Source organism: Xenopus tropicalis, chromosome 1, assembly GCF_000004195.4.
Source record: "Xenopus tropicalis strain Nigerian chromosome 1, UCB_Xtro_10.0, whole genome shotgun sequence".
Lineage (NCBI taxonomy): Eukaryota > Metazoa > Chordata > Amphibia > Anura > Pipidae > Xenopus > Xenopus tropicalis.
Window position 1 is genome coordinate 146204537 of NC_030677.2, and position 72089 is coordinate 146276625.

The 72089-nt window shown below is 38.9% G+C and overlaps 4 protein-coding genes across 8 annotated transcripts; 3 read left to right on the top strand and 1 right to left on the bottom strand.

Moving 5' to 3' along the window:
• The first annotated feature begins 846 nt into the window (after window positions 1-846).
• sds (serine dehydratase) lies at window positions 847-14663 on the top strand. The gene is made up of 8 exons (XM_031891775.1): window positions 847-1221; window positions 2560-2720; window positions 4205-4244; window positions 5463-5602; window positions 6767-6858; window positions 8317-8544; window positions 9217-9341; window positions 10762-14663. The coding sequence occupies exons 2-8, from the start codon at window positions 2568-2570 to the stop codon at window positions 10968-10970; spliced, it is 987 nt and encodes a 328-aa protein (XP_031747635.1). The 5' UTR covers window positions 847-1221; window positions 2560-2567; the 3' UTR covers window positions 10971-14663.
• plbd2 (phospholipase B domain containing 2) lies at window positions 13415-30385 on the bottom strand. The gene is made up of 12 exons (XM_002939193.5): window positions 30044-30385; window positions 28565-28658; window positions 25470-25628; window positions 23173-23273; window positions 22692-22906; window positions 18402-18496; window positions 17911-18071; window positions 17018-17113; window positions 16101-16172; window positions 15747-15899; window positions 15115-15277; window positions 13415-14871 (listed from the first exon to the last, which is right to left on the bottom strand). The coding sequence occupies exons 1-12, from the start codon at window positions 30214-30216 to the stop codon at window positions 14704-14706; spliced, it is 1650 nt and encodes a 549-aa protein (XP_002939239.1). The 5' UTR covers window positions 30217-30385; the 3' UTR covers window positions 13415-14703.
• Window positions 30386-35721: 5336 nt separating this feature from the next.
• slc8b1 (solute carrier family 8 (sodium/lithium/calcium exchanger), member B1) lies at window positions 35722-50475 on the top strand. The gene is given in 9 exon segments (NM_001017082.2): window positions 35722-35909; window positions 36699-36851; window positions 37985-38037; window positions 38832-38889; window positions 39704-39809; window positions 41717-41884; window positions 44624-44668; window positions 48558-48624; window positions 48804-50475. Coding segments are annotated over 8 exon segments (717 nt in total). The 5' UTR covers window positions 35722-35786; the 3' UTR covers window positions 48569-48624; window positions 48804-50475.
• Window positions 50476-65857: 15382 nt separating this feature from the next.
• ficd (FIC domain containing) lies at window positions 65858-70609 on the top strand. Of its 5 annotated transcripts, NM_001142020.1 has the most exon segments (4): window positions 66150-66186; window positions 66556-66886; window positions 68144-69395; window positions 69422-70609. In NM_001142020.1, coding segments are annotated over 2 exon segments (1341 nt in total). In that variant the 5' UTR covers window positions 66150-66186; window positions 66556-66621; the 3' UTR covers window positions 69220-69395; window positions 69422-70609.
• The last annotated feature ends 1480 nt before the right edge of the window (window positions 70610-72089 follow it).

Consider the following 72089-nt stretch of genomic DNA (forward strand, 5'->3'; position numbering starts at 1 on the left):
GACCTCAGGTTGAGTACTTTACAGCACACAAGTTCTATTAGCTAAACGTGTTAAAGAAAGACATTTTGTCTGAGGAGACAAGTCCTCCATTCCCCACCTCCTATAATTCTGATCTGTCCCTTCTCTATAAAGAGGAGGTAACACATCTCTATTACAGTATTAACTATAAATCTATCCATAGCAATCAAAAATTAATTTTTGTTCTTTATGTTATAGGTTTTTTTAGTCATATAATTTATTTATAAGGTATTGGCTGCATGACCAAAAAATTGCTTAATGTTTTACGTTTTCATGACTACTTTTTAACTGTAAGATAAAATTCCCTGTATTGCAGTATAATTATGGTGACCCACCCAAATCCGCATTTATTTCTGTGATTTATAATGTTTATTAAACTTGCAGTACTTAACTGTGGAAGAAAATAAATGTATACGGGCAGGTAAGTGGATCTGGTAATCTATGTTATACTTTCCCAGTTCTGACTTGTGTTATGTCACAGTGCTTCCTGGAAAAATGCATGCCAACATAGAGAAATGATATATTGTGCTTAAAGTGGTGCCAGGAAGAGCCTCCCATATGGGGCTTGTTTTTCAGGACACCTGACGCAATTCTTGGGTAATTCCTGTGTGTTTGTCTCCTAGCCAAGGAAACACCTGGCTGTTTTTATAAGCCGGCTAGTACACTGTATCACCTTCACCTTTTAATGCAGTTTCTCATCTCCCCTCCCCACTAGGAGATTCCTTATTCAGCTTTTACTGTCTTGCTTCTAATTAGAAGTTTGACTCCCCTCCACCCACTACACATGTTTACCAGACAGCTATTTCTCCCAGTAACCAGTCTGACCAGCTTCAGCCGGTCTTTGAAGAATCCTCACATACAACATGGGGAGGGTCTCCTCCAGGAGGGGGGTCCTTTGTCCTATATATAGCCCCTATTTCCTTTAGCTGCCTATACCCTCCCACCGCTTCCCCAGACTGGACCCTTTTGGTATTGTCTCCAGCTTCATCGTTGTCAGATGTAAGTTAGGCTGGGGGTGTGTGAGGGGTGTGCGGGGGGTGTGTGTGACACCCCTGTGTCTGATTGGCTCCTGAACCTGCTCTTGCTACTATAAAACATGTGGATTTAGCAGCAGAGAAGCATCCCTTTAACTGACAGGAAGAGAAGAGGCAAATTAAAATTATCCTATTCCAGCTTTACAACAGGCTCTGAATTCATAAAAAAGGTGAGTGTGCCCTGTACAGAACTGATTTCTTGTCTTAAGAACATAAGATGCTTGCTTTTTAAGCTGGCCATGTAATAAAACGTGCACAGTTTTAGTGCCCACAATGGCCAATGTGCACACAGCAAATTACATAACTTTGGTGTTGGGTTTGAAATGTTATCTAAAGCATAATCCACAGATATTGCCAATTGTAATGTACTGAATGATGTTTAAGTAAATCAGTTATATTTAAGAACAGCGCTTACACTTTAACATGGAAAGCAGTGTATTCTCAACCTGGCATCTTAATGTTACATTCATTGCACTACAGCTCCCAGCATTCTTGGCTAGTGTAATTTTACACTGATCTTTTATTTAACATAGTTTATTTTTTCTAAATAAAATAATATAAAAACTTCTGTAAATAACCCTTTCAGAAAATAACATTAGCATATACATATCTCACAAACCATAATCTGTTAAAACAGAAAGCCTTCCTTCTCAGTCTAAGCTCCTCTGACTTTCCCTTTTCCATGGACCAGAATGCCTTCAAACAATGTTTTGGCATCTATAGCCCCTTCTCCCTGTCAATGCTGAAAGTCTAACACTTGGGGGGCTCTGAATTTAAGTGACATGTATTTGCACGAACAAGAGCTCACTGAAGTGAAGGAAATAATAGTGGTAGAGAAGGGAATGGTTCTCAATGCGAGAAAAACCATTTCAATATGTTTAGTAAACTAGTAATGCTCATTACAAAGAAATCATTATACATTTACATAACTCTTCTGTGATTCTCTTTAATAATGCATGTTGTAAATTAAAAAGTATGGGCCTTACATTATCTTCTAAGTTGCTGCCAAACATGTCTTTATAATGGGTCATTCAGGGCAGGATAACGTTTTTTTTTCTGGAACTGTCTTTTCAAAACTGCACCTCAGCTTAACAACTAGTGCAAATTAGTTAAACAAATGTATTCCCCACCAGTGCTTTTAGCTGGCACAGAATCACACAAATCATCAGTGCGACCTGTTATGCCAAGGACTAATAGCATGGGTGAATACAGGCACTTCTCCAGGAAGAATATGCCCTCTGTGCTGTGTGTCCCCTGAAAGTTATATTTGGATACATTTTAGATAATATGCTGGGATCTCCCTGTGTTGTTAGCACTGCTTTGTGTACAATACCCCTTATTGTCCATGAGAAGTCTGCCCTTGAGTTTGACTGTAATTAAATTAATAAAGTACAAAATGAGACAAAAAAGACAATGGAGCAAATTTGTATATCATTTTTAAGCAATGTAAAAAGTAATTCATTTTTAGACGCTTCTTTATATTCTCACATTTTCCTATGTGTTTCATAGCTTAAAATGCCAGAGAACAAGTGCCTGCATCTGAACACACCACTCAGAGATAGTGTGCCTTTGTCCAAACTAGCTGGAATCACAGTTTACCTGAAGCTTGATAATGCACAGCCAACAGGGTCCTTCAAAATTCGGGGTATTGGTAATCTGTGCAAGACGGTGAGTAACCATAAAACTAAAATAATGACATTATATAATAAAAATACTAGGACATTTTTTCATGGCAGCAATCAGATCATGGCTATTGAACCACATCCGATATCTGTAGGGCAGGTGATCGTTATTGGATCCACACATGGTCAAATAGGCTACTGCAGTGCTATCCAACTTCTGTGATACAGAGGGCCAATACTGGAAGTTAGTTTTGGCCACTCCCCTTTTTAAACAATACTCACTTTAAACCACACCCATATTAACATAAACATTTTTAAGGCTATATCCACATTAATGGTGGTAGCATAGCAGAAAGATAAATGGTTGGTGCTCACTGCAGGGATATCACCCATCACTCATATGTGAAGTTCATTAAGTCAAACCCTTAAATCCATATATCTCCTCCCCTGTGGATAGCACAGCAACCCCCAGCACATAATTACACACCTTAGGGACTTCCTAACAACTATTTCTAAATGCTAACAAACTCCCAGAACAAACCCCCACCAGGTTCACCTATCACAGGCAGTGTAGGGCAAGCAGACTATGGCACACACAGGCAGCATAGATCTGAGGTGTGAACAATGGAGGGGGCTTACAAGTGTGAACAATGCATGGTTTTACAGCCTTAATCTGAGGTGTGAATAATGCAGGTTCTAGTTAATCTTAGTACGGATACCATTTAAAGTTTATACAAAGGTAACCAGTCACAGCAGCTAGACAGATGGGAGGCCAGACTGAGGGGGGCCACCAGTTGGACAGCACTGGGCTACTGAGTTAGAGATAGCTGGAGCTTCCTGAATTGTAACAATCATAGGACATGTTAAAGATAGGATTTGGCCTTGGATGTGCATTTTCTGGACACAACCACCGGGTGTACTTAGTGACAGGCAGATAAAGTTACTGCCATTAACTGCACACATTGGGGAGCATCAGGCTGACCCCACCATGTATGATATAAGCTTCAGGGACCATGAGACCAGTCAGAAGAAGACTGTATCTGTATGTGATTTTGCATTCTTCCTAACTAATATCCAAATAAACACTGATCAGATAATGAGCTACATTCAATTCATCTCCTAATTCAGTTCTAAATTAAAGGCTAGTGCCACACAGGGGTGATTCTTGGCCTGCAGATAAATGAAAATCAGCCCCTACCCTAGCACTAAGCCTTCTCCTGTGTGTGCACCATAGCCACGGCGTGTGTTCTGACACATGGAGCAGATTTTGGTGTAAACATGCATAATTGTGTGTTTCAGTGCCAAAATGAATTTGGGGTGAACACACAGAAGGCTGATGCTAGCACAGGGGCTGATTCTGGGCCTCCCATGTGGCTGTAGCTTTTATAAGGGGATACATTTTTCCTACCTATTTCACTCATTGGTAAGGGAAGCCAAGTTTAATGTTGCCTCTCAACATTTTATAGCTCTCATCTGAATTCAATCGGTAAATATAGGCATATTCTAATCATGTTTATGTTTCTCCTGCAGTGGGCAGAACGAGGCTGTAAGCATTTTGTCTGCTCATCAGGTAAGTTCAGCCTTAATGACTGAATGTCTAATTTACTTATCCCTTCTTAGCTCTGTTACAGTTTATTTTCAGTGAATGCATTCAACCCCTTTTTGTCAGCTGTGAGAGAAAGTCTTGCATCTGGCTCTTAACACAACAATGATGCTCAAAACAATGATGCAGACTAAATTGACTATAAACAGTAGATTATCAATGGAATATTAGATTTCTCATTTAAAAGGTGTCAGCTATTACAATTTCATCTTGTTGTTAGGTAGAGTTAGGTTTCCAGATTAAAGAGAACCAAAGTAAAAAAAAAAAAAATGACAGGGCAATGCAAGAGGGCTCTGCCATTAGGGCTATGGCGCACATCACATTTTGTTTGCTGCTACTTAGTTGCGCTAAAGGTGGCCATACATGGGCAGATTTCAGCTGCCGATTTGGTTCATTAAAACTGTTCGGCAGCTTATCATCTGTATGGGCACCCCACGATTTACCTACCCAAACGACATCTGGCCTAAAATTGGCCAGATGTCGATCGGGCAGGTTCGATTTTCCCAATGGATCACAACGTGTATGGCCACCTGTGTTTAATGCTGCTTAAGCTGTACCATTAACAGCCTGCCACAAGAAATTTCATTTTTCACCCTTTCATTAACTTCTTTTGATTCATGTATACTCAGTGGATAAGATTCTAACCAACAGGCCGATAGTAAGTGTCTAATCACCCTTGAAGCTCATCCTTATTGGTCTTTGAGGTGGGCCATCTTTTGAGTATTATGGGCTCCCCTTGGGAAGCCCCACAGCTTGGTAACCACTGCATTAAATTTGTTATACTGACCAGGTATAGATTTGTAAATTAAGAGAAACTGCCCTTGGCTACTATTGCTGAGCGTGTCTGATAGAATCTTATTTTGCATAAACAAAGGCAGCTATTTACAGTAACAGCCCTCACCCTAAGGTCATATGCTGCTCTGCTAAATACATTTACTTAGTTTACAAAATAACTGGCTAATTTGATTTGTTTTTTTTTTCAAGTTCTAGTTTTAACAGCATAGATATAGGTAAATATTTATAACCCTGATGTTTTCCTGGTACAAAGCACTGTAATACTGACTAGTACCTAGAATACCAGTAGGTGACAACAAACAGCATTTGAGAACATCCCCTATCCTTATGTTCTTCTGCCTTATTTGTATTATCTGTTCAAAATAGCTGATGCCACTTTTACCTTTCCAGGAGGAAATGCTGGTCTGGCAGCTGCTTACAGTGCCCGTATGCTCTCCATCCCCGCTACCATTATTGTGCCCATCACTACACCCACATTTACAATCCAAAGAATGAAAGATGAAGGAGCCTCAGTCTTTGTTGTGGGAGAGGTTAGTCCACTGGCTGCCCAGTAAACATGCACAAATAGCAATAGTCAATTACCTACTGGTCTTGTAGCTTAACAACAGCTAACAGGGTAAATATACAGATTCATTCAGATTACAGATTAATTCCACAAGGACTTTTTTCTAAAACAGGGTGGTGGGTACCATCCCCTTATAAATGCTTGCAAACAAACCTGTGTTATCAAATCGGATGCTAGCAGCTTAAAAAATTAGTGGCAAGGCCTTTTTTCTACTTTGGACAAAATTATAAAAGTTTATTTTATACCTTCTTTTTCAATACCTTTTGAGTGTGCGGTGTAATATGTATTTAGGGCTGTCAAAGATAAATCCCTCTTGCTGTAGTTGAACTGCAACTCTTAGAATCCATCATAAGGGTATTTAATGCTAATTTGTAGGGCCAGTTATAGGAAATACTGGTTTGCTACATTTTTAGGGTCAGGTTCCCATTTTATTCTTTATCACTTGCTTTTGACATCTCTTTGGGCCTTCAGGAGCAGTTGGTGTTAGGTTGCCCCTTACAGTTGCAACTTATTGTAGCAAATAACAATGCATATAGAAGTTAATAATGGCTTACTCTAGGCATCTTCCATGACCCCAAGCTTACCTGTACCATGCTCAAATGGCTTTCCAACCCACAGACGACACACCCCTGCTGTAGAGGATTAAAAAGCCTAAAATGCTACACTGGGAGATTAAAAAGACTGCCGTCTCTCTTTTGTAAACAGACACAGCCCACTGGATAGAATCTGGGCAAAGTGCCCTTTGCAGTGACCCATATGATCCCATTGTCTCAGGAGAAGAATGCCTGAAACACAATCAAATAAATGAGAAAGTCATTAAATCAAAATCTTAGGTTTAAATGATTGCATGCTATTTTAGAGACTCTCCACTGAACAATGTGCTGCAATTTGTTATGAATGAGCACACTTACATTTGTATGCCATGATGAAAAGTGCTTAGAATTTTGAAATATCCACCATTTCCTCAATAAAAGCTATGTTTTGTTTTACCAGATTATTCCAGCAATTTCTATATTTCGGGACAATATTATATGCATTATCTATATTTATTATGCATATTATGTTGCCTCATTCAACAGACAGTAAGGCTCCTTTCTTTATCTTTACACCATGTGTAATGTCTCCATAGATATTGGATGAGGCCATTGAGCATGCCAAAGAGCTGGTGAGGAATAACCCAGGATGGGTGTACATTCCCCCCTTTGATGATCCATTGATATGGTAAGAAGGCAGAAATGCTAAGAGAAAAACATACATACAGTGTTGCATAAAAAATATGAAGCACTGTGTATAACATTTAGTATTTAATGCTTAGTACACAGGAATGTATCTCAGGTCCATTGCTGCCCCCCCTCATGCCACATGTGCCAATCATGGAAGTGGAAGATACTACCCTCATCTCTGCTGAGATTGTATAGGCACTCAAGGCCTACCTCCCTGAAGCTGCCACCCTAGGGTGTATATATATATATATATACTCTATATACACTATATACATATACACATATTCGTACGTACGTACGTACAATATATATATATATATATATATATATATATATATATATATATATATATATATATATATATATATATATGAAGAATAATTCATAGCACCTTTATATACAGATAACTAATAATTTGAGAAATTTAATGTTTTTATGATAGAAGTGCTATGTGTAGCAGCCCTGTAACAATACAAACAGCAAAGCCCATGCTTGCAGTGTTACATATGGGTATAGAGCAGCCAATAACTAAAAAGCAGTTTCAGTACATGAATTAAAAACATGGTCACCCCAAGGTTGAAGCTGTTTTTTCAGGTTCATTACACACATCTCCCATATGTAATAAAAAAGGCACTAAGTTTGCTCACTAGCAGTAACCAATAGCAACCAATAACACATTTGATTTTAAACAGGTGATTGATTGCTATGTGTTACTTACCAGGGCAAACTTAGTGCCTTTTATTATACAACCCCCTAAGGCTTTTATACCTCATGCCAACATTTCACTCTAACTTTTTTATAGACTGTGCTGACATTTTTTTTCACTTCTTAGATAAAGCATGTATATATGTATATATGTAGTATAGCGAGTGGGTAACAACAAGTGCTAAAATATCTTACAATAAACAGGACACATTTTATTAGCTTTTCCATTAGATGGAGGGCTGGTTGCCTTTACATCACAGTGACATCTAGTGCCTTTATAGAGTAACTGGCAAATGCTGTTCTGCAATATGAGACACACACACTGTTACCAGGTGTAATTAGTTTTAAAAGTCACACTAACTTTGCACCTTTAGTGAATGCTCACTGCACAAAGATACCAGCTTAAAATCAGCAATTGCTTGGTACTTTGAATTCACACGGCTTTCCCTCAGATGATAAAGCACCCTTTAGAGTCCCTATGTCACAATGCTGACATCATGTTACATCAGGTACATATAAAAAGTGCAAACTGCCCTGATACCTGGATTTTCTAGATGTTTGCCTGACTTCTCAGTTGATCTGGTAACATGTAAAAAAAAAAACTGAAGGAAGTTCCCACTTCCTTCCTTCTTACCCACTAGGTAGCAGTACCAATGTATTTGCAGGTGCTCCTGTAATGATACCTACAAAAATAGTAGATTAATATAGTCAGTTACTTTTGTTAAGGTATTGTAACTCTCGCTATCTACAGGGAGGGTCACACCTCACTCGTGAAAGAAATTAAAGCCAGTCTTCCTTCCAAACCTGGTGCCATTGCCTTGTCCGTGGGAGGTGGCGGCATGCTTTGTGGAGTGGTCCAGGGACTCAGAGAAGAAGGATGGGATGATGTTCCTATTATTGCTATGGAAACCAGGGGAGCTCACAGTCTTAATGCCGCCCTTCAAGCTGGAAAATTAGTCACCTTACCAGAAATTACCAGGTAAGGATGTTTTCCTTCCATCTGTTTTTGTTTCAGATATATTTTATTTGCTTACACAGCCTTGAAATGTCCAATAGGCTGTAAAATATGCTAGAAAGTGATATGGTCATGTAGCTTCCTTTTCTCTGTTACATTTGTTAAGCTTTACTAGAGCATCTTAGAAAGGCTAAATTGCAGAAGGGATTAGCTATCATTTGTTGCTTCAATTTAGATAACCTTGAACAATTTACATAAACAATAACTGAACCCCTGGTTTTAAAAAATACTTTTTAAAAGAAATACTTTAAAAAAATGTAATCTATAGGTTATTACAGTAACAAAACTAGTTATGTACTAATTCCAGGGGTTAGCCAAATACCAGCACTTTTGCAAGAATCAGATTTGGTCAAATCCTTATGGCTCAGCTGAACCAACCCTAGACCCAAAAATTGATAAGCATTGCATAACTGAATAAGTCATTTTTTGTCTTCTGAATATGCAGACTTTTGGGGATTTAGTTAATTATACGGTGTACAGTTTGCAAAATATTTGGGCAAATAATGAATGGAACCTAAGCTGTAGGCTATAGTAAATTTGAAATTTTCCTTGTAGTTAGGTTCCCCATTTCCCAGTTTGAGTTAAAGATGCCCCAGCATGATCAGTAAACTTGTGCAACACTCTTTGTTTCCACAGTGTAGCTAAAACGCTGGGAGCCAAAACTGTAGGAGCTCAGACCCTAAAAGTGGCCCAGGAGCATCCAGTGTTTTCAGAAGTCATTTCTGACCAAGAAGCTGTGATGGCTATTGAGAAATTTGCAGGTAAGAGTTAAAGTGAGATATCAGTATGTCAGTCCATAAAATCTTGAACTCTTTACCCTTTCGTATATATGTCCCTTCATATACATTAAGGTGCCACCTCCACCAAAAAATCAAGTTTCATATTCAAGGGGGTTAGCTACAATGCTATGCTTCACATCTTTTCACATTGGTTAAAGTTTTGCCATACTCAAACATTTATGCAAATCAAAATTAAGTTTTGTGGATATCTAAAGAAGTAATTTAATATGTAGGCCCCTTTAGCATCAGTTCTAAGCTCACCTTAAAAACAATCACTCTGAAACTAAATAGGTGTGGATTAGTGGATTTCTACATGCAGAATAGAAGATAAGCAAACACACTATAATAAAAAAAAACAGAAATACTTAGGGGCTGATTTACTAAGACACGATTTCGAATCCGAATTGGAAAAATTCCGATTGGAAACGAACATTTTGCGACTTTTTCGTATTTTTTGCGATTTTTTCGGCGTCTTTATGATTTTTGCTTAAAAACGCGAGTTTTTCGGCGTCTTTACGATTTTTGCGTAAAAACGCGAGTTTTTCGTAGCCATTACGAAAGTTGCGCAAAGTCGCGATTTTTTCGTAGCGTTAAAACTTAAAAGGCGCGACGTTTCGCGCAAGTTTTAACGCTACGAAAAAATCGCGACTTTGCGCAACTTTCGTAATGGCTACGAAAAACTCGCGTTTTTACGCAAAAATCGTAAAGACGCCGAAAAACTCGCGTTTTTACGCAAAAATCGTAAAGACGCCGAAAAAAATCGCAAAAAAACACAAAAAAGTCGTAAAGACGCCGAAAAAAATCGCAAAATTACCGATCATTACGAAAAAAACCCAATCGGACACATTCGGCCCGTTCGTGGGTTAGTAAATGTGCCCCTTAGGGTTATGGCATGTAGGGGGTTTGAGCACTGCAGCTCTATATATATTAAAATCAGAGGAGTCGGAGGTATCATTACTGACTCCACAGCCTAAAACAAACAAAATTTCTATTTAGTTTGGTGTTGCTGGTTCTTTAAGAACTGATTATTGAAACTGAGGTCTAGGTTTAGGTTTTAAAGGGCAAATGTATACATTTGCATAAAATAATTTACACAAGAAAAGAAGTGTAAAGAAGTGACTTTCTACTAAAGCTTTGTTATTTCCTTATACATGATTTAAATTTCTCTATCTCCAGAGAAGAAACCATCCATTACAAAGAGTTATTTGCAGCAATGCATGCAAAGGTGTTTATTTATATTTACCTCTCCAAAACACCATTATTTAAAACCATATGAGACCTGGCATTACTCATTTAAGACAGTGGACAAACTTATCATGACACAAAATACATTTCTGTGTGTATAACAGAACATGATTTTGGTTGTCCAGTAACTCCAGTATTATTTTGTCCCCATAACTAGATGATGAGAAAATGTTAGTGGAACCTGCTTGTGGTGCTGCTCTAGCTGCAGTGTACAGCAATGTGGCGGAAAGACTGAAAAAAGAAGGAAAACTGAGCCCAGATCTTTCCTCTCTGGTTATTATTGTTTGTGGAGGTAACAACATCACCCTAGCACAGCTCTTCCAGCTAAAGAAACAACTGGGCATGCTCTCCAAAAGCTCGGCCTAGATCCACAGCATCATACTTCATGGACTTCTAAGATCTACTACATTCTTCATAGCAATATCTCGTATGCACAAGGATTCCTAGGTCATTTGTCTCCTCATGCAGTAGGCAGGGGAAGATCAATGACAGACCACTCTTACTTCCTTTCAGCTATATGAAAACATTTCCATTTGTTGCATGCCTTGAAGCAATTATTGGACACGACTAACAGCATATTCTTCGTCACACAGGTGGACCAGTGGTCCAACTTACTTCTAGAAGGCAAATGGCTCTGAAATGTCAGGAACTGTAAATATACACATTTGTATAAGCAGATGTAATCTACACACTAGAAACTGTGGTTGGAATGTTTGGACCTTTTTGTAGTAAAACAATATATAAAGCACTATAATACATAGCATAACGTACTAGAGACTAATCTGTATCCATAAACCTATCAATGGGGGGTTCCATCATATCTCAACCCCCAAATCCTGATGCACACAGAGTTGCGTATTTATTAACATTAAAGACAAACATCACTGGTAATGTTGTCCATAGCAACTATCTTTGCTTTTGTTTTCTAACTTGTAGGTGACTGTTCAAAACCAACTGCTGATTGGTTGCTATGGGTTGCCATCACCGGTGTGATGTTTGTCCCCAGTGTTAATAAATACAGCCCAGCTTGTACATTAGCAGCAAATATTTCCTTAGCATTGGACAGAGAACCATTTTTATAATGGTTCCTTATTTCTATGAGATAAAGCTCATAAATTACTATTGCATTAATATTGACTTTTTGCAATAGTTCCCTTTTAACAGGCCTTCATTTACTGACATGAGCAGGTAACTCGTTTAAAAACAAAGACCAAGAAAATGGCTGCAGATTTAAGACAATATCTCCAGTTTTTATAATGTCTTTTTGTGTTCAGTTTCTTTTGTAAAAAAAAAAATGTTTGTTATTATTTAGTATACAACTATGGTTTTAATACAACTATTTAAGTAGAAAACGCAGAATACTGGTGATTTCATTTTTGTTTTTTAAACTAAGGTATGTAATGCTACTCTTCAAATGTCACTGAAAAGTCATGTATTATGGAAAAGTACAAAGGTATATGCGCAGTTGGGAGGGAGTATTAAAATAAGGTGATATGGCCCTTACCAAGCACAGGTTAAATTGTTTGCTGGACACAGACTACAGCTGGCCACAGACAAACCAATTTCTGGATATATGTTAAAGGCCAACTTGCAGGATACAATGCAATATGGCTACACACATGCATGCCTAATTTGCACTGACTTGTTGCAGCATGCCATTGATCTCTAGAGCAATGCAGATCACACACTGTTCCAAGATGAGACAGTAGAACCATTCGATCAACAGCAGCTCTAGTGTGTAGGTGTCAGCAAGGCTGCCTTTAGAAGCCCCATGGTGGGGGGGGGGGGGGGCAAGATGGAAAAGCAGAGCTTGCAGGCAGGTGGGGCATAAGTGGAGTTTTTGGCCACAGTGGATCAGGGCACGACCATGCATAATGGGGCTTTTTTCCCTTTTTAATTGGGGCCTGTTATTACTTATTGGCGGAACCCACCTCTCAAGGGGTCCAGGTAACAAGAGGGCTAATAATTGGGGCCCTGCCAACAAAGCAGGACCAAACGCCAACAGAACCTGTCTGTGACGTCGCAGAGTCATATCTACCACCCATTGTAAATCAAAAAGTAGTGATACAATTGCTCCAACATTGAGTTCTGGTGCCCTCGTAGGGCAGGCAATTCAATCTCAGAAATGCTCATTTTTAGAGTGATAATTGCCTGATATGCGAGTGCACCAGCAAGATTCCCAAGATTACTTAATAAAGGGTCAGTTGTAACCCAATTCCTGACTGCCAGCAGGCTGAAAACTGTGCAGGCAGCAAACCTGAGAGTAGTTGTGTAGAAATTACTCCACTAATGAAGTTTCAATCTGAGCTCACCCCAAGATCTTAACTGTGTAAAGAGTGCAGCACCACATATTATCCCACCATATGTTTCAGTGCATCTGTTCACTTTGCCTATGCCTCAACAGGATATACAAAGCAGTACAGTAGTTAATGTGCCTTTCAAATAAAGGGTTTTTGATCCTCATTATCAGGCTAGGTTCCTGAAAGGTAATCTAGTATCCATGCCATAAAAGCAAGGTAGGGTTTCTCTAATATGTTGGAAAAGTGTAGCATTATAAATACAATTATCAGGAAAAGGATGGCAATAACTTTCACGCAGTACAGTGAACTACTACTACTTTACACAATATTACACTTAAGGTAAGCATTTTGTATTCTGCTTCTCCCTCCTTTCTAATATCTAAAGTCTATCAAGTTGGCAATATGTCTTTAAAGGGACAGATGAACAAGGGATCACTAGGGCATAAATTGCAGCCAGGTAATTTTTTCTGTTTAAAAGGCAGGTGAAGGCAAGAAGTACAGTTGTTACTGTGCTGTATCAAACTGTTACAATCTGATTTTATTAATACAATCACATATATAGCAACATTTCATAAAAACTGATGCATAATAAAATAATTAACTTTTCATTGAAAAAAATTATTGCTCTGTAATCAGCTTTACAAAGAACACAATTGCATATGAAGAGCGCTTGCTGCAGATGCGAATTCTTACATCTCTTTGGTTAAGTGCTGTTTGTTCATTTTGTACAAATAGTCTCACTGCATTCATCACAAGAGGCTTCAGTAGTACAAAATGTGATAAAGATCAGAGCGCTTAACAAGCAAACCTGCAAGGCTCCACTATCTAGTACCTACTTCAGGGTTTTTCAGCCTCTGCTCTTCAACTGTTTAAAGAACAACTCCCATCATCCCAAGCAAAAAGGTTGAGAATTCTGAGTGAGTTTGAACTTAAGAGCTGGAAGAGCCAGAAATATGCATTTAAATTCCAAGCGCAGTAAAAATGAAGTGTGTGCAGTTTCATTCCAAGCAAGAAAAGTCATACTATTACAAACACAGACAAAAGACAGATAGAAAAATACAGAGGCACCCTAAAAGCACAGAGCAGATCCCTTTATTCTAGAAATATGATATCCTGCAGACATGGCTCTAAATGAGTCCTTTAGTGCACTTTATCCTTCTGTAGTGAGTAGGCATGGCAACCCCTGAATTCAAAAGCCACTCTAGCAAGTACCCATGGGACACAAATGAGTAACTTATGGGCTGCTAAATGACCACGCAAAAGCCTGCGAAATTCAGTATTAAGAAGGAGCCCAATTGTCTTATATTTTATGGCCTCAAACCACCGTGCACTGTAATGGATGAACTGACAGAATTATGTTAAATGTATAACAAGCTTGTCTCGCTATCAAATAACAATTAGTTTTCTAAAGGAAAGGTGTCTAAAGAATCTCAATGGTTAACAATGAGTCAATTTGCTTTGCTCCACAAAGCTCTGATTCTGCAGACTCGTGCAAGCACTAAAAAAAAAAAAAAAAAAAAAAAAAAAAAAAACCATATCTGACTTCCTGCACACAGCTCAGTAAAAAAACAGATCTGTATTTCTAAATGTTGCAGAGGGAGCAGATTCTTTATGAAACATTTCTCTGTCATAAACATTTGAAATGCTGAATCTCTGGCAACAAAGCGAAATACTATGATCGTGTTTTGGATCACTATCCTGTGAAAAGCTAACAGTTTCTGCTTATAAGCAGCGCTAAGGAGAAGAAGAAAAAAAAAAACAAAACAAAAAAAAAAACCCCTGTGGATAGGGACTTTGCTTCAGTGCCAGCGGATAGTTATAGGAGAGAACTTCCAGAGGTCTGGGTGACCCATGTGCATAAGACTGCTGAAAGGAGAAGTGCTCCACTGAAAGGGTGGAACTTGATCCCACGTGGGTCCATTCACTACCACCATTTCATACTTCTTGGCCATTTCATATGATGTGAGCTGTACAAAATACAAAAATATTGAATTCAGTGCAACCTAACAGAAATGTCTTACAAATGTTAAATTATGTTGTTAACTTGTTTACTAAAAGTATATTATGTGTAATGTCTCGTTTTAGCACATGTGCCAATGAGGTACATTTTCTTATGTACTCCCCTCCCATACTTAGTATTTACTGGAAGAGATCTAGGCATGTGTAAAATTTACAATCCATGTATTTAATCCTAGTCTCGCTTCACAAACCTTCATATCCGTGCCCCCATGCTGCCGTTGTCGCATAGCTCCAAATGGGTAAGTGCCATTGACTGTATTAAGATCAGAACGGGCAGATATTGCATTCTCTCCATTTTCTGGGGGGTTACAACTACTACAGCGCGATAGGGGATCATGAAGAAAGTCATTATACCTGAAAAAAATACAAAAGCTGTAGTATTGTGGCATATGATAAATACACATTATTAATCACAGATGATTCTCCTTGCATTACTTCATGTAAATGAGAGCTGCAATATTGTTTGGTAGGGAGAAGCTTTGCAGCTCTTCACAGACATATGCTAAACACCACTAGTAATAAAAAAAAAAAAAAAAGTAATAAAAAGTATAGGTTCAAGTTCGTATAATTATATTTAGAGACTTTTTCAGTTCCCAGAGACACTGAAGCACTTTTAAATCATACAAGAATAAATGCAAATAGGCACAGAACTAAAGGTGATCTAAATTCAGAAACTTCTTTTGCTATCATAAAACATAAGGCACTTTGCAATATGCTTTCATGCTCTGTGCCAGTCCCTTCATACTGAAGTAGAACAGTAGTTTAGGATAAAGTGACGACATTGATGTCACCCTACACACAGCATTTGAAGAAACATCTCTACCTCATTAGCTTCACCATTGATTCCATGTCCTTCACCTTAGAATGGTCTCTCTGGAATATCAGGGCCCGTGGAGTTTTGTCATAGGTAAACCAGTCCCCAAACTTCTCTACTAGGGCTGGCAAACCACTAGCATTAAACACCTCCTGAAAATATCTGAAATGTTAAAAAATATATAGACATGTAAATTCACAACAACAACAGCCAGTTACTCTACAGTTCTATCAGAACTCCTAGCAAACCAATGAATTAGCTGACTTAATGCAAACAACACAATTGAGATTATTGAAACAGGCAAAATGATCAATATGCTGCTTACAAACTATTAACTACAAATGCAAAGCGTTCAACACATACGGGACATTGTAGCTGGCCCAGTAACCAGTTTTGTAGAGCACATCAGATTTATCTGCCACAGCTACCATACCACTGAAAAGGAGACAGAAAGACAATATTAGAGGCCACAACACAATTGCCTGATACCTCCCTAGCTCCATCAAACCAAATTCAAAAACTGACATACAAACACCTCTGGGTCACACAAACTGGCTTGCAAATAAAAGAAAAATAAAAACCACAGTATATCACTAAATATGTATGTGCAGTATTTCCCTTTAATAATATGTATAAAGGTACATCTTACCTACACGTCACCAATAAGGGCTGTGGTTTGTTATATGGTAGTTCAACGTGGACTGACAGACTAAAGTCTCAGGTCTTTATGTCTCTAATACTTGTCTCCAAGCCAGAAATTTTTTTTACCTGCTTTAGGACCCCTCAGAGCAACATCAAAGGGGTTGGTGAGCAGTATGTTCCCTGTAACCACTGGTTTGGGATTACTGGCCTAAAACATTCCCTAATACTGGAATTTACATATATGAAAGGGATGATGCTTATCTTGTTTGAGTAAAACAATGATACTATAGAAAGAAAATCTACCTCACTCTGTAGGACTGAAAGCAATATGAAAAAGTATAAATGTGGTAAGTTTATCTTTGCCAATTGACTTATTATATAACTTCATGATAAAGTAAGACTGGACTCCGAAAATTCAACAGAATTATTACCTTGCTAAGTGCACTTACCATATCTAACAAAGGAGTGGCCAGCTATTGAACCACATTTAACGGAGGCTGCTTATGTAACAAATTAAAAAAAAAGTTCACTGAAATTAGAACCAAGGGAGGAGGGCAGAGATTGAAGGGTTTTTCTGGGGAATATGTATCCTGCCATAAGTACTACAACAATCACTATATTAAGCGTAACAGACTTACGGAATTTGTTCAAGGATTGTCAGGAGGCCATTAGGAACATCTGTCTGTCCAATATTAAATTTATTGTAATCCACAATCATCCACTGGTTATTATAACTGAAAAGTATAATACACTTAGCCAGTTAAAAATATAGAGATTTTAGTTAAATATGCTGCAAGAATGGAGTTTTGTAAGATACAAGTAGATGGAAAACAAGATGAAGGGGAGCAAGAAAGATAGAGAAAAAATAAAAATCCTTACAATATTTAACAAAATTATTAGGCCCTCTATTAGTTAAAAGAAAGGCCCATTAATTATGAGCTGAACCACTGCTGTCCAACATTCCTCATGTCCAAATTTTCCCATTCATTCTTTGGGGCAGATTGTAATATATTGATATCATACAAAGAAGTTTAAGGAGCACTGAGCAGGCTGGGGGCCATAATTATCTCTTGGACTGCTTCATCAAGTCTATGTCCTTCATCAAAGCTGTCCAGCTAGAGGCTATGGACAAGTGACTGGTGATCTGTAAATTAAGACTAGAAAAAGGAAGTAACACTAATAAGTGCTGTAATGCAGTACAGTGACTTACAATTTGACAGAACATTCAAAAAAGGTACATTTTGTTGATGTATTAAAAGCAAGTGGTCTGTCTCTTTGTGGAGACTCCAAAATTCACTTGGAAGCAAGCACTGTTTAATCACTGCTTTGTTGGACCTCATTACATCTTGGTGATGTTTCGAATAAAGCATCTCTCAAAATGGAAGACCTTTTGTATTAAACAGGGATTTTAAAGGTTCTCTTTCTAAAAAAAAAAACAGGTAATACAACCAAATTGATTGGTTGTACTGAGGATTGTAGTTAATTTATTATAGAGTAGAAAACACTGACTGATAACTTTAGTTTTACTCACGTTCCACTATTGAACTTTTTAAAAATGGAAGCCCATTCCTGACCTCCTGTCGCCAGTCTGTTAGCAGCAATATTACGAAGCCACTCCATTACCGAATCCTGTGGCTTTATATACTTCCAGAGAGCATCATTACTGTTTCCAATAGTAGTTTCCAGGGTCACCTGCAGAAGCAGAATAACATAAAAATCCCCTTAAAACTTTTAATTCCTGGGTAACTTGTTGATTTTACATTTATTGGAAAAATAAGGTGGCATTAACTACCGTAGTATTATTTAATTTGGTGTTGGAACTGGGAAAAGGGCTTAGGTTAGGGTAGAAAAGAACTATTGTACACTTTGAACATAAAAGTTAGATGGTATGCATAATATAGGAGAACCCATGTACTGTATATATTGGCACCTATATAGTACAGTTCATAAAGTGCATCTGGGATTATGTGATTTACACATAACTGTCTTCCAAGTTAGAAAATGTGAGAGCAAAAAGCTTACTAGACCACTGCTCAGCAGGTAGAAATCATCTCCAGAGAATATGGTACCAGGATAGGAAGAAAAAGTCTGAACCCAGCCAGGCACAACTGGACCCCCTGTGAAGAAATGCAGCAATGGTTATGGGTCTTATACAGAAAACATTACATTTCCAGTCTTTGGGAAACTCCCTTACTGAACAGAATTATTTTTAGGCAACACACTAATAAAACAAGATGCATGTGCTGATTTAGTAACACAATGCACAGTTAAAAGTACATACCATTGCAAATCAGGAAACACCTGCAAGTGTGACATTTTAAGGATCTTAAACTATACACCAATTTGGGACACTGCATTCAGTTTTCACACAAATCTGAATCCTTGTGACCTACTTACTGTTCTTAATGTTTGTATCTGTTAATGCTGATCCCAAGAGTTTTGTGATGTGAATCCTCAAGCTATCCCAGTAGCAGGGCAAGTTAACCTGTTGCATTTTTAGAAGACTGCATCCCAGTCTTTTCATTACTGTACCTTCTCCTTATTGAATCAACCCTGATGCAACAGCCTGCTTTGAAGACCCAGAGATAGAAATATATACTCACAAGAGGGTTGAAGGGTTAGTTTAAGTTGTAGTCATCTGTTATGAACCAGTTTAGGACAGGGCCCTTCAGAAATTGTAGTGTAGGGGTGTTTGTGATACAGAAGACATATAGAACATCAACCATAATCAAAGCCATCTCAGGAATTTTAGTTCAATTTTAGCTACAGATGGTTGTATACGGCCGAGGCCAAGACTAACCCCAAAAAGTTTTTTAAGTATATTAATAGTAAAAAGATGCAGGTTGAGGGTGTGGCCCCATTGAGTTATAATAACAATATGGTTACAGCGGATACAGAAAAGGCAGATGTGCTTAACCAGTTCTTTTCTTCTGTGTATACAGTAGAGGAGCCAGTGGGCCAAGTCCCACCCAATAGCTGCACTGTTGCCTCAGCTCCAACTACACAGTGGTTGGCACAGGATATGGTGCTTAAAGTGGACCTGTCACCCAGACATGAAAATCTGTATAATAAAAGTCCTGTTCAAATTAAACATGAAACCCAAATTCATTTTTATATTAACACATCCAAACCCATTATAAAGGCATTTAAAAATCACAGCTGTCAATCATATATTGCTTGCCCCGCCTCTATGCCTTAGGCATAGAGGCGGGGCAGACAGTAACTTTAGCTTTCCATTCAGCACTTCCTAGATGTCACTGCACATCACACTTCTCCCCTTCATCCTCCTTATCTAATTGTGTAGCCAGTGCATGGGCATCTGGTCCCCCATTCTGGCACATAAACAAGATTTTGGCATGATACAAAGCTTGCCTTAATAACAGTGTCCACAAAATGGTGCCTGCCTGCTTGCTTTGATTGAGTAATTCCAAGACGGAAGGAAACAAGATTTATATTATTTATATAGAGTAAGTAAAGTTTATTTTGCTCAACTAACAATATAGAAAATAATTTGGACTTATTTCTTAGGGTGACAGGTCCGCTTTAAAGGGTTACACACGATAAATGTAAACAAGGCACCTGGGCCAGATGGAATACACCCTCGGGTACTGAGAGAGCTAGGGGCAGAATTGCAGTGGCCCTTGTTTCTGATATTCTCAGACTCTCTTTCATCAGGTATGGTACCTAGGGATTAGAAGAAGGCGAATGTCATTCCCATATTTAAAAAGGGAGTAAGATCTCAGCCTGGCAATTATAGGCCTGTAAGTTTGACATCCGTGGTGGGCAAGTTATTTGAAGGCTTGTTAAGGGATCACATTCAAAATTATGTAGTGGAGAATGCCATTATGAGCAGTAATCAGCATGGCTTTATGAAGGACAGGTCATGTCAGACCAATTTAATTGCTTTTTATGATGAGGTAAGTAAGAAGCTGGACAGTGGGGATGCAGTAGATATCATCTATTTGGATTTTGCCAAAGCATTTGATACCGTTCCCCACAAACGACTGCTTTCTAAGCTAAGGTCTATTGGTCTTAGTGAAGTCGTTTGCACATGGATAGAAAACTGGCTACAGGATCGGGTACAGAGGGTGGTTGTTAATGGTACATTCTCTACTTGGAGTAAGGTTCTCAGTGGGGTCCCTCAGGGTTCTGTACTGGGTCCACTTTTGTTTAATTTGTTCATAAATGACTTAGGGGAGGGTATTATGAGTAATGTATCAGTTACATAGTACATAGTTACATAGGGTTGAAAAAAGACCATTGTCCATCAAGTTCAACCCATCCGAGTAAACCCAGCACACAACCTATACTAACCAATCTATACACTCACATACATAAACTATATATATACAACCAGTAATACTAACTGTAGATATTAGTATCACAATAGCCTTGGATATTCAGTGTTTGCAGATGACACAAAACTCTGCAGACCAGTCAATTCTATCCAGAATGTGACATCCCTGCAGCAGGATCTTGACCAACTGGCAATCTGGGCAGCTAAGTGGCAGATGAGATTTAATGTGGATAAATGTAAGGTCATGCACCTGGGATGTAAAAATATGCAAGCCCCGTATACCCTTAATGGGACTGCACTAGGCAAATCCCTAATGGAGAAGGACCTTGGAGTCCTTGTAGATAATAAACTTGGCTGTAGCAAGCAATGCCAGGCAGCAGCTGCAAGGGCAAACAAGGTTTTGAGCTGTATTAAAAGGGGTATAGATTCACGGGAGGAGGGGGTTATTCTTCCCCTTTACAGAGCGCTGGTAAGGCCCCATCTAGAATATGCTGTTCAGTTTTGGTCTCCAGTGCTCAAACGGGACATTATTGAGTTAGAGAGGGTCCAGAGAAGGGCAACTAAGCTGGTAAAGGGTATGGAAAGTCTCAGTTATGCTATAGGAATGACATTCGCCTTCTTCCAATCCGTAGGTACCATACCTGATGAAAGCGAGTTTGAAAATATCAGAAACAAGGGCCTCTGTAATTCTGACCCTAGCTCTCTCAGTACCCGAGGGTGTATTCCATCTGGCCCCGGTGCCTTGTTTACATATATCTTGTGTAACCCTTTAAGCACCATATCCTGTGTCAACCACTGTGTAGTTGGAGCTGAGGCAACAGTGCAGCTATTGGGTGGGACTTGGCCCTCTGGCTCCTCTACTGTATACACAGAAGAAAAGAACTGGTTAAGCACATCTGCCTTTTCTGTATCCATCTTTGCCTTCCGAATTGCTGTTTTATAACACTTGTTATAGTATTTATATTCATTAAACGCAGCTACTGTCCCCTCTGACTTATATTTCTTAAAAGCTTTCCTTTTTTTCCCTATTAACTTCTTTACCTCAGTGTTAAGCCACATAGGGCGATTCTTAACACTTCTACTTTTTCTTATTAATGGAATAAATTGAGAACAGTAATGATTTAATATCATTATAAATGACAACCATTTCTGCTCTGTGTTTTTATCAGAAAACCTACTGCCCCAATCTATGCCCTGAAGCGCTGCCCTTAAGGAGCTAAAATTTGCCTTCCTAAAATTCATTGTCTGTTGCCCCTGTGTAAATTTGGTTCCTGCACCAAACATCAAATGAAATAACATTATGATCACTATTACCCAGGGCATAATCCCAAAAGTATTTTTATGAATTAACTTACTTTGTAAAAAAAAAAAAAAAAAAAAAAAAGTTACTGGGTCCCAAGACGACATAAGATATTGCCTACCAACATTTTCTTCAGAAAAGCTCTAATCTTCTGGGACACATACGCCAACAAGTTGAAACTAAACACGCATCTTATAAAACATAATACACTGGTATTATTAAAAAAAAATGTGCAAAGAGTAAAAAAAAAAAAAACCCCAAACAGACAATTCTTTTAATTCCTACATATTGAGCACTTGGTGGATTCTGAGCTGAACAGAATAAGTGCAAACAAGAAACATACTTTGAAAAGTTATGTATTAAGTTTTTCATGTCATGTCCTTTCCCCAGATACAACACAGTTCTGGGAAACTTGCATGAGCTAATGGAATTAAGTCTTGTCTAGATTCAAGATATGCTATTAATATACATAAAGAACAATTTGGGAGAACTCGGGGGAATTTTTTAATCTTATCATATGTAAGCCTAAATAAGTTTAAAAAAGTTTAATATAATAAAATATAGTTAGTACTGAATTACACTGCACTCCCAAGGACTGTTAGGTGTTAAACAAAGCAGTGTTGGTCTGGGGACTTTATAACAGAGAATGGAAAGCAAATTAGAGGTTCTCAATCTAAAATTTATAATCAATGCCTGTCCAAACACAATTACTTACCATTCTGTGTCATTTGAAATGGAAAGGTATACTTCTTTATAATTCTCAGCATAGACTGGTATGTGTTCCAAGTATCATGAGACACAAACAGGTCTTTGTTTCCAGGCAGAAGTTTAACAAGAGCTGAACAAGATCCTGAACCTAGCACTCTCTTAGGCTCACTCTTGTTCAACGCAGGTTCCAAATCTTCCAAATCTCCACCAATCTGAAAGAGGCTATGAACAAAAGGGAAGTATGAGAAAATACAAGCTACACAGGAAGGTGAAGTAAGGAAAGATACAAATGGGCGAGGAAGAATAAAAGAGGCAGACCTGATTCAGAATTAAAAAAAGCCTGAATATGATACAAAAAAAAAAAAAAAAACATAAAATAAGGGTGAAAAAACTAATTTACAAGGTGTGACACAAAGCTTGCCAGGTTAGACTTTATTGTCTTACGCCAGAAGCTGCATGCCCAAAACCTACATAAACTTAGAACTTACAGAAAGCCAAATGGGTTCAGATGGAACTTGCCCTGAGGGAAGGAAATGCGGCCACTGTAGCTGTCCTCCAAACCTTTCAGCTGAAGCAGTGCAAGGTGGATCTGCATGGAGATAAACATTCCTATCAATGCCTATCATCTTACAAAGCCAAGAGCTAAAGATCTTTTTGAATACAGAAATGCAATAAAAGAAGTTAATTTATCAGACAGATCTTATCACATTGAAATGAGCCTGGTTTAGATATCGGACCTGTTATCCAGAATGCTTGGGACCTGGGGCTTTCCGGATAAGGGATCTTTCTGTAGTTTCGATCTCCATATCTTAAGTCTACTAAAAATCATTTAAACATTAAAATAAACTCAATAGGATTGCTTTCCTCCAATGCAGATTAATTATATCTTATTTGTGATCAAGTACAATGCTGTTTTATTAAAAGAAGGAAATCATTTTTAACACTTTTAATTATTTGCTTACAATGGAGTCTATAGGAGATGGCCTTCTTGTAATTTGGAGCTTTCTGGCTAATGGGGTTTCTGGATAATGGTTCTCATGCCTGTACTAAGCATTACAGCTAAAAGTGAGCACTGTGCCCAATTTTCCATCATAACAGCCATTGCTTCGGTTGTGGAGCCATTTCATTAAAATCAAAGTTAGCATGCTAACACCCAGCCACTTAAGGTTTTCTCTGCTGTGCTCCTCTAAAGAGCATCAGACTGCATGCACCTACAAATGTAGGTGCATCACCCTGAACCCTGCTATGCTGCAGTGATCATAATCCTCTCTTATGTTGGCATGGGTAGGAGAGGTAATTCATGCTTTGTAGCTTCCAGTTCAATGGTTTTACTGTTCATTGGAGAGAGAGAGCAATTTAAGTCATCCAATGAAATTCAAAATGAAATGCAAAAGGAAAAAGTGTTTTTAAGATTTACTACAACTGTGCTATAAAATCAAAATCCCTATATCGTCTCACTTAAGAAATCAATTTTCTACTGACAGTGTAGAGGTGGTCCACCAAGAGAGAACAGGACTGCTTCATGGTACCTTGGCCAGGATCTGCCACATATTAGATTTAAAGGGAATACACTTTAATTCACCATTCCAAAAACTCTCTATATAATTTCTATATATATATAGAATGTAAAGAGTAGAAGAGCAAAAATAGTATGATAGTTCCTAGTATTTGAGATCAAGCCATTTTAGTAAAATAAGAGAACTGGTCACAGGGATATTCCCTGTATTCATAAATTAGAAAATAAACTACTTAAAAATATTGTTGTGTTACATAGTTATTGCATGCAGCTTTGGTTGGAGAAAAAAAAAAAGTTTGTACTTAAAAGCTAAAGATGTTTTAATCATAGAACTGGAATAAAAGAAATGCAGACAGCTCACATTACACTGAAAAGAGCCTTGTAAATAAAGTTCAACCCAGGACTATTAATGCAACAAAGTCAAGGACACCCCATTAGCTAAGAATGTTTCTAGAGCAAGAAAAACATTTTGTGGCCCTTGAAACTAAACCTCTTCAAGAAGCAATCCAACTCCTCTTAAAGGAAACAAGCAAGTAAAGCATATTTCACAGTGGAGAACTCTTTATTTACACGGAAATGCTTTTTCTTCAAACTATAGGGTGTGACCTCTTGTCCTTTGTGGTTAAATGGCAAATCAGTATCAAGGTTAATAACTATATAAATATACCAATTCCCCCAATTTATTCAACTCGCTCTTTAGAGTACAAATATCATGTATGGATCTTTTAGTGAACTTGATACAATTCTTGTGATATTTGTATTAGGGATGCACAAATCCACTTTTTTCAGATTCGGCTAATTAGGTTACAGAAGGGTTAAAAAATTTTCAACTTCTGGGTTTAAGTGACAAGAAGTCACGTGATTTGTAGGATTCAGATTCGGCCGAATCAGAACCCTGCCAAAAAAGGGCTAATCTTGGCCAGATCCTGAACTGAATCCTGGATTTGGTGCATCACTAATTTGTATAACCTATATATAAATATTAAAGGAACAGTAAAGGAACAGGTTATTTAGAAGATTACAGATAAAGCCCCATTATATTCTACAGAGCTTATCTGCTTCTCCTCTTTTTCCAGCTTGTATGTCTGCCCCTATGGCAACACAGCAGCTTATTTATATAAACTATAGTAGCGTTTCTGAAGTAAACATATCAGTTTTACCAGTGCAGGGCGACATTATATAAGTAATTAAAATATAATGCACTTTCATTTTGTGGTGTTGCTGTTCCTTTAATGGGACTCAAGCTTTCAAAGTTAGCAGCAACCTTACCTGATGCCAGTATTCCTGGTCCTGCCCCTTCTCCATCTCGTCCTGCATCCAGGCAAGGTTGGCTTCCAAATAACCCCTCAGTTTCTCACAGAATGTAGCTTGATACTTATATGGACCACAATATCCCATCATTGTGTTCATCCAATGCATAAAAATCAACTGCAGGGGGAATAAATACATACAGCATCAATAATATTATTCATCCTAACTTTATCTCCGATTACACTCAATTAGTGTGCGAGAATCGCATAAAGGTTGTTATAGACCTTAGTCATAGGCGGAGGGTGACTTTTTTGTTTGGGGAGTCTAAAGATGGGCCATACATAGACTGACCTAAAGCTAATGTGAGACTTAGTGGATTCGCTGCTTGTGTAAAAAATTTACCTCCCAACTACCTCTTGCCATTCCCACTGACTTCCAAGGATTCTGTACAAATATGCGGGGGGCGTGCTTTTTTTTTACCCTAAAATGCTTAAGATGTAAAAGTATTCATACGTGCACTTCTGTGAGGGGATCTGCAAACATTTGTGTTTGTGATCAGTTAGCTTAAAGGGGTAGTTCGCCTTTGAATTCACTTTTATTTTGAATGGTTTTTCAGTTATTTAGCTTTTTCTTCAGCAGCTCTCCATTTGGTAATTTAGCAACTATGTGGTTGCTAGGGTCTTATTTATATTAATTAATATATATTAATAATTTTTGGCCCCCATTTGAAACCTGGAAAGAGGCAGAAGAGAAAGGCAAATTATTCAAGAACTATAAAAAAATTAATTAGGAAGACCAATTGCAAAGTTGCTAGGAATAGGCCATTTTATAACATACTAAAAGTTAACTTAAAAGTGAACAACCCATTTAGATGTGTTCACATTAGTTTTATAGCAAGAAAGGCAGTGGGTACTGACACCCCAGGCACATTATATACAGTGAGACGCAGTATGTATTTACAAAACCAGCACATTATATGCAGTGAGAAGCAGTGGGTACTGATGGTAGATATTCAGGCCCTGGCACTATAACACTGGCACGGATAAACAACATTGGCCCCACTGTAACTAACTAGAAATGAACAAAACAATGACAAAAATAAAAAAAATAGTAAGTGCAAAAAACAAATATATAAAAGCACAATGAGCCTTTTCAGGGGGAAAGAGTTAACTTACCCTCCATCTTTTAGGGTAGGGGATAGATTATATATTATTATAGATGTCAGGTCAGGCAAAAAACAATTAAATGTCAGCTAGGGATTAAGCCTTTCGAACTGTATAGCACCTGTGGAGTGGGATGAAAACCGCAGCAAAAGTTGAGAGTTGGTTCTCAGGTAAAGTTTACAGCCTGCAGATTCTTCTTTTCAGTCTTAATTTCTGCACTGCCTTCAGTTTGTAATATCTCCCAAGCCCTGACTGCATCTGTGCTTTGATTGGTCAGTTTTACTGTCTGTCAAAAAAGCTGTGCTCTGATTGGAGAATCCACAAGAAGAAAGATCCAATCAGAGCACAGGAGAACCGGAGCTTGTGGGAACAGAAGATTTCCAGGACAGTGCAGAAACGGAGTAAGGTTTTGTTTTTGTTTTTTTCTAATGTGCCAAGCAGGTTTGGGGAGGCTTAGCCTCCCCTAGCCTTATTGAAAATCCGCCTATAACCTCAGTGGTATCTGGTCCATGCAGATACATGTGCAGCAGAGGGGAAAGTTGAACTAAGATGCAAAAAGCGCTTCTGCCAACAGGAGCACAAGCCTGGGGTATCGGGTATGGAACTGTAATCACAGAAGATGCCAAACATTTTATCACCCCCAGAGGAAGGGGATACCTGCCTCATGGAGCTTACAATTTCCAAAGTGGAAAACAAATCTAAACATCCAGAGTGATATCAACTTTAACCCTTGTTTGACAGTGTACTGTAAATGTTTTTTTCTTTACTGGGATTACAATAGTGACTGACTAATTCACAGTGCAGCAACCAAGTCCTTTGAATTACAGCTAACACTAAAGCTGGCCATACACGCACCGATTCTATCGTACGAAACCTTGTTTCGTACGATATTCGGTGCATGTATGGCATGTCGGCGAGTCGACCGATATCGCAGGAAGCTGCTGATATCGGACGACTCGCCGATCGGCCAGGTTAGAACATTTTGATCGGGCGCCATAGAAGGCGCCTGACCAAAATCTGCCGTCAGGGCTGAATCGGCAAAAGGAGGTAGAAATCCTATTGTTTCTACCTCCTTATCTGCTGTTTCAGCCCTGACTGTGTGTGGCGGATCTGACGATGTTTCGTGCGACTTAGATCGCCACGTGTATGGCCAGCTTTAGTGAGACTCGGCTTGATGGAGTGGAGGTGACATGATCAAAAAAAGTATAGTATACTATATACTTCATTATGCAGAACTAAACGAGGCACATTTACTACAACTTAATATATGACTGCATAATTAAGAGAGTCTTTCAATAAATGAGCAACACGCTGACTGAACTGTGATGCATGAATTATTCCATTCCCACTACCCTGAGAAGTGCACTTAGTAGAGAATGAAACCACTTGAGAACTGCATTCTGCATTTAGAATTAAAAACTGAAGAGGATGTTTACTTTCTTTATTTTTTTATTTTTAAACAAGAAAAAAAAAAAAAAGAAAGGGGAGGTTCATAAGTGAATACCTGACCGTTTTTCCCTGAATACCTTACTAGAAGGGTATACAGGTCTATAAACATGATAACGAAAATGCGATACCTTTAAAAAATATTGTTGGGTTCCAGGTTTTAACAGCAATGGAACAATACTGCATTTTTAAAGCAACCTATACAGCATAATCCTATACACCAGTTGATATAACCTTACAACCAATTTGGCAGTTCTCTGGCCCATGTTTGGAGGCCTACTTACAGACTGCTTGATCAATATTTATTGCTCCAGGCTGAAAGGCACTCTTGGTCAACCTTGGAAATAAAGGCGTCATAGTTATATTAACGGCTATTATGTACTGTATATATAGAATATACAGCATACATATAATTATAAAATTAATGGTACCAGTAGAAAAGCAAAGGCACAATTATTTAATGCAGGATTCTATATCAGAAGATGCAAGTCTATGGGTACTTACCCTCTGAGTAACAGCAGCTTCAGCCACCCCTGCAGCATAAGCCTGGATGCTGTCATTAAAGGTTCCATTAGTCTGCACTTCCAGAACAGCCCACCTAAATGAGACACATAGCAAAACGGTTAACTTAAAGGAGCGTGTCCAAAAAAAATTTCTCCTACGTTTTGTTTTTTGTGAACATATACCGCTACTGAGCTCACATTTCTTGTACCAGTCCATGTATTTTAACATTTCTCACAACTTCAAAGTGTCCTTTTGTTTGTAATTTTAGAAAATCAACTTATCAACATTAGGGATTCTGTCAGAATTCGCTATGCACTAGGGATCACTTATTTTTTCTTTAACTTTGCCTAGTTATAAACTCCCATGTTTCTGGTTGCATCATGCAACTCCAGTTTGGATGTCCAGAAATGAGTGGTCGAGGCATGGTGATAAGGTACTGAGTGTACTCTGATTAGATTCTACTGCAGAGAGAAGACATTGAGGAGACCACTGGGGATGCCTCATGTGGCTGGGATCACAAGAGTCTATAACCAGGAAAAAGCAGAGAAAGAAATAAATGGATCACTTTTGCAAACATGACACACTATTACTGGATGTACAAGGTAAAATAATCCCTAGACAAATGGATTGACTTCACACTGCCTTTAAGACAGCTTTCCTCTCTATAACTGTTGTTCATCTCTCATTTAGCAGTAGTCTTCAGCTTTAAAGTCCCATTCAGTTAGATTTACCCCTCTTGATGTAAAACTAACAAGTAACATTTGGCCTTGCCAAGCAAAATTTCAGTAGATCCATTACAGAGAGTTTGGCTTCATTCACTCTTAAGACTTTCAGGCAACTTCTCCTGGATTGCATAATGCAAAATCATCCATCACAATCTTATCGAAATCAATGAGATTTTTCCATGTGACTAACAGGACCCAGTGGGTCAGATCTCACAAAAGCCGAGTTAAAGTCAGCAGAGGGAAGGGTGAAGCTCAGACACACACCTATGGGAAGTGAGTACTGCATAGAAACTAAACAGAGAAGCAAATATTTCCATTTATTTTAGTTAATTATTTGTTGCATTCAATTAGCTGTATGTGCACAGATATGTATTAAACTAATTTCTGTTCATGGCACTGCAGATGGGAGAATATATAGCTAGGCAGATTGCAGGTGAGCCACTTGCCTTCACCGAATAGATTCCCTTTCTCTCATGCAACATGCAGCCATTGCTGCCCCACTGCACACTGCTGCTTTCATTTCCCCTTTGTACAAAGAGGATGGCCCAGAACAACAACTGCAAAAAAACCTGTTTTTTAAATTTTTTTGGAGAGGAGACCAACTATTATCTCTGGCAAGAAGGAATATATATTACATATAAATGGATCCGGTGTCTGCAGCCAATACACGGTACGTACAACTCGGGCTAAGTTATGTAGCTCGCCCAGACACAATGCGCAATGTCCAAGTGTCCCCAATACCCCCTTCCCTTACCCATTTTCAAGGATACTGTCTTTGAGCTCAGCCCAAGCCACAGCGCCGACCACCCTCTTTTCCTCTACCGTGGTAATGTTCCCGGTGGCCGGGTCGAAGAGGACTGACACAACAGCCTGTTGCGCTGCTCCCAAAGAGAACAGCATGAATATAAGCAGCAGCTGAGCACCCATCCTTCTTTTCAAGCGACTGTCAGCCCGCACACACAGGGCAAAAGAACAAACACAGGCCACATGACCGCCGCAGTCAGCTGACTAGTAAGGGGTGGAGTCTAAATGTTAACGCCTTAGCTGCTGAGCACAATTATGCTATGTAATTAATGCTTCGTTTATTTTCCACAAAAAATAGAAACAACAGGGTGTTAATGGAAGGCTCTGTTAAAACCGTTCTAGGAGAGTCCGAGCACAGGACTTTGTGTCTAAAACGAGAGGGCCTCCATAATTATATATATTTCACTGATGTTCTGTGAGGTGTGCTGTGCAGCATGTTTCTCCTCTCTATGGGACTACAACAACAACAATATATACGCTATGTGAGGAAATATCCAAGCAGGGACAGCCATATGTTTCATGCGACAAAGAGCGCCTCACGGTCACATACTGCTGTGGTTGGCACTTTTATGGGCGGGGCTTACAAGTTTCATGCAGTAAGCGTCAGCTGATCTAGCGCACAGTTGAGTGAGATGATAAACAGAGTGTAGCGCGTTTGGTTTCCGGCTTCTCTCCTGTAACTCCGGTAAGTGAGAGGCTTCTGCCCGAAATATTCCTCCGTGCAGTGCAATTATCTCATAGCATCTCTCGCTGTAGGGGGGGGGGGGTCACAGATACAGGATATAAAGATTCACTGACTTTCTAAAATAGGGTTAACTCAATGCAGATGTGTAAGTGCATGGGTGGGTCACACACGAATAGGTACAGCACCAATGAGTGCATAGTATAAACTTTTTGTGCCTCAGAAGTATAACGCCCAGTCTGTAATTCCCTTGGTGTCTTGATTGCGTAATGCACTGCAGAGTTCCTATTAGAGGCATGGGGGAACCATATGGTGATATTTTGGGAGCTGGGTGGGTTCATTTCTCAGAGAATACCCCACTTCTTTCTGTTCCAGTGTATCCAGTGATAACTATGCTCTGCCAGACCCAGGGGAGAACTGGCTTCTGTTACTCTGATTCAAGAGTCAGAACCACTGAACAGAAAGAGAATTAACAAATACTACTTCAGCTGCAACAAATAACTTTAATGCCATTTTGAATCTAAATAGATAAGGAAAGATTTGTGCAGGTATGCTAGGGTGTGAAAGGTTACTGTAATGTACTTTATATACTGTAAAGGTGGAGCAGTCAGCCCAGTTCTGACCCAGTTTTCTCCCCTTCAGTCTGGCTGAGGAGCATCCACAGTTGCTCCATACCCACGTTTTGCTCATGTTCTTCCCCTAACTTCAGTTTTAGTGATGGGATTTAAGGAAGTGATGCAAAGATGGTAGTGGCAATGTTTGAAAAATCAGGGATATATGTCTTGGTACTGCTTTTTTCTTTTTTTAAATAATATAGTGTTTCAGTGCAACTGTGAGGACTTTATTTTGTATTAAATGTATTTTTGTGACTTTTTTATTCTTTTTCAAGGGAGGCATATGCCAACTGGAACAAATAAAGGTGCCCATACACAGACAGATTTAAGCTTATCTTCCAATGTATGGGGCCTCCACGATCCATACCTGGCCGAAAATCAGGCAGGTTAGATTTTCACGTTGTATAGGGGGCTGCATTGGCTCATTGGTGCGGTCCAACAGCACCAATGTCCGCTGTTGTAATTCAGTTGATTTAGCCCTATATTGCCAACTGGCCTTGCCAAATGAGCAGATTGCAATATATATGTCCTCTTTTACTGTTCATTTGCTCTGTGCTCTTTTGAGCATTTTTGCATGCATTATTATTTTTTCCATTTGTTTCCATCATATTAGCAGTCAAACACTGGTAATGCCATGGATTTGGAACAGAGGTACCCCTTGCTGTTCTGTCTGCTTGGCCAACCACAATGCCAGTGTAACAAATAATGAAAGTGTATCAAAGTAATTAAAATATTATGTACTGTTGCGCAGCACTAGTAAATGTTGTGTATTTGCTTCAGAGACCCTACTATAGTTTAGTAATGCTGCTGTGTAGCCATTCAAATTGAAATAGGGTTAAATGGCACCGGCTACATGTCAGATAACAGATAAGCTCTGTAAAACACCATTGTATTCTACAGAGCTTATTGGTTATCTGCTAAGTAACTTATGCATTTGCTCCTTTTTGATTGAATGGCTGCCCCTGTGGCTACACAGCAGCTTTGTTTATTTAAACTATAGTAGTCTTTCTGAAGCAAACACAAAATTTAAAAAAAAAAAAATCTACCCTTTTTGACACATTTGGTTTGATGGGCTCTCTTATCCAGAAAACAATATTTATTATTTAATGTTTGTATTATTTTTTTAGGAGACTTAAGGTATGGTGATCCAAAGCGTTCTTCACACATACAGTACTGCAGCATGTGCATGTGTTGCACATGTGCAACAATCGCCATTAAATGAGGACGAAAGCTTCACATAACAGTATTTCTGAACAGTTTCCAAACTACCAAATCTGCCACGTTTCAGTGCCTGCTGGTTAAAAGCAAGCAGAGTAGTGGAGCGCAGTTGAAGGGGGGTAATTTTGTGCCACTAATATTTCTCTTTCCCAAGTGATTGGAGATACAGAGCATGCTCAGTTGAAGGCAAGTCGAGCTTGTTTTCAACTGCGCTTGGTCAGTGTTGGCGATTGCTTAGAGGCTAACATTCAGCAGCACAACATAGAGCCCTTAAGTGTTCCTTTGCTATTCTGCTTATTTTCAACAGGCAAGGAAAACTTGGCAGTTTTCAGGGAGAAAACTGGTGCAGTTTGGGTGGGGTGAGGGAGGATTGTTCAGAAATACTAATTTTTATGTGAGGCTTTCATTCTCCTTTTAAGTGCATTAAGGAGAGGGAAATCACAAATATCCATCTTCTAAATCAGACCATACAGTTTCCATGAAAGAAGTCATTATGTGTAAGTCCAAAAAATGTTGATATATACTATTATACTATGGGAATCCATAGTAAAATAAATAAGTCCATAGTGTGTGGAAAAAACTGTGTCCATATACATAAATATCAGAAAAAAATGTAGAATAAATGGTTGCTGGAGAAAAAAATAAGAGGATTCATGGATATGTACATCCGTTTTATACTTTGGGGTCGAAAAATTTGTGATTTTTGAAAAAAAAACTCAAAATTTTCATACAACCGATAACAGCATTGTCGTGACATTTTATAAATACAACAATGATTGAGTTTAATTCGAAATTCATACCATGGCGAGTTTATATGACTTTGAAATCCAGAAAAAACAAATTTTAGTAAATCAGCCCCTTAATTTTGTTTACATTTCCTACACTTTCACCCAGTCATTGCTGTTTGCACAAATTAATTTTTAACATGTTTTGGATGACCTGGCAATTTAACTAGATTATCCTGTATGTCTCAGTTCATCTAAGTCTAAGGGGCCCAATACGCCATATAGTACATTCATTTCTTGCAGAATTGTATGGTCATTAGTCCCCATGTGTGGCCCTTAAATAGTATTTTGAATGACTGAAAATCCACTCACATTTATCTAGTAAATTTAGAGCAAATGGACTTGCTGAGTAATCATTGAAAGCAAGCTTGATACTATACTAGATATACCATGACCTAGATGAATGAAAATATTCATATTCATACTGCTCACATTTAATTGCCAAAAACAGAAATCCTAGTTTGCCGATGACCCTATAGGTAGGTGAGGCTGTGCATGGATGAGGATGTGGCTGTGCATGACCTCTTTACACATTACTAAAACTATAGTGAAATCTAGTGAATCTGTGATGTCTGTCCTGCAGTTTACCATTAGATGGACATCTGCCAGCCAATTATAGTGCGAAACTGCTCGAGTATGCAGCTAAGCGCAAAAAACTGGGCCAACGCAATGGCTCTGGGTGCAGGCACATCAATATGTTTTTTGGAGCATTGGGCAGATTCTAAGCCTGCATTCATCTGCCTGTCAAGAATCTGCCCTGTGCGGCAGTGCCCTAAATGTTCGAGTACTTGATAAGACTTTTTTTAAGTCTAAAATGCAAACCACAAAAATCTGTTTCAGCTAAAACTATGGTTAAGTCAGTGGACTGAGTCAGGAAGGGCTGGGTTTCATTACCATTTCAGCCACTCTGTCCCTTGTGACTTTAGTCTAGTCACTTAATAATAACCCCAGTAATGGTTTGTATGCAGTTCCATTCATCAATGAGCTTTTGTCAAGTTTTCAAGTTCAGTAAATTTTTTTTCCTAAATAGTGCTAATAACTGTTTTATCTTCATATAAAAATTTAGATTTTTTTTTGTCAACAGGAACACTGGAAGATGATTGGTGTATAGCAATACTGCATCAGCACAGTAGCCCAGTTCCATAAATTATTGAAATGCATGTAAGTTATTACTGGGGCAATTTCCTACACTGCTATAATGTGATTAAAAAAATAGCAATTGCAAATGCTATTTAGGAATACTATTTAACATTTTAGTTGCACCTTTGTTAAAGCAGACCTGTCACCTTAAGAAATAATTTCAAATTGTTTTCTATTGTGTTTGGCAAGCAAAATAAACTTTACTTACACTATATAAATTATTTTAATTTTATTTTCTTCAGCCTTGGAATTCACAATTGCAGCAAGCAGGCAGCTGCCATTTTGTGGACACTGTTATCAAAGCAGGCATTGTATCCTGCCAAAATCTTGTTTCTGTGCCAGTATGGGGGACCTGATGCCCATATCCATGCACTGGTTACACAATTACATGGTGCGGAGGGAGGGGGAATGTGAGGAGGGCAGCAACATCTAAAAAGTTCTGAATTGAAAGTGAAAGTAACTGTCTGCCCCACCTCTATGCCTAAGGCATAGAGGTGGGGCAGGTGTTATATGATTGACAGCTGGGATTTTAAAATGCCTTTATAATGGGTATGGATGTGGTAATAAAAAATTATTTTGGGTTTCATGCTTAATTTGAAAAGGGCTTTTATTATGCAGCTTTTTAGGTCTGGGTGACAGGTCCACTTTAAGAAATGAAGCCTCTAATATGTTAAATAACGTTGTAGAAATTTGCACCTATTCTTTTCTTTAATCAGGTTAACAAGGGGACAAAGGGGGACAAAGTATTGAAAACAGTGCCCTGTGTGGAAAAAGTACAGTGGGTGTTCCTTAAACGCTGAAAAGGCATTGCACAAAGTTTATACAATATAACATGTCACCTTTATTACCTTATAAATATTACATTTACTGCTGCTCCCAACCGCCTATATATAGAGCCCTGTGTGGCAGTGCACCAACCATAATGGCTGGCCCTACAGAAGAACCAGGTATTTTAAACACTTTATATGTATCTGTCAAAGGTTTATTTAGAACTTAATTTTGCACAACCTTTTTTTTTTCCCTCAGTATTTCATGTGATAAATGAGTGTGACACTGATTGTCATATAAAGACTTGAATGCTTCCTGGTGACGCTACTTCCTCTTGTTTTAAAAGACAGCAACTGCACCAGCACGGGAGATCATTTACAGAGGCACACAGAGCATGAAAGAATGATTCCAGGAAGCAGAGAACACTGCAAGATGTGTTAGGGTATGAAGCTTTAATACCAACCAGCACATCCACAGACAATCAGTATGCCTCTGAATACTGAACAGTGGATAGTGACTTCCACATCAAAAAGTCAAGGGTCAGCTGAATTTCTTATAGGTATGGAGCCTCTGAACTACAGCTTTAATTCTGTGCAGAATAAAGCTGATGTGAGTATGAACTTTTTTTATCTTATTTTGTTAGTTACACAAATAGACCTTGGTCAGTAATTCTATTCTCTTGTGATACAAACAGAAGGAGAATGAATAATTGTAAACATAATGCCCTGATCATATGGCAAGTTTGGCTTTATGTTGTGGGTTCCTGATAAAGCAAATTACAAAAAATTAAAAGGAAGTGAACAACACAACAGAAACTGTTTGCAGTTGCCTGCTGTAAAGCAGCCGTTCTGTGATATGTTGGGGAAGAAGCAGAATTTGCAAAATTTAAAGTTACTTTTAAACATGTGTCTTTTTAAAACAGTAGGAGCATTTTATTTCTATGGCACATATTAAAAATGTTTATAGTAGGAGACCAGTGGTCGTTTTATTATTTACTCTTGCGTAGTCTAACTACATGTATGTTTTCATGGTAACATAGCTGCTTTGTTAAGTAACATCATATTTAGTGAAATGAAAAGCAATAATAAATAATACATATCTTTCTAAAATATAAATCACATAAGACTAAATAATTCTGCACTTGATGCACAGTCTGTAGCTTTATTCGCTTATAGCTAGGGCCACAGAAGAGTGGTAACCTAACACCTGGGCATGCTGGTAGTTTCAATATTGCAGCATATTAAGCACCCATACCATCAATGGTCCTATAACTTATCTTTTCCCTGCAAGCAAAGGTATATTTCAAGTAATTATTGTGGTTGGTGCTCATCTGACATCTGGCCACATTTTAGTAAATTTTCTCCACTGTATCTTAATCTCAAACATATTTCTCAGCAGTGCCAGGAGGTAGGAAAGTTGGATGCTTCCCTTCGGTGCAACTTTACCAGGACAACACCAGACTGCAGTGTCGGTGATGGATATATTAATTATCTTGATGGAGCTTTCTGCAGCTTCCTTCCAAGCTTGTTCCCTCTTGCTATCTTTTTGTATGTAAGTATTCTCTAGCACTGCAAACTAGGTAAAGCTGGTACAGTAAAGCTCACCATACATGGGCTAATTCTTAGCAATCTAATGGCTACTAAGTAAGGGCAGTACCCCACAAGGTGTGCAAAGTGCAGACAAACTTTACCCACTGCAAGGGGCATTTTGCAAATAGCCACAGACTTCTGCACTCCATTTTGGAGCACAGAGACCCGCACTCTTTTCCCTAATACAGTGTTAGTCAGCAATGTATTATGGAGGGAGGACATGTAGGTGTGCCCTGTACCTTGTGCATGAAGCAGTATGAGGCACAGTCCACCCAAAGGCATGTGGTAAGGACAGGGCTAGCTGTGCCTCCTTATGCTGCTTTCTTCACTTCAGAGGGCAGCACACCTGGAAGGGGCAAGTGCTTCCAAAAATGAGCACTAAGGGAAACACTTTTGCACATCAAGGGTAACGGTCAAACTGAGATGATGACAGTCTCATAATAACTGAAATATTATTCATGTGTATCTAATTAATTGTCACAATCTGGCAAGCGCTTAGTGTGAAAATACATGTTGCTACTAGTAGCAGCTACTTTTTCACAGCTGCTAAACTCCAGAAGATACCCTGCCATAGACAATACTGGGAACTGCCTCTGCGTAAACACACGTAGAGGCAATTTGGGCAGTGGCACATGGGGAGATTAGTCTCCCCCGCGACAAATCTTCGTTGACGCAGGCGACTAATCTCCACATAATGCCATCCCACCGGCTATAATGTCCCAAAGTCACCCGAAGTTTCCTCTCAAGACAACTTCGTGACATCACAGTGACGTGTATGCCATCCCACCGGCGATTTACATTATAGCCGGTGGGATGGCATTGCGGGGAGATTAGTTGCCCGCGACAACCAAGATTTGTTGCGGGGCCACTAATCTCCCCCTGTGCCACTGCCCTTATCAGTAAATGAACAGCATTGGCTGTTTTAGTAGCCATGACAAGTAGCTGCTACTAGTAGTTATGTGTGTCTCCACCCTTATATTTCGTAAGGTTCTAAGCAGAATTCCCCACAAGCCCTGTGAAGTCTAACTGCGTGATTTAATGAAGGCATGGATATTTTTCTTTACTGTGTTTTTTTTTTTTTTTTTGTTCTCACAGACCCTTTGGTTGCTGTACCTTTTTATTATTCTCGCAGTAACTGCAGAAAAGTTGTAAGTACAGTATTCAGAACCAGAGCTGTATATCTTTTCATTACCTTCATGAGCACCCAGCAAAATGCATGTGCATGTCTGACTGCTTTGATTTACAGAATGCATTATATTTCTTCTCTTTACAAATATATAATATAGCACAAGTCCCTTTTCACAATACAGATATGGCTCTTTAACACTAATTAGTTGTATTGGTCGCTAAGCAGTTTTTCTAATATAGTTAAGGGAGCTCTGTGTGGCTTACAGTATTTTTAGCCTACTGCCAAACAGAGAAGTTTCTCGGCCTGCATATAAGCGCAGGCCAAGAAACTGCCCCTCCATGTCTCCATGCTCTTCGCTGTGTTTGAATGCAGAGTCAGTGTGCTGTCCTGGGTGCAGACACATGGAGTGGCTTTTGCTACAAAAATGTTTACTCCCACTCTTCCACACCGAAAACTGCTCGGTGTCTGCACCCAGGCCAATGCAGTTAAAAGCAAAGCAGTTGGGAGCGGGCAAGCAGTTTCTTAGCCTGGGCTTATACGTGTGGCAGTAGCCTACTGTTTTAACTGAAAGCCAGCAGTCCAAAGAGGACTGCAGAAAGCAAAGATGATGCAGCATGCACTTGCTGAAAGGGGCATTAGCAGATCATATTTTCAGTTTGAGCAAAAAAAAATTGTGCTGGAATACTTTCTTAAATTTTACTTTTTTAATATTGTCATATTTCCAAAGATGTATTGTCGGTTGATTTTATATATGTCCTATATAGCAATCGCGCTGTTTAGTGTACTCCTTTTTTATTTTTTTTTTTCTTACAGCTTCTGTCCCAATCTGTCAGCAATATCCCGCATTCTCAGACTTTCTCATAATGTCGCTGTATCCTTTTACAGAATTCTGCTGGTTTCGGTTCACTTGAGGGAGTTGCAGAAAAGACACAGCTTGATTTGGGGTTATGTAATAAAAACCACTAAGTTTACTGTGGAGCAGTAACCCATAGCAATCAATCAGCAGGTGGCATTTACTGGTTGCTATGGGTTACTGTACCTGTGCAAATTTAGTGCAATTTATTACATATGAGGATAGTCTCAAAGCCAAGCATTTGATATTGCATGATACACCTTTAAGTATAAAAGGAATGTGCCTTTAAATATTACATTTTATATGCTTCAATAGAAATTTTTACTTAAAACCCTAGTGCGCTTTGCATTTTTACTAAAAACCCTAGTGCGCTTTGCATTGTAGGATGTCAGCCAATCCCTATTTGGTGAAAGGGAATTCAGCAACTTGGCGAACCTGACTGGTAACTACGGCTGCTATTTTTGTGTAAGGACAGAGCTATGATTGGCTACCTACATGTCCACCACTAGTTTCTAAAACAAGCACCAACTGAAGATCTATAGGGAGCTCCCAGTAATGGTGTAAAAGATAATGTTTGGTCCAAATTTAAGTCAAACATCATATGTGTTTATCACTGGTTATGTAATAAGGGTGGTTTAAAAAAAGAAAAAGCTAATTCCACATAAAGGCTGTAATTGTCATTCTTAGGCCTAGCATAAGTTATCACAAACTGGAAAGTTGACAACTGTAACAAACTGTTTATACCTTATTGTGGTTATATCTGTGCTCTGTGTCTGTCTATTTGAGGAACCAGACTATAAGCATGCAATGTTCCTTGACATTCTTTCTACATGGCGTTACTTTCTTGGCATTTGGGAATGGCGCCCCAGATGTTTTTAGTGCTGTGGCTGCTTTTTCTGACTCAAGGACAGCAGGACTTGCAATTGGAGCACTTTTTGGTATGTCTGGAACATGTAAAGTATGTTTGTTAAACGGTTGGTACACATTTAGCCTCGTTTATAAACACTATTGAAATCTGCACCTGGGCAGTAAGCCATGGCAACCAATCAAATGTTGTTTGTTTGTGCAGTTGGCTGAAAAAAGTCAATTGGTGGTTGGGTGCTATGGTTACTGCCCATGTACTAATTTGTCCAGTGTTTACAAAAATGAGCCCATATTAGTGGGCGTGGCCTAGAATATTGAGAAAATTTTAAATTTGCAGTGGTTTATGGCACACAGTGTTTTGGCCATCACAGTGCTTTCAGAGGAAACTGAAGTGGTCAGTATGCCCGTATTTGCCTGTCTTTACTTACCTTCAAAACAATGGGAAATGAGCTGCCTTATGGCTGACTCTAGAGGGAAGGCACTGCTTGGTTTACCCATGTGTTTCCCCTTTTCTGTAAGGAACAATGACACAATAACGCTTGTACTGAGCTGCCTATTGTTTTAATCACAAAAAATGTTATGCTCCAGCCACACTGGATGGGTTCTCGACCTGCGGATAAATGGACAGAGAATCTGCCCGTGTGGCAGGAGCCTTAAGGTGGCCATACACGGGCTGATTCTAGCTGCCGATATCGGTCCCTTAGACTGATTCGGCAGCTTATCACCTGTGTAGGGGCACTAACGACGGGCCTGCCCGACCGATATCTGGCAGAAATTGGGCAGATATTAATCGGGCAGGTTTAAAAATGTAGTCGGATCGGGGACCGCATCAGCTTGTTGATGCAGCCCCCGAACCGACTGAGCCTATACCCGTTGTTCTAATTCGATTATTTGGCCCTGACCGAATTAGCCCAATATCGCCCACCCATAGGTGGGGATATCGGGAGAAGATCCGCTCACTTGGCGACCTCGCCAAGCAAGTCGATCTTAGCGTGTATGGTCACCTTTTGGCCAAGGGAACACAGAACGTTGGCATAGATGCTCTTAACCTGCATCTTTTTCTGCAGGCGAAAAAGAGAAGCGGATACACTTATTTCCGCAGCTCCGTTTATCTGCACTGCTGCTTGAGTGCAGGTACATGTGGCAACCGGGAAAAATGCAGGCATTTTCAGACCAACCTCCACTCAACATAGCTGAGCCTCTCTCAGCCTGCAGAATAAATGCAGGTTGAGAGCAGCGGAGCTATAACTCATGTGCCCTTGGCCTAAAGCTCTTTCATGTTTGTTTCTTGCAAGATAGATAATTCAATTACCGGTTAACAATTCCCTTCCATCACCCCTTTGTTGTACATGTGGCAAAAGCTGCCTCTGGTTACTTTAAGAGATGAATTTCCCTAGAGGTGCGGCCCCTCAGGATGCTAAAGTTGTAACTATGATCGATGCTGTTAGCCCTTGGGACAGAGCACTACACTGAATGTTTTACCTTCTTTAGTATCTGATTTTCCCAAATGATATCATAAATTACAGTCACCTTTATATTTATTACTAGTCTTTCACATATTCTCATTTTAAACTGATACACTTTTGTAACTAAACGTTATGTAAAAAATTAGTTGGGAGATGTGTACCATGCTTAGTGTGGAAAATTCATGCAATGTTTTACAAAAGATAAAACTCATTGTTCATATGCAATATACTGGGGGGCAAGTTTTTGGCCCAGGAGGTTCTAACTAATGTGCTGTTAAGTGCAAAACAGATAATTCTTCTAAAGTTTTGTGATGGGGTTCTGTTTGATATTCTCCCCTTTCCTGGAGGCCCTATAAGTTTTCCTGAAGGCCCTATACGATCTGGTGCCCCTGCATCCTTTGGCTCTAAGTGCTTATGAATAATGTTCTCAAATGTATTTGGGTGATCTATTTATCTAGTATAAAGAAATATAATTATGTCGCACTGTTATTAATTGCCTTTCTTTAAAATGTTAGGTGCAGGTGTATTTGTCACCACTGTGGTGGCAGGTGGGATCACTATAGTGAAGCCATTCACGGCTGCATCTCGTCCCTTCCTGAGAGACATTGTGTTTTACATATCTGCCATCTTTTTGACCTTCTTCATTTTGTACCAGGGATTTGTGACCCTGGCTGAAGCTCTAGGTAAGTATAAAGCCTATTTCCTTGCATATCTCCTTTACTGTTTTTTGGGGGTTTTTTTTGTTTTTGTCATGAGAAATTACAGGGACATATAAATGGCGCTGGTGTTAAAGCAAGTATTTTGTTTGTCATTGTGACAAAAAGAGTGCTGCAGTGGGTCAGGTACCTACAGTGTAATGCAGATAGCTAAATGCAGGGCTGGGCTTCTGTCCAGCGCACCCAGAGGCCGGCACCCATCACCACCTTTCACATATGTTTACTACAGGTATCCTCAGAGCTGCAAAACTAAATGACTTATTGGTACACCACAGGCTAGATAAGGTTTTGTTATTTCCTTTGGGGCAACCTTATCTGAAGAATTACTAAAGTGCAAACTGTGAACACCCATATATCTAGGGGGAAAAGTCCTAAAATATATTATGTCTTATTAGTTTTGATAAAAACACATAGATGCAAAATATTATTATTGGTAGTATGTATAAAGACCCAACATGTTCTTTGCAAAATTATAAAGTAGGTATTATCAATTTAAATGACACTAAATAATCAGTTGTTTACAAGAATATTAATATTAGTAGCAATTCATCATTTAATATTATTAAACTATTTTTTTAAAAATTTATTTCACATTAACACTTCCCTTCTGGTGGCTGATAAAATCAGTAGTGGTAATTGTGTAGCAAGTCTGATGCAAAGATTTTGTGGCATTATTTCATTTACAGTTTAGTAAAGTAGCTCTATAGCATCAAACTTTTTGTTATATTGATAGCTTCCCCATTAATATTTTTAGAAGGAGCAGGGACTGATTATACAATATACTCTATCTATAGTTTTAGGCATTTTTCCTGCATTTGTCAGTAAAAATTTAAAGACAAGGGATCCCCCAAATAAATTATACTGGCCAGCAAAAAATAAGTCACAACAAAAAGCACACTGCAATTTAATCCTCTTTAGGCTTATGTCCGACGGGGAGACTAGTTGCCCATTTTTAATCTCGGCTGCCGCAGAAAACTGTGCTGAAATGCCGTTTCACTGGCAAAAAAATGGATCACCGATGGAAAGACTTACGCATTGCTTCGTTTTCCAAAGTTTCCTGCAGAAGGAAACTTCATGCAACTTTGGAAAACAAAGCGATGCATATGCCTTTCTACTGGCAATTCACTTTATTGCCGGTGGAAAGGCATTTCAGGGAGATTATTTACCCGTGGTAGCAGAGATCTATTCACAGGCAACTGATCCCCCCTGGAGGCCATCAGCCCTATCTTCAGTGGGAAAGCCAAATTGAGGGGAAATGTTTCACCCCCCGGTAGCCCTTTTAACTGCGGGCAACAAATCTGCCCATGTGCCACCCCCTTAAAAAAGGCTTCTCTTGCTTTAAATGGGTCCATACTATCAGAAAGTAAAAAATATTTATATGATGATGAATTTTCCATAGGGGGCTAAGGTATAAAGCACCATGTTTGTTTTTTTCAATTGTCTACCTGAAAATTCACTTGTACCAGCCATTATAGTCAAAGAGTGGCAGCATAGCCAGGTTTAACTTTTTTTCAGGTTGAAACACATCATGTATGCCATGAACCTTAAAGAGAAAAGTGGTATATTTATAATCACTTTCCTGAGACCCTGGGCTGGTGCTTCGGTTTGCTGAAAATTGCACCAGCCCTACTACTGTGGGAATGCTATACTGGCCATGCACACACAGTTCAGGGTCATAATGATCCACAAGGAAGAAGACAGCAGCAATTTAGTTTTCCTACAGTAGTACCCTGGTCTGGTGTAATTTTCAGCAAACAGGAGCACTGGCTCATAGTCTCAGGTAAGTGACAATAATCACTAGGGGTGCCAAGCAAATTGTAACTTCCCTGTGTATACTTTTCCTTTTCAGATTTGTATTCCATAGCACCGTAAAAAACCGTGAATGATATTTCACCCCTGGTTTTATTTTTATTTAATTACTACAACTGTTCTACCACTTATTATCTGTTGTGCAAAGTGGTCCCCAAAACCCTATTAAAATCTAAATGGTAGTGCTCATGACTATGTAAAACCTTTTTGCATAAACTGTAACAAATACACCAGTGTATTTCAAATGAAATATATTTAAATATAAAGTCCTTTTGGTGTTAGCTCTTTTTACTAGAGTCTACCTGTTTCTGCATTTTATCTAACGGTTCCTGTTTTTACCTGTTTTTCTGTCCATTATTGTCAGTTAAGCTGGCCATACATGCACCGATAATATCATACGAAACCTCGTTTCGTACGATATTCGGTGCGTGTATGGCAAGTCAGCGAGTCGACCGATATCACAGGAGGCTGCTGATATCGGTCGACTCGCCGCTCAGCCAGGTTAAAAGATTTTGATCGGGCGCCATAGAAGGCGCCTGAGAAAAATCTGCCGTTAGGGCTGAATCGGCAGAAGGAGGTAGAAATCCTATTGTTTCTACCTCCTTATCTGCTGTTTCAGCCCTGAAGGTTAGTGGTGGATTTAACGATCTTTCGTGCATCCGATGGTCGCACGAAAGATCGCAAATTGTGTCGCCACCTTTAGCTTCCTTCACTTTCCCAATTATATTGCTGCAATTAGCTGCTTTGTCTTATCTGTCATTGTGCTAGCTCAGCCATTTGCTGGGTCCCTTTTCATATTCCCTGTTTACACAATAGTTTATCTTGTTGCTGTTGTAGATTACCCCCTGCTTTGCAGTTTGGACACTGCTTTAATGTATTTATTTTTTTTACTTACAGTGTATTTGCTGTTGTATCTGGTTTATGTCTTTGTGGTTGTTATCTCTACTTGGATCTATCGGAGGATGCGCCAACAGCAGTTAGCTGTTCCAATAACAGAAGAACCAGGTGAGGACTTCAAGGAACATAGTCTGTCAGTCCAGCAGTCAATATATCTCTCCTTCACTGCAATGTGGGCAGAACAATGAAAGCAACATTTTCATTGTTTGCTGTAGGTTACTGCCAAAGTGCATATTAGCCCATTTTAATATGTGAGCCCAGACTCCCCAGTCACTTTACATAACTATTCTAGAATGACTACTTGTTAATTGTTTTCATTGTATTCATTTTGTGTTACCAGACCTTTTGGGGGAGTCTGAAGATGACTGTGTTTCAACCCCACATGGCTCAGAATATGGTAGGATTCTGCATGCTTAGATTTGTATATTGCCCAAACCAAAACTAGCGTAAAAAACCATCCAGACTCTGTTAGTACGGGAAGCCCATCTAGGCACTATGCTTTCTGTATTATCTGATTCCAAAACCTCCCCCAACACCATCCTTTTGTTCTGCAACTGGAAAATTCCTATTTTCATTTTAAATGGCCTAATTTATACCACTAGATGGCTATACCTATTATTCTTCTAGTGCTATTTGATGTCTTTTAGTCCTGTTTCAGGCTATTTATATTGAGTAATACCTGAATTACTGTTTGGGTGTACTCATTGTGGGGGTTACTCATAGTTTTTTTTTTCCTCAGGTGATGAGTATCAACCCCTTTTACCTTTGCAACGAAGCACCTGGCAGATTCTATCCAGTGAATTGAATCCAGTTGATTCCAGGAAATGGAAACAGAAATCTTGGAAGTGGAGAACTTTTAAACTTATAAAGGTTAGAAGGCTGGTCTTCGTTAAGCCCTTTCTTAAAGCTGGCCATACACGTGGCGATCTCACGATGTTTCGTACGACCGTCGGTCGCACGAAACATCGTCAGATCCGCCACACACCATTCAGGGCTGAATCGGCAGGTAAGGAGGTAGAAACAATAGGATTTCTACCTCCTTCTGCCGATTCAGCTCTGAAGGGAGAATTTTGGTCAGGCGCCTTCTATGGCGCCCGATCAAAATTTTCTAACCTGGCCGATCGGCGAGTCGACCGATATCAGCAGCTTCCTGCGATATCGGTCGGCTCGCTGACATGCCATACACGCACCGATTATCGTACGAAACGAGGTTTCGTACGATAATATCGGTGCGTGTATGGCCACCTTAAGTCTATATGATATCTATTATATTTACTACTGCTTACATGTAATTGTTTTGAGAATGGGCTCTAGGTTCTCTTGTGGGCTCTAGCCCAGTCTAGAGCGCCCAGAGATGCCCAGTCTGGCGCGGATATGCTTCTGTGTTTTGAAAAGTAGTTTAAAGACATGTTTTTCTTCTTTGCATTTTTTTTCCAGTCCACATATGAATCATAAAATATGATTTGAATTCAGAACAAAAATATGTGCCTATAAAAAAAATTAAAGAAGCTTTCAAGTAGTTGTCTTTCAACAATCTACGACTAGATCAATGCGTAGAACAGCATACATGGCATCAATGTGGGTCTTCTACATTTTAATGGTGTTGTGCTTAAACAATAAATAAGAATTAATTCCATTTTGTGTGTGTGTGTGATATTCTTCTCTTAAGATATCCTTTTGCCTAAACGTCAAGTAAAGTGTACACAATACTAGGTGCCATATTTGCTTTTGCAGGTACCTGTTGAGATCCTACTTCTTCTTACTGTTCCAGTTGTGGATCCAGATAAGGAGGAGCAAAACTGGCAAAGGCCCCTGAACTGCTTACATTTAATCACCACTCCTCTGCTTTGTGTGTTCACCATAAATGCAGGATCATGTGAGTTTTCTGCACATCTTTCTAACCTACTTCCCACAAATGTTCAAGGAACGACTGGAACAGGCGTTTTTATATATGGATATTGGTTAATTGCTGATAAGGCCTTTTACAGTTGGTTTACTCAAACAATATTTTTCCTGTAGTCAGTGCAAGTACCTAGTCAACAATTTTGCATCCAAATTTTGCTCTTTATCTTAAAAGGTATTGTCTTTACCAAACGGTCTTATGGCCAATTGTCTTTTAATATCAGTTTAACTCCGGATTTTGTTTGCATTGCAAACACCTTTTAAAGATCTCACAATTAGATGGCTATTACAAGACAATAATGATTTTCTTTAAATAATGGGGCTTGGGAAGAGTAAACTTGGTAGGGTTGCAAGATCAACTTTGATTGCCTTGTGTCTTTTCAGATGGACTCTACATAATTAATGGTGTGATACCAGTTTGGGCTGTTTTGCTGATTATTGGAACCTTCTTAGCTGCTGTTGTTTTCCTCACAACCACAAATGGAGAGCCTCCAAAATATCATTGTGTAAGACTTTAAAACATTGTTTTGAGTTGTAACATGGGAGGTACAAAGTTATTGCAATGTGTTTTTTTTACAATGTGTCCCCAATATCTTTTCTTTACAGCTCTTCTCCTTTTTGGGATTTGTTGCCAGTGCACTCTGGATCAGTGCTGCAGCCACAGAAATAGTTAATTTGTTACGCACATTTGGGGTCATTTTTCGCCTAAGTAACACAGTTCTTGGGCTGACACTGCTTGCCTGGGGGAACAGTATTGGAGGTGAGAAAAAATGATAGAGGTAAACAGTACCTGATTCTGCTAAAGACCTACAGCACTTCAGAGCATTGTATATACAAGCAATAGGTTAAATTAATGATTCTGGTACATGCAATATTTTTTAACCTAATTTTCTCCTAACACAGATTTTGTCTCTGACATCACGCTGGCTCGACAAGGATACCCTCGCATGGCTTTCTCTGCCTGCTTTGGAGGCATTATCTTCAGTATCTTTTCATATTGTTTTTTGCAATGACCAGAAACTACAGAATGGTTTAAAAGACCCCTTATAATAGTGAATTTATTCACCAGTTTTTCTCAGAAAAACAGCAAGCCTCTATGATAGCAAATCAAATTCAAATGTATTTTTGGTAGTCCGCAATAAAGTAGTTTGCAGCAGTAATTTTACATATGTAGTGCTCTCATGTTAAAGTTATTTAAGCAATTCAGATTCACCAGGCTGGCTTGCAAGCATGTACACCAGGGGTCCCCAACCTTTCTTACTTGTGAGCCACAGTCAAATGTAAAAATACTTGGGGAGCAACACAAGCATCATAAAAGTTCATGGAGGTGCCAAATAAGGGCTAAGATTGACTATTAGACAGCCTCTATGCACACTATCAGCTTACAGGGGGCTTTATTTGGTAGTAAATCTTGTTTCTATTCAAACAAATCTTGCCACCAAATCAGGAATTCAAAAATAACTACCTGCTTTGGGGGCATTGAGAGCAACTGGTTGGGGATCACTGATGTACACCGATAGGCTTGAATATGAAAAGTATAATAATTAAGTATGAAATCCTAACTAATCCTAAAGCTAACTGCTCTGTTTTGGAATGTCTATCACAAGTAGCATGATAAGAATGTAAAACTCCTAATTCTAAAAGTAGGCTAAAGAGAGCATTGGCCACGGTTATAAAATTATTTTTCCAGATTTTTTGTTTGTACCTTGACTTGTTTTCAGATGTGCTAATTGGAGTGGGGCTTGGGTGCCTGCTGCAGATGGGGCCAAGCAGAACATCTCTACAGGTTTGTGACTTTGGGTATGCCCCAGTAGGAAATACTGTTTATTAAATGTATGGCAGACTTACAGCATCTCTACAGATTTATAGCAAATTTGTTAAATTTTTCTGCAAAGATTAATATGCTGTTCAGTGTTGGCATGACAATTGTTTCCATCTTGGCTGATTGCAATTAGATTACAGATTTATACCCCTAGTTAATTTACCTGTAATACCTGCTATCTATAATATGCTTATTTTTTATCATATCCTCCTACAGCTTGAGCACCAGGGTCTTCTGGTGTGGATCCTGGCAGGGGGCCTCGGCATCAGCTTGGTATTTTCTCTTATATCTGTGCCCGCTCAGAGTTTTCACCTGCGCCGTGGTTATGGTGTGGCCTTGTTCTTCATCTATGCCGTCTTCCTCACTGTGGCCCTATTAACTGAATTTGGAATCATCAGACTGGAAATGTTTTGACACGCTTGAGTTCTGCTAAGCCCCATCTCATTAATTCATGCATTTCTCTCTGCTGGTAAACAAATGTTTCAAGATGCTCTGACAAACCTTTTAACTGAAAAACTGGGAACTGTATCTTGAGCAGCTCTTGTTGCTACAGCTTGGCTTTGAGATTTTATCCCGTCATGGCTGTGTTTCTGACTCAGGGTTACAGATGTTTTTAAGTATATTTTATACCTCACATTTTTAAAAAGTTTAAATGGACAATCAATCTAAATTATATATTGTATTATGTTGCTGATCAAAACAAATTATATGTTTAAGTTTTTAAACAATTGTCTTCAAAAGCCATATTGTAGAAAACTACTTTTGTAAACTGTTATATATTTTTAAGTTAAAGCCTTTCAATGTTTAGTATATTGTTGGTATAACTGTCTGTTGTACTGAGGGAAAAGGAAGGAAAGGGAAACCTGTTCTGTGATCAAGCTGCACTTTTAAACAACAATAGCTAGTTATTTAGATCATGTTAATAAAAAGTTTTATATCATTAAGAATTTTTTTTTTTTTGGTCTCAAATGTGAATCTACGTGGATACTAGTTTTAAATGCTACTTAAGCGTTCTATAAAGGGAAAGTAAACATAAATTCACTGGAGGTGCCAAATTGTTTGGCACCCTCCTGTGATTCTATTTACTAAACTACTACCTATTCTGCTTGGTTGCACCTACAAGCATTCAGACCTGGGTTTTTAGCACAGTTGTTAAATACAGCATGGTGCAGTTTTATGCATTTGACATGTTTTGAATTTCCAAACAGGCTAATATAAAATACTCTCATAAGGGCCATTAGGCTATACCAAACAGAAGATTTTGATCTTGTCAGGGACATCTATGGCAAAATACACAAGTAAATATGTAGGGCGTGTTCCAGTATGGCACAACATGTGCTGGTAAATCTTCTTCTTCTCTGTGGGGCAGAACCAAGGGTACTAATATGAACACGGGTAAAATAAGTCCTAATATATTTCTTCACCATTTAATGTTGGACACTGTGCCACATGTTCCAGTGCAGGAGACATAGGTGCATACCGCAACAAATTCTTGTGGTTAATACCTTTAATTGACATCTGTGGCCAGAACCCAACTTGGCAGCTTTACCTTTGGCACAGAGATGTTAGCTGTCTGTTGAAGTATCTAATGTGTTTGCCAGATGAATGAGTGTTACAACCACTTGCTTGTAACTGGTACTGGATGGCTCCTTTAGTCTACATACATACCCTGTAGCTTGCTATCCAGCTTGCATCAGTTTGTTCCCCTTGGTGCACCTCTGCAATCCCACATTTAGTAGCTAAGACTCCTGTGTAGCACTACCCTAAAACAATTAGCAGCAAAATCTTAGCACAGCTGTAATTTATCTCCTGAGGTTTATTTGTATGCCCTTGCATTTTCAAACTAAATTAAATAATCAATCTGTGTTTTTCTGTTGGTTTATTTTCTCTTGCACTACAAATACATTTAACAAAATTACAAAAAAAGCTGGGTCGATCATGCTGTATGTTGTGTACACAATCTCTTAAACGTTAGTTGCTTCTGTACAACAGAGCATAATCACCCACTATGTGGAAAATGTTAACTAGAGTACTGCTTGTAGGCAGAAATTCTCTTGTAAGTGGCAGTTTTGTATTTTGGTGTATACTGATCCATATTTAATGTATTAAACTTTTTAAAATATTTTAATACGTTGTTTTTGTATTGTTTGCTTCAATCTATGTTGATAAAGTAAACTGGAAAAAAATTGGGGTTAGTGCACACACACCTCAATATTTAGCTTTTATTCAGGGGAGCAAGTAAAGTGCTTGGCTGAGCACAATGCTGTCCAACTGGTGGCCCACAGCCCCCACTTGTGTGGCCCCCCATCTATCTGGCTGCTGTGACTGCTTTCCTTTGTGTAAGCTATAAAAGGTATTAGTACGGAGATTAACTACCCCCTGCATTATTCAGATTCAGGCTATAGGACCCTGCATTGTTCACAACTGTAAGACCTCCGACTCACCTGTTCACACCTCAGACAGACTGTAGGAGCAGCATCGGCATTGTGTCACTGTACATCGTACATTACAAACTGTTCATCTTGAAGTGGTCACGATCAGTAACTCATGTAGTCATGATAGGTTTATCCTTCCCTACTCAGCCTGCCCTGCTCTACGCTGCCTGTGTGCCATACTCCGCCTGTCCTATGCTGCCTGTGTATGCCATAATCTGCCTGCCCAATGCTTCCTGTGTGTGCCATACTCTGCCTGCCCTATGCTGCCTGTGTATGCCATAATCTGCCTGCCCTATGCTGCCTGTGTGTGCCGTACTCTGCCTGCCCTATGCTGCTTGTGTGTGCCATACTCTGCCTGCTACTGCCATTAATGTGAGTATGCTCTTAAAACCTATTGTTATAACATGGGTGTGGTTTATCGACCCTCCATCATTTGGGCCAGAAAAATTTCATCCCTCGATACCACCGTTGGACAGCACTGGATTAGCACATATATAATTTATTGCTTCAACACAAATTTGCCTATTGGAGAGAAAGGTAATGTTTTCTTGAATCCAAGATGGCAATCAAACCAGTCCCTGGATCAACATTGTTCTTATAGCTAATTTCCGTACCCCTGTAGTTTTTTACTCTCTAAAAAGGAATCCAACCCTTTCTTGATTCTATCTAATGTATCTGCCAGTATAACCACTTGGGGGGAGAAGTCCACAAGTCGGAACCTCCTTTTTTCTAATCTGAGTGGGTGTCTTTATGCCTGCTGAATGGACCTAATGCTAAATAAGTCTCAGAAGGCGTATTATATGGTATATTTATACACAAATATCATAACCACCTCTTCTTTAGTGTAAACAATCCCAGTTTTAATTCTTAACTGAGATATTCTTTATCCTTTATCAGCTATATTGCTCTTCTTGGACTTCTCTGTTTTAATAATATCCTTTTTGAACACTGGAGAACAAAACCACACAGCATAATCAAGATGGGGCTTTTAAGTGCTATGTAAAGGGGGTGAATTTCAACTTAAGGCTGATGTCCCATGGAGTGTGTTAGTCACCCATGATGGATCTCTGCTATCGCAGGTGACTAACCTCTCCGAAATGCCCTTCCACCGGCAACAATAGGAGTCGCTGGTGGAAAGGCCTTCACATCACTTTGCTTTCCAAAGTCAGGTAAAATTGCCTGCAAGAGGAAACTTTGCGCAACTTCTGAAAACTGAAGCAATGTGAAGGCCTTTCCACTAGCGACTCGTATTGTTGCTGGTGGAAAGGCATTTCAGAGCAGGCAACTAACTCGCTCCATAGGGCATCAGCCTTAGGCTAATCGCCCACGGAGAGATTAGCCACCTGCAATAAATCTGTGCTACCACGGGTGACTTATCTCTACAAAATGCCACCTGCAGGCAACTTCATGCAACTTTGGAAAACAAAGTGTCCCGTAAACTTTTCCACCACCGATTCACTTTGTTGCCAATGGAGATTAGTAGGCTGCAGTAACAGAGATTTATCATAATCTCTCCATGGGACATTAGCCTAAAATCTTGCTGGTCCTTATTGTGTTGGCATTTCTTTCTACAGCTAAGTTTCAAATAACTTGCCCACCACGGATATCAAATTGACAGTCTTATAATTGCCAGGCTTAGATTGTAATCCCTTTTTAAATACTGGATTTACATCAGCTTCCTCCAATCTGTTGGTACCATTTCAGATGTAAGCATGTCTGAGAAAATGTGGCCTGCCTATAACTGAACTAAGCTCTCTAGGTACTAATGGATGTATTCTATCAGGCCCTGATGTATTTTTTACAATAACATTTAAGTATTATATTCTGGTCAGTCACTAATTTGTTTGAGCTAAGCTATCTATGCCACTACAGAATTGGTCCAGACACACTATTCCAGTATAGCATGATCTCTGGTGAGGGCCTCAACAATTTATATTAAGACTTGACCCAAGCTAGCAGCCTTTTCTATTTGCAATATACGCTGAGCCTGTTTACCGACATGATGGGGTCTGCAGAACACTTCCACAATTAACTGACTTTTGTCTTAAAATATGTGAAGCTTTACTTTTTGCTTTATGTGGGGTTTTAATTTCAGCTTAACATATCCCAGCTCCTTTTCTATTTCCCTTGACCCAGTGAAACAAGTTATAGCCTTCTATAATGCCAATCGCATCATATTGTTCATCCTGTGCCATTACCTCCAGCTTTCCCATTCTACCAGCCAAGTTTCTTGCATTTGTAAACATATATTTAATACTTATACCAATTAGTAAACTGTTTATACAGGTATATCAAAATCACCACCTTCATTTTCCCCTATTATGCCCCGATCCTCATCTAACCTACATTTCTTGAAAAAATTCCCTGCCAGTAATCTGTCCACTCGCTTCACCACATGACAGACTAGCACCAAGCACACAACAGCTCAGCCTGCAATAGATAACCCTATTCACCTTACTAATAATTTATAGACAAATTCTCTCTAATTTCAGACAATCTCTGAAAATTAAAGGAGACATTTTGTGTAAAAACAAGAATCTGCAAGTGCATTATACTAGAAATGTGCTTAAAAAATGCTACTCTGGCTGATTTCATGAAAATTTCTCTAAAAACCTTACTAGTTCTGCTCATCATTTCCACTTCCTGTTGCCTCCTTTCCCAGGCTCTACAGGGGGAGCCAGCGGCACTCAGCACCCTGTACTGTAGGATAGGAACCAGCAACTAGGCTGACCTGATAGGGAACAGAAGCCTGTCTTTGCTTGCGTGAATGCAGGGCTGTAATTGGCTATCCCCATCTTACTGTGCTTCTGGCAGGGACCGTTAGGACACGCCAGCGGTGTTTCATTTGCAACAAAGACAGGAACCATAGAAGATCTATGTGGAACTCCAATAAGCGGGTAGTTATTACAGATAATGATCATTTTTAGCCCAAGGTAAAAGCTGACAGATATTATTCATTATTACCTTTATGACTGGGGAGATTTTTACTATACTGTATGTCTCCTTTAAGGATACTACTTGATACTATGCCTACAGACATTTTTGCCATTGACAAATTTACAGGTTTTAAAAATTACCCAGCTGCACAGAAGTTGTTCTCTACAGTATAGCCAGACAGCAATTTTTCATTTCATTTTTCTTTTTATTGTTTTTATGTACAGTACAAGCAATTTATATTGCAAAAATAAACATTCAAGGCATATATAGGGAAGTATGAGGATAGGGGAAGTCAAAAGGTGGGGGCAAGTATTGTAGGTAGGTGGCTGGGAAGTTTTGTTTATATCCAAACAACACTTTGAATTTGTTCATTTCACCTACCCTTACACAAAATTCCTAATGTAGTACCAGGAGAGGGGAGAGCTTAACAGTGCTCTGCCATAAAAAAACTGTCATACTAATTACCAGATACCTTAAGGAAAAGTATTGCAGTAACTAGACAGAATTGCTTTGTCACTTATAGTTACTTGCTCTGACAATCTTCACCAGTTTTATCTGGAGGCAAGTCTTCTATAGGCTGCAATGTGGCAGTGCAAAGGCTTATGTTTTGTGCTGCAGAACAGGGCTGGAACTAGGGTTAGGCAGAAGAGGCAGCTGCCTAGGGCGTAACGATTGGGGGGCGCCAGGGAGTAGCCTCTCATGCCTACTCGGCGGGGGCAATGAACTATAGCTTTGCAGTGCGTTAGCACAGGTGCAGGGGCGAGGTGGCCGTCTGGGTTGCCTAGGGCGCCTGGTCGGCTCGGCCTTACCCTGCTGCAGAAAAACAATAGTACTTGAAATGGAAGAAAGGTCTAAAAATGAGAGACCTCTCAGTTTCAACATGATAGATCATGAGGGCTACAGGGGGTACTACAGTCAGGGGCACCTTGGCTGAGGGCGGCCTGGATGGGAAAAGTTTTTTGGGTTGCAAAAGGGGCAGGGCTTGAGAGGGAGTGAGCTGGATTGGGTGAGTCAGGGGCAGTGTTTTGGCATAACTGAGTGGCTGGGGCAGATCAGTGGATTAATCATGCATTTTAAGGTATTTATTTTATTTAGAAACAATTTTACTTTGCTTTCTTACTTAGCAGGGCCCACTAACCAGGGCTAATAGTTGCCCCCTAGGGAGAGGGTAACTTAGTAGCATGGGGTTCTATTTATGACACATATACTGGTTTCTCCACTGTTTTTTCCCACAGGCATGCCTTCTAGAAAAACTAGGTGGGGTAAGAAAACAACAAATAACAGCCTGACAAACAAGACATCCAAAGTTCCTCAAAGAACTTGTACTATTTTTGTACCTTTACTATTTTAGTATCTTTTTTGTTTTCTACAAGAAAGCTTACATAACACCCTGACACCACATGACTGTCATGTTGCACAGTAACTGGCAATACAGATAATCAAACATACTCATAAGACTGAAGCTCACATGAGAGTGAGGGATAATGGGAATTATAAAAACAAAACAGTTTTATAAGTTGATATGTTGAGAAAAAATGTTTTAGGTTGAACTAAATTTGTGGAAAAGGTCTTAAAGGAACAGTAACACCAAAAAATGGTAAAATGGTAAAAGTTGTGTGTTTGATACAGAAACACTACTAGAGTGTATATAAATAAACTGCTGTGTAGCCATGGGCAACAATATATTATATTGTAATTACTATTGTACACTTTCCTTTTTTGGTGTAACTGTTTCTTTAAGGTCAATTTATTATAGTCAATGTAAAGATTTTTACATGGTCCACTATATGCATTTCTAAACACAATCATGCAGCAGTAGTTAATTACTGAGCTGCCTTTTTGGTCTCTGTTTTGAGCATCAGTTACAGTTGCACAATTATCTCTGCAAACCTGTTTTATCATTTTCCTTTTAATAGTAACATTTTTTATGGTAATGCCACATAAAATGTAACTGTCCCTTCAGGCAAGACAATTTATATAAATGTAAAGCTATATCCCTACGTATTATATATCCATAAATATGGAGAGTTATCAAAGAGTGAAAAGCTTGCCACCGTGACATTCCTCCACTTTCTATTCATTTCTATGGAGTTTTCAGAGGCGTATTTTTCTAAGGATGAATTCTCACTTTCACCCATTGATATGTATGTCTTTAATGGAGTACTTTCACGGGAAAACAAGTTTTTTTTCAAAACGCATAAGTTAATAGAGCTTCTCCAGCACAATCCTGCATTGAAATTTATTTTTTTAACTCTTTTACTGCCAAGCACGTATGGCATACGTGCTGGCAGTAAAAGGGCTTAAACGCCAACGACGTGTCTCATACGTCGTTGGCGTTTAAGCGCTGCCCTCTGCAGCGGCGGCATGTGCCGCCGCTGCAGAGGGCTTCTAACAATGACAGCCCCCCTGGGCAATGTGCCAGGGGGGCTGTCATCAGGGTCCTGCGAGCCGATCGCTCACAGGACCCTCCAGGAAGCAGCAGATGCGATCGCATCGCATCTGCTGCTTCCTGCTTCCTCCCTCTCCCCCAGCGCCGGCCCAAATGAGGAAGGAGGCGATCGGTCTTCAGGAACAGGTAAGGACTTTTTTTTTTACTGCATTTACACACTTTTACACACTTATACACACATTTACATACATTTATACACACTTACATACATTTACACACACTTACAGCACACATTTTAGCATTTTTTTATTTTATTTTTTTTTTTATTTTTTTTTCATTTTTCACACTTTTATACACTTATTTACACTCATATACACACTTACACACTATCACACAACTTTTACACATGTACACACATGTATACACAAACACTTTGGGTTTTTTTTGTTTTGCTTTTTTTTTTTTTTTTTTTTTCATTTTACCACTTTGTTTTTATTTTCTTTTACCTAAAAACTGTTTATTTTGACAGCGTAACTATTGGATCAGATATTCTGGCCACTAATTACACTGTCATGTAACTTATTTTGTTGTTTCACTGATTTGCACAATTTTTGTGGTTTTATCACATTTTATCCCTATATAAGTGTTCCTGATCTGTTTTTAGCGTAGCTTTGCCAGGTGTAACTTTGGTGTACAAAAATAACTTTACCTATTTTGAATTCATCAGAATGTGTACTTTCCAAAAATATATGGTTTTCTGGGGGTCACTGTATAGTTAGGGGGGGGTTACTGCACATAATACACTGACAGGGGGCTCTGTGTGCAAAAGCTGAGCTGGCAGGCGAGAAATCCTTATGCGCTATTTTCATTTAGGGTTCAGTACATACCGCAGACTTTGGTATATCTATGCATATTGGGCATCAAACTGTTCAGTAGGCCTCTGGTGTTCCTATTGGGGGTGATTTGCCTTTGTACGCAAGAAATTGTGTGAGATAAATGTGACAAATTGCAACATTTTTAGGCAATTTTCTGAAATGTCATAAAAACCAATAACTTTAGGAAAGCTCTGCAGATTGGTACTTTGGTGTAGAAAGGACTCTTTACCCTTGTTGGATTTGTCAGAATGTGTACTTTCCAAAAATATATGGTTTTGTGGGGGATCTGTATAGTTAGGGGAAGTTTTGGCACATAATACACTGACAGGGGGCTCTGTGTGCAAAAGCTGAGCTGGCAGGCGAGAAATCCTTATGCGCTATTTTCATTTAGGGTTCAGTACATACCGCAGACTTTGGTATATCTATGCATATTGGGCATCAAACTGTTCAGTAGGCCTCTGGTGTTCCTATTTGGGGTGACTTGCCTTTGTACGCAAGAAATTGTGTGAGATAAATGCGGCAAATTGCAACATTTTTAGGCGATTTTCTGAAATGTCATAAAAACCGATAACTTTAGGAAAGCTTTGCGGCTTGGTACTTTGGTGTAGAAAGGACTCTTTACCTTTGTTGGATTTGTCAGAATGTGTACTTTCCAAAAATATATGGTTTTGTGGGGGTCTCTGTATAGTTAGGGGAAGTTTTGGCACATAATACACTGACAGGGGGCTCTGTGTGCAAAAGCTGAGCTGGCAGGCGAGAAATCCTTATGCGCTATTTTCATTTAGGGTTCAGTACATACTGCAGACTTTGGTATATCTATGCATATTGGGCATCAAACTGTTCAGTAGGCCTCTGGTGTTCCTATTTGGGGTGACTTGCCTTTGTACGCAAGAAATTGTGTGAGATAAATGCGACAAATTGCAACATTTTTAGACGATTTTCTGAAATGTCATAAAAACCAATAACTTTAGGAAAGCTCTGCAGATTGGTACTTTGGTGTAGAAAGGACTCTTTACCCTTGTTGGATTTGTCAGAATGTGTACTTTCCAAAAATATATGGTTTTGTGGGGGTCACTGTATGGTTAGGGGAAGTTTTGGCACATAATACACTGACAGGGGGCTCTGTGTGCAAAAGCTGAGCTGGCAGGCAAGAAATCCTTATGCGCTATTTTCATTTTGGGTTCAGTACATACCGCAGACTTTGGTATATCTATGCATATTGGGCATCAAACTGTTCAGTAGACCTCTGGTGTTCCTTTTTGGGGTGATTTGTCTTTATCTGATCTTTATCAAGAAATTGTGAGAGATAAATGCGGCAAATTGCAACATTTTTATGCGATTTTCGAAAATGTCATATAAATCTGCAAACTTAGGAAAGCTTTACAGCTTGGTACTTTGTAGCAATAAGAAATATTTACCCATTATAGATTCGGGGGGATGTGTATTTTCCAAAAATATATGGCTTTCTGGGGTGAATGTACTTTTTTTGTAGCATTATCCCACATAAAGGATGTAAATGTGTTGATTTTGCAGGAGCTGAAATGATAGATCATATGGGGGTATGTTCCCATTGGGGCCCCTACATGCCACATACTTAGGTAAACCTATACATATTGGGCATCAAACTGTTCAGTGGACCCCTGGCGTTCAAATTTAGGGTGTTTTATCTTGGTACCTAACACTATGTGGGAGATAAGATGCTGCAAAGTGGAAGCTTTGAGGGGATTTTTGGAAATGTCATCAAAATTGCTAACTTTAGAAAAGCTGTGCGGCTTGGTACTTTGGAGTAGAAAGACATGGGTACCCATTTTAGATTCGGGGGAATGTGTACTTTCCCAAAATATATGACTTTCTGGGGTGAGCATACTTTTTTGTAGCTTTATCCCACATATAATGATGTAAATGTGTTGATTTTGCAGGAGCTGAAATGACAGAAATGACAGTATATATGGGGGTATGTTCACATTCGGGCCCCTACATGCCACATACTTAGGTAAACCTATACATATTGGGCATCAAACTGTTCAGTGGACCCCTGGCGTTCAAATTCAGGGTGTTTTATCTTGGTACCTAATGCTATGTGGGAGATAAGATGCTTCAAAATGGAAGCTTTGAGGGGATTTTTGGAAATGTCATCAAAATTGCTAACTTTAGAAAAGCTGTGCGGCTTGGTACTTTGGAGTAGAAAGACATGGGTACCCATTTTAGATTCGGGGGAATGTGTACTTTCCAAAAATATATGGCTTTCTGGGGTGAGCGTACTTTTTTGTAGCTTTATCTCACATATAATGATGTAAATGTGTTGATTTTGCAGGAGCTGAAATGACAGAAATGACAGTATATATGGGGGTATGTTCACATTCGGGCCCCTACATGCCACATACTTGGGTAAACCTATACATATTGGGCATCAAACTGTTCAGTGGACCCCTGGTGTTCAAATTCAGGGTGTTTTATCTTGGTACCTAATGCTATGTGGGAGATAAGATGCTTCAAAGTGGAAGCTTTGAGGGGATTTTTGGAAATGTCATCAAAATTGCTAACTTTAGAAAAGCTGTGCGGCTTGGTACTTTGGAGTAGAAAGACATGGGTACCCATTTTAGATTCGGGGGAATGTGTACTTTCCAAAAATATATGACTTTCTGGGGTGAGCGTACTTTTTTGTAGCTTTATCCCACATATAATAATGTAAATGTGTTGATTTTGCAGGAGCTGAAATGACAGTTCATATGGGGGTATGTTCACATTGGGGCCCCTACATGCCACATACTTAGGTAAACCTATACATATTGGGCATCAAACTGTTCAGTGGACCCCTGGCGTTCAAATTCAGGGTGTTTTATCTTGGTACCTAATGCTATGTGGGAGATAAGATGCTTCAAAGTGGAAGCTTTGAGGGGATTTTTGGAAATGTCATCAAAATTGCTAACTTTAGAAAAGCTGTGCGGCTTGGTACTTTGGAGTAGAAAGACATAGGTACCCATTTTAGATTCGGGGGAATGTGTACTTTCCAAAAATATATGACTTTCTGGGGTGAGCATACTTTTTACTAGCTTTATCCCACATATAATGATGTAAATGTGTTGATTTTGCAGAAGCTGAAATGACAGAAATGACAGTATATATGGGGGTATGTTCACATTGGGGCCCCTACATGCCACATACTTGGGTAAACCTATACATATTGGGCATCAAACTGTTCAGTGGACCCCTGGTGTTCAAATTCAGGGTGTTTTATCTTGGTACCTAATGCTATGTGGGAGATAAGATGCTTCAAATTGGAAGCTTTGAGGGGATTTTTGGAAATGTCATCAAAATTGCTAACTTTAGAAAAGCTGTGCGGCTTGGTACTTTGGAGTAGAAAGACATGGGTACCCATTTTAGATTCGGGGGAATGTGTACTTTCCAAAAATATATGACTTTCTGGGGTGAGCGTACTTTTTACTAGCTTCATCCCACATATAATGATGTAAATGTGTTGATTTTGCAGAAGCTGAAATGACAGAAATGACAGTTCATATGGGGTATGTTCACATTGGGGCCCCTACATGCCACATACTTAGGTAAACCTATACATATTGGGCATCAAACTGTTCAGTGGACCCCAGGCATTCATATTTAGGGTGTTTTATTTGGTTACTTTATGACCTGTAGGAGATAAGATACTATAGACTAGAAGCTTTGAAGCGATTTTTAAAAAAAATCACAAATTTTGATAAAAACCAATAACTTTAGGAAAGCATTGCGACTTGATAGTTTGGAGTAGACAGACAGTTGTGCCTATTCTGTATTCCCCAGAATCTGTTCTTTCCAAAAATGTACAATTTTCTGGGATAAACCTTCTGTTAGTGGAATTTTGGCCTTGAAATCCAAAGTATGCAGTTTTTTTGGAGCAGTGCTTTGGGAATTTGGTAGTGTACTGCTGGGAGTTTTTGACCTATACAAGTGAGAAATCTCCATAAAACTATATATATTTGGTATTGGCACGTTCAGGAGACATGGGACTTTCCAAATCAGTTGTATATTCATGCATAAAATAATTTCTGTTTCTAGTATGTGTGATTATATTATGGAAAATTTGATTTTTTTTGCATTTTTAGACATTTAGAAGCCTATATCTTGTTACAGAATTGGAATTACACAAAAATTCTACCATATTTTGAAAGCTTAGGTTGTTCTGAAAAAAACGATATATTGTTTTCCTTGGTAAACTAAAAGTCCCCCCGAGGAAAGGCCCCTAAAGTGAAACAGTGCAAAATGTTCAAAAACTGTCTGGCAATACAAGTTCCGCTTTGACCAAAATGGCTGGCAGTAAAAGGGTTAAAGCTCAAACTGATTTTTTTATATTTAATTTTGAAATTTAGCCATGTTCTTCATTTCCAAGGGTGCCGCAACCAGGTGACCTGTGCTCTCATAAACTTCAGTCACACTTTACTGCTGCGCTGCAAGTTGAATTGTCCCAGCAGCCGATCAGCAGAACAATGAGAAGGTAGCAAGATAGCAGCTCCCAGTAGATATCAGAATAGCACCTAGAATACCACATCTAGAGATGGCTCTTGAAAAAAATGGAATCCAGTAAGAACAATATACTTGACTTGACTAACAAATCATATTTTCAAATACATCCATTAATACAAATTCCTTAGTCATCTATCTCTCATTTCATTCAGCACAATGTCTCAAACTGATTTTAAAAAAAGGTAGTGCTCAGCAATTTTCTGGTAAGCTGTGCATTTAAACAGTTTGCTTATATTTAAAATATTTTATTATTATATTATTTATTTAGCAATATATGAAAACCAATCATATATTACTATACCCACTTCTGTTAGATAAAACAAATATATTTTTAACTGCACAAACAGTAGTGGATCTTTGCTTATAAATTTACCCTTTGCTATTCTGCACGTGGGCACAGTGAGCACAGCAGCTGAAAGGGAACCATGGTAGAGCCAAGAAGATGGCGGCACATCACTCACAAAGTATTCAGGGCTGGCACATTCTTCAGTGGAGAGTTGCACCAGCCTGGGCTCACAGGTTTGTCATTATAAGCAGTGGGGTGTTCCAATTTGTTAGGCACCCTCCACTGACTATAATCACTAATTTCTAACCCAATACCTGTGCTGCTCTTTGCTGAATAATATGCCTGACCTGGGTACTATCCTATTATAATATTCCTTTTTTTTTTAAGAGGTGGATTTTTGCAGGTTTTTATATTGATATATATTTATTTTATGCTCTTTTATGCTGTGTTTTAAATGACCATTCAATTAATGACTATATGTATGGATATATATGGATATATATATATATATATATATAAAGGGAGGGATCAAACACATGACTTTCACCATTGCAGGGCAGAAACTCACCACCAAATACTCATTGCACCTATTATCTTGTATAATAGTTTATAAGGTACCTGGACAACTGTCCCATTTTATGAAGATCTTCCTTAAGGATAAACAATGAAAGACAATTGGATTCAGTGTATCCCTGACTTACTTGCCTTTAGTAAACCGTAGAATGTAATAAGTTGAGATAATAATGCTTTGAACTAAAAAAAGAGCTTGAGCAATGACCACAGGAACCAAACATTAGGTAAGACATTTCTCAGCTTGGGCAATGTTTATGGGAACCCAAAGATTTTCCCATGTGTCATACTCCTAAATGGCAAAATATACATTTGCCACATTTAGAAGGCGTTCGCATTTTGCAATGTTTCTGCTTGTGTGGAAATGTTTTGTCCATGTGTTTAGCAATGATCTGCATGTGACTGCTAGTTGCATGTAGTTCCCTAGTAAATTCTTAAAAATACCACAATTAATTGCAAACTGTATACACAGATTTTGTGCCTAAAAATGTCATCAACCTCAAATTATTTATTCAGACTTATTTATATATAGTTGGAATTACTGATGGCATAACATTAAAACACATGACTAAAATATTGTACAGAGTTCTAGGATTAAATGCCATTATCCTGTCCTATCCTCTGACTACTTTGTATTGGGGAAACTTGGTTAACAATAAATATGACAACTTGTCAAACCTACTTTGCAGGGGATCTACTACTTAATTTGTGTTTGTTTGTTTTTTTTTAAGTTCTGACACTTTTTCTTTTATAAAGGTGGTCAATAATGTTGCCAGATTAGTTCTCAGAGTATGTTTGTCAGACACGCTGCCATTATAACTTCTTTCATAATGCTGCCACCTACTGGGGAAGAAGCAAACTACTACTTGACACAAGTGGAGAATGTTGTCCCAATATTTTATAACCATCTAAATTCACAACACAGTCATATATTTTACCCACCAGGACTCAATAATAACAATTATATCCTAAATTTTTGTACATGCAATCAACTTTAACTCTTAACCATTTTGCCTGACAAGCGCTGCGCATTTGCGAGTGTCAAACATATATAGTGTTATAGGTAGACTAATAAATAATCCTAAACCCATTCCTGCTGCTATTCTTCAGTGGGCAGCAAACTTTGAGGCAGGACTATTTGCCTTGTATTTTTTCCCGATCCTTGCTATTTAGTCCCTCTCTGACTCTATTTAGCTTTTTACTGGTGGGTTAATAAGCACTAGCAAACAGAAATAAGTTTATTTTCCAAATGGGGTAAACACTGAAAAATATTACATTATTCTAAAGCCAATCAAAAAATTCATAAAATAGGAGAGCTATTTCTGCTACCTTAGACTTGGGCCTCTTTGTCCTTAAAGTAAATAAACCCATGTGCATGTGTACTAAGAATGCCTACCAGGGCATTAAACATCTTGTTGAAGCCACTGTCAGGAGATGCTTGGACTACTGTGCCATGAAATGCTGTGGTCACTGTGCCATAAAATGCAGAGCCCAGTGTATTTTAATATGAAGGGGTGACTGTTCTATATAATGCAGGGGCCATTGTGCCATGAAATGCTGGAACCATTATGGCATGCAGTCATATAACTATAACTCTATAGCCTGGGTGCAAATTTCCGTCGACCCTCCTTCCACATTATCATTACTGTCATTGGGACAAACAGCTTGAAACAGCACACTAAGCCCTCCCAACAGGCCTTGGTACAGTTGCACTCAGCCCCTGCTAGTTCCACCACTGGTGCCATAAGGGGGCAATGTGTCATGAAATGCTGTAGCCACTAAATTATAAAAAGCTGCGGTTACTGTGGCAACGTCTTGTGACCAGAGTCACTTCATCTTCTGGTTTACAGACACACTAAGGGGTATATTTATTATGATAAATAAATAGTAAATAGGTTTCAGAAAGGGAATCTACTAGTTATATCCCACTGAATAAGTCCTGAATCAGTATAAGAATAAATAGCAAAGATTTTCAGTGGAATAAAAACAACAACATTTATTGGCTCAAATTAACAAAAACAAATTATATGAAAAGCATACTATACCAAACAATGACCAGGTGCATCCTAATCTCCTAACGCGTTTCGCACCATGTGGCGCTTCATCAGAGGAGGTCTTTATTTATTATGCTGTGTAAAAAGTGGAGTAAAACATTACTGTTGATGTTGCTCATAGCAGCCAATCAGATATTTTGCTTTGGTTTTCTAACTGTTGAAATCTAATTGCTGATTGGTTGCCCTGGGCAACATCACCAGTAATGCTTCACTCCACTTTTTACACAGAATGATAAATATACCCCTAAAGGTCCCCATACACGGGCCGACTATAGCTGCCGATTCGGCAGCTAATCGGCCCGTGTATGGGGAGAGCAGAGAGGCCTGGCCGACCGATATCTGGCCTGAAATTGGCCAGATCTCGATCGGCCAGGTTAGAAAATCTGGTCGGATCGGGGACCGCATCGGCTCGTTGATGCGGTCCCCGATCCGACTGCCCCATTGCCGCCCACATAATCCAACCGTTTGGCCCCAGGGCCAAACGATTGGATTATTTTTTTTTTTACCTAAATGCTCCCCGATATCGCCCACCCGTAGGTGGGGATATCGGGGTAAGATCCGCTCGCTTGGCGACATTTGCTTGTGTATGGCAACCTTAAGTGTGCATACTAAGTAATAAGGGTTTAGCAAGAAATTCTTTTTACACAAAGTTGATGATAGTGCTATAGAGGTGAAATTATATAACAAGGTAAAAATGAGAAAAATTCAAAGACTCATAGTATTTGAGCACTGTGGAATAACTTTATTAGCAGTCTATACCAGTGCCTCCCTCAGCACTGTCACTAGGTATCATACCCCACACCACATTAACAAAATAATTAGAAAATAACAATCATGATCAAAACGATTACTTATTTACCCATTGCAGTGCATGTTTGAAAAGAATAGCCATCAGCATGTATTGGGGATTATAGCATATGATGACTGCTGTACACAATAATAAAATAGAGTGTATATTGACTATATAATACACAAGCAATAAATATCCTGTAAATTATATAGTGCGTAATGTACCCCTCTTGTAAAATATAAGGATATTATAAGTCACCGAGGAGTAACATGACTAAAAAGATATTCTAATAGGGGCAGGTACTGTTGGCAACCAGAAAATTGTCTGGGTGCCTCTAATGCCACTTTAAAAAAAAAGGCTTGGGGGAACTGAGACTTCCAGCTTAAAGGGCAACTTAAGCTTTTTAACAAAACTGTAATAACACATAAAATAAGACCCCAGAAATGTGTTCAAACTTTAAATAACTTGCCAAATTTAGTCAAATGGGCGTGGTATTTAAGGGGTGTGGTTGTAAAAACGGGCTTGGTCAAAATATTTTTCGAGCACATTCTTTCTATATTTCAATGAGTACAATCCATTGGCAGGATATGTCCGTTTAATGTGACCTGGCCATAGTTTGCATAATAACCCTTTCCTTTTCGGTCAGATTCGGAACACAGGCTCTGATGGCCACAGGTATGGTTGGAAACCAGGAAAAGGGTAATTTTTAAGTTCCCTGGTCTCTGAGCAGAAACTATAAACAACTACTGCGGAAATATTGGGAGTTTATGTGGCTGAGGGTATGGCGGTCAACCAACATGAAAAAAGTCTCCTTTTCCTGACGAAATTAAAAGTTGCGAGCCATTTACTAGCAACTTCCGATGGGTTACGCCCACTGTGCGCGTCACGCCCACTCCCACATGACGTGTAACTGCGCTTACGTGTAGTCTCGCGAGATGAGACTTGTGGCGTGAGGATTTTGCTGTAAGACAGCTTTGCGGAAGGTGTAAGTAGCAATTGGGCTACGGATTGTGTTAGGGAACCTCAGGCTATTGGTCAGCCTTTACTTACTCCAATTAGCCGTCCAACTAATCCCCCCCCATGGCAACCCTGGCACTTATACCATAAATGAAAGGGAAGATTATTTGTGTAAGTGTATGGCAGAAAATTGTGATTACCCAAGAAAATAACTTTGCCTTTTTCGTTATTTGAAGCCCACCAGATAGGGTTGTACTACAACTCCCGACACCCTCTGACAGCAGAATGTTGTGAGTGAAGGGAGATGCAAGGTGGTGGATCACTGATGGGGGTGGTACAATATAGAGCTATGTATTTCTTACTATCTTTTACCCATTGCTCCATTGTATATTTCTAGATCCATGCAGACATTCAAGACAATGACCACGTTTGAAGCATTTGGTGCCGGCTAACTATCACATCAATGGCAGTGACAGAGTGCGAATGGGCATCTTTGGGCTCTCGTATAGGGCTGCGAGCTGCGCTGGTGCTACTGTCTGGTTCGCTTCTGGTGGTTCTGTTTCCTTTGAGTGGACTGGAGCATCAGTACAGAACTGCCTTGAACATATTGCTGCAGTGTAACCTGTGGGGTGGTGATGATCGGCACACATTCACTGGCCAGACAAGGGGTCTAGCTGTCGCGTCAACCGCAATTGAACTTCTTGTGCTGAAACAGAAACCTACATCAGGTACTGGTATCTCAGGGGATTCTCTGCATTGTACTTTAGAATGTGGAGTCCGTCTGTTGATATTTTTTAAGAGTAAAATCATATTTCCTGATGGCATACGCAACATATTGCTTTCCAGCAGCTGTACTAGGGTTTCTGGCTGTAGGAAAGAAGGCTTAATATATCAAGTATATATTATGTTACTGCCATACAACAAGTAATATTTATATCATAGAGAGACAGATATTTTTTTAAATGCATTGCATCATTTTATATGAGTCACCATGAACAACAGACGTAGCACCCTATGGTCACATCCTGACATATGGCAAACTATATAAGAGACAGCTTAGTGATTGGATTTACATATATATCAATAGATATTAGTTGCTGTTGCTTATCCATACACATCCATGCCAATCAAATAGTGTCTTCTTCATGCAAATAATATTGTTGCAGTGTCGTTTTGTTTGTTTAAAGGCAGGAAAGTGAAAGTTTCTGGGGAGTGCTCACAGTAAAAAGTAAGCACTTATAATGACTGGGATAAGTGCCTTACAAATAGGCAGTGAAATTCACTTTCATTTAATGGCACAAACCAAAACAATATTAGTAAACCTAGCTTCAATGCAATTAAAAATTCACAAATGGAGAGCTACATTGTAGCCTCCCAGAGCAAAAGTCTTTTGGCTGCTTTGGACAGTGATCCCCATTTGAAATTTAAAAAGAGTCAGAAGAAGAAGGCACATCATTCAAAAAATATAAAAAAAATAAATAAATAAATAATGAAAACCAATTAAAAAGATGCTTCGAATTGGGCACTCTATAACATACTAGCCACCTGTTTAATTATATTACTTGTATAATAATGATTCAGCATCTTTGGATTCAAACCCTTACCCTTAAAGGAGAAGGAACGGTAAAAACTAAGTAAGTCTATGTAAATACAGCCATAAGCACTCAGAGAAACTGAGTTCTCTATCAGAAGAAACACAGCATTTCTTGTCTCTTTTTTTGTAAACATGATCATGTCTGACTTCTTCTCTCAGGAAAAGCCTTCATTCCGATGGCCAGAGTCTGTGCAGTTCTCTCCTCTCCCCCCTCCCATAAGAATGCTAAGAACTCCCTCCCCCCTCCCTTAGGAATGTGTGATCTGAGCTATAAAGGCTAGGCAGCAAACAGGAAGCTATTTAAAATGTGGCAAATCTATTGGCAGTAAAATGCCAAAATGCCTTTCCTTCTCCTTTAACACAACAGTGCTAACAGCATTTCCATTTTTAGATGTCAAGTTTGAAGCCAAGGCTGCTCTAAACCAAGCTTTGGAAATGAAACGCCAGGGGAAGAAGGAAAAAGCCCATAAGCTTCTTCATCATGCCTTAAAGATGGATCCAGATCATGTGGATGCCTTAAATGAGCTTGGCATCCTACTGGAAGAAGAAAAGGACATCATTCAAGCTGACTATTTATATTCTAAAGCTTTGACGATATCCCCACATAATGAAAAGGCTTTGATAAACCGAGACCGCACACTGCCCCTTGTTGAAGAAATTGACCAGAGGTACTTCAGTTTAATCGACAGCAAAGTTAAGAAATTGATGTCAATCCCTAAAGGCAATCCTGCTCTCCGCAGGGTTATGGAAGAGTCTTATTACCATCACATCTATCACACAGTAGCTATAGAAGGAAACACCCTCTCACTTTCAGAGATCCGACACATCATTGAAACACGTTACGCTGTGCCAGGAAAGAGCCTTGAAGAGCAGAATGAGGTCATAGGTATGCATGCTGCCATGAAATACGTCAACGCAACTTTGGTTTCCAGAATAGGATCGGTGACCATTGACAACATCTTAGAAATACATCGGCGGATTTTGGGCTATGTGGATCCTGTAGAAGCTGGCCGTTTTCGGCGTAACCAAGTTTTTGTTGGTCACCATATTCCACCCCATCCTAGAGATGTAGAGAAGCTCATGCAGGAATTTGTGCAGTGGCTAAACTCTGAAGAAGCAATGAGCCTACATCCTGTGGAGTTTGCAGCTCTAGCCCATTATAAACTAGTGTACATACATCCTTTTGTAGATGGCAATGGTAGGACGTCTCGCTTGCTTATGAACCTTATTTTGATGCAAGCAGGATACCCACCAATTACTGTAAGGAAAGAACAGAGGTCAGAGTATTACCATGTTTTAGAAATAGCCAATGAAGGGGATGTGAGGCCTTTCATAAGGTTTATTGCCAAATGCACTGAGAGCACCTTAGATCTTTTATTGATTGCTACAGCAGAGCATCCTGTGGGTCTTCCAGAGCCCAATCATGGCTTTTCAGAGTGCAAACAAACTATTACAATTAAGACTTGACGTTCACAATACTCCTTTGCCCCTCATGCCTTAAATATTAATGTGACATACCCTATTTATGAGTAGAATTTACATCTTATTTATTTTCCTGAAGATACATTTAACTGTTTAACTTCCCTTTGTTTTTGTGTGAGAGGTGTGTGTGTGTGTGTATATGTATATATATATATATATATATATATATATATATATATATATATATATATATATATATATATATACATAAATATATATATATATATATATATACATAAATACACACACTCTCTAAAGGTATTTTTAGGTTTATACCTTGCCTTTAAAAGCCAGTCTTTCTTTCCTCAGTTACAGTTATCTAGTCTCAGAAGAAACCCATCTTTCCTAAACAGACAATCCATTTATTGCCCTATTCATGCAGTTCCGTAAACTAAATGCAGTGCAATTACCTAATATTAAAAAACAATAGTAAATAGTAGTATGAGGTTGCATTTAAGAAGTGATCACTGGATCAGTGCAGCCTGGACCAACACCTAATGTACAAGTACAATCAAATTCAAAAATAGTCTGAAAAATGCCTGAGCTAGGGCAAGAGATTTGAAAGCTGTCACTCATGCATGCATGTAAATAAGGTATTGGATTTATTAAAAGTTATGCCCTCATGCAGTTGTATCTAAGGGAAAATAAATGGAGGGAAACCCCTATTTACTGGGTATTTTTAGTTCTTAGGTTTGATTCTGATCATACTAGTCAGTCCAGCTAGCCACAGCACAGTTGTAGCAATGCAGTCTTTGGGAATGGGATAATCTATCACACCATGCAAATATGTGTCTAATAAAGTGTATGGAGTCACAGCTTACCACCCTGGTGTTTCAGTAACAACTGTTGAGCAGACAGCATTATATCTGTTCTGTATGAAGTTGCATGGTATTGTGTGTGATTTCCAAGTAAGGATACATTTGACCCCATTACTTGTCCTCCTGCATAGACACATAAATTGCACCCAAAAGCATTACTATCAAATTTTCAGGATCAGATTGCAGCCTGTAGTATGAAGAAGACCTAAGACATAAAAAACCGTGTTGCACATGGCTTTATTTGCCACATTATCTTAATTTATTTGCCCATATTATGCTGCTAGATAGACTGTATTTAATTACTTAAAAGATTTTGTTTATGGGTTCCAGGTGATTCAGCGTGGAATCACAAGTTAATGAATTGCATTTAGGCCCAGACTGGCAATATGTGGGTTCTGGCAAATGCCAGAGGGGCTGCTGTAAGGTGCCATAGACAATCACTATTAGTGGGCTGGTGGGGGTTGTTTGGGCCTCTTTGTGGCAGAAATGCCAGGGTCTGTTTTGAATCACAGTCCAGACTTGATTGCATTAATAAACGATGTGATGCAGTTATGATATATCCTGCTGATTATCTCTTTTTTCCTCAGTGTAAATTCTGAATACTGCTGCTTGCCATACTTCCCAAATGTAATGGTTAAAAGCAGAATTTCCTATTTTATAGATGCAGTCCTGAAATGTAGTTTTTTAAGCAGGTGCAGGGCATTAAAATCTATTTAAAATGAATGAATACCAGTGGTACTCTTACTGAATCCATTGTTAAAGTGATACTGACACAAAAAAATTTCTTTTAAAAATATGAACCTACTTCCAAACCTACCTATAGGTCATGTTGACTGTTTTTTTCCTAAAAGTCCTGTTTCTCTACATAAATCCTACTGAAGATCCTGAACCCGACTGTAGCTTCTCAGTCTGTCAAAAGGACTACGTCATAAACTGGGAGGATTCAGCTTGCCATTTGCTTCAAAGAGTTCCCCCTCCCTCGCATAGCATTGTGAACTAGATAGCAGGCAGGCTTGATCTTTCCGTTGCCTGCCTACTTCAAAGGGCTGTGCCCCCTCTCTGCTGTTCCCACAAAGAATTAAATAGCAGGCCAGCTTGTCACACACCGGCGGAAAGCAGAAGGGGTGTTGCAGGTTTGTGATTGGGCATATTTATTCACTTGGGAGGCATATAAATTAAAACCCGGAAGAGAGGAACAAACATGGCTGCTCCGTGGGTCTGTAATTCATGCTACCCTAATTATGAAGCGAAAAAACTTTGCAGATTTAGTTCATAAGGAATTTAAAGCTGATACAAATTAAAACACAACAGCAAGTGTAAAAAAAATTTTTAATTGGCTGTCAGTATCACTTTAAGCAGACAAATAAGGGTCAGATTTATCAAAACATGAGTTCAGAACTTAAGATATAAAAACTCACCAATGTTCTATTTATTCCTATGGGGATTTTAGAAGCGTATTTATCAAATGGTGAGGTCTAACTTTCACCCACTTATAAATACTGTTCTAAAAATCCCATAGGAATGAATAGAACATGGGTGAGTTTTTATACTCACATTTTGATAAATCTGCCCCTTATTTTTTTGCTTAACAATGGATTCAGTAAGAGTACCACTGGTATTCATTTTAAATAGATTTTAGCACATATTAAGGTTCTAGTGAGTACACTGGAAACAAATCAGTATTATCCATTATTATAAAAAAATATTATCCAGAAAACTTAGATATGAGAATATCATTTTCCATAGAGTACTATTAAAGCAACATTTTAATTTTCATATGATTTTCTTGGTAATAATAAAACAGTACCTTAAATCCAAATTGGTGGCAAAACAATCCTATTGCGTTTATTTGATGTTTTATTAGCTTATGTGGTAGTACAGGTATAGGACCTCCTGTTATCCAGAATGCTCGGGACCTGGGGCATTCCGGATAAGGGGTATTTCCATAATTTGGATCTCCATACCTTAAGTCTTCTAAAAAATCAATAAAACATTAAATAAACCAAATAGGACTGTTCTGCCCCCAATAAGGATTAA

Bases quoted from the DNA above. Each gene is read 5' to 3' on its own strand.
- sds (XM_031891775.1), top strand. From the start codon at position 2,568: ATGCCAGAGAACAAGTGCCTGCATCTGAACACACCACTCAGAGATAGT. The intron at 6,859-8,316 runs GTAAGAAGGCAG...CGCTATCTACAG, and splicing joins TTTGATGATCCATTGATATG to GGAGGGTCACACCTCACTCG. The intron at 8,545-9,216 runs GTAAGGATGTTT...TTGTTTCCACAG, and splicing joins ACCTTACCAGAAATTACCAG to TGTAGCTAAAACGCTGGGAG.
- plbd2 (XM_002939193.5), bottom strand. From the start codon at position 30,216: ATGGGTGCTCAGCTGCTGCTTATATTCATGCTGTTCTCTTTGGGAGCA. The intron at 17,114-17,910 runs GTGAGTAAAACT...TATACTTTTCAG, and splicing joins AAAAAGTTCAATAGTGGAAC to TTATAATAACCAGTGGATGA. The intron at 15,278-15,746 runs GTAGAGATGTTT...TATTTTTTTCAG, and splicing joins TCAATGGTGAAGCTAATGAG to GTATAATGACTTTCTTCATG.
- ficd (XM_018091319.2), top strand. From the start codon at position 66,622: ATGGCAGTGACAGAGTGCGAATGGGCATCTTTGGGCTCTCGTATAGGG. The intron at 66,887-68,143 runs GTACTGGTATCT...TTCCATTTTTAG, and splicing joins GAAACAGAAACCTACATCAG to ATGTCAAGTTTGAAGCCAAG.